At 39.2% G+C, this 57,630-nt stretch overlaps 2 protein-coding genes and 1 non-coding gene across 3 annotated transcripts; 1 reads left to right on the top strand and 2 right to left on the bottom strand.

The window, feature by feature from the left end:
* Window positions 1-621: 621 nt before the first annotated feature.
* derl1 (derlin 1) lies at window positions 622-21,715 on the bottom strand. The gene is made up of 8 exons (XM_003228134.4): window positions 21,421-21,715; window positions 12,989-13,100; window positions 11,047-11,111; window positions 10,124-10,150; window positions 8,292-8,387; window positions 7,882-7,934; window positions 6,559-6,669; window positions 622-4,799 (listed from the first exon to the last, which is right to left on the bottom strand). The coding sequence occupies exons 1-8, from the start codon at window positions 21,640-21,642 to the stop codon at window positions 4,664-4,666; spliced, it is 822 nt and encodes a 273-aa protein (XP_003228182.4). The 5' UTR covers window positions 21,643-21,715; the 3' UTR covers window positions 622-4,663.
* A 3,745-nt stretch (window positions 21,716-25,460) lies between these two features.
* On the top strand, window positions 25,461-53,255 carry tbc1d31 (TBC1 domain family member 31). Its single transcript, XM_008121678.3, has 22 exons — window positions 25,461-25,652; window positions 28,367-28,513; window positions 28,901-29,016; window positions 29,282-29,460; window positions 30,896-31,047; window positions 32,215-32,374; window positions 32,496-32,696; window positions 33,658-33,834; window positions 35,027-35,106; window positions 35,194-35,340; window positions 36,745-36,878; window positions 37,296-37,429; window positions 38,990-39,169; window positions 42,243-42,475; window positions 43,375-43,527; window positions 44,512-44,647; window positions 45,476-45,568; window positions 46,888-47,028; window positions 48,492-48,686; window positions 48,844-48,994; window positions 50,701-50,826; window positions 52,924-53,255. Exons 1-22 carry the CDS (start codon window positions 25,576-25,578, stop codon window positions 53,064-53,066), a joined length of 3,255 nt encoding a protein of 1,084 aa, XP_008119885.2. The 5' UTR covers window positions 25,461-25,575; the 3' UTR covers window positions 53,067-53,255.
* Window positions 53,256-57,067: 3,812 nt separating this feature from the next.
* Window positions 57,068-57,140, bottom strand: trnam-cau (transfer RNA methionine (anticodon CAU)). The gene has a single exon. It is a non-coding gene; the product is annotated as a tRNA-Met (tRNA).
* Between the last annotated feature and the right edge of the window lie 490 nt (window positions 57,141-57,630).

Genomic DNA, 57,630 nt, shown 5'->3' with positions numbered 1-57,630 from the left:
GAAGTTGGTGCTCATCTCCATTTCTAAGCCGAAGAGCCGGCATTGTCCATAGACACCTCCAAGGTCATGAGGCCAGTATGACTGCATGGTCTACTGTTACCATCCCACTGGAGTGGTACCTATTGATCTACTCACATTTGCATGTTTTCAAACTGCTAGATTGGCAGAAGCTGGGGCTAACAACTCCCCAGATTCTAAGATAATAAATTGATTCATCTTTGAAGTGCCACAGAAGATAGTTTTTGGTCACTCAGAAGTGCAGTGACTTTTATTCTAACTGTTCTTTTGATGCTAATGTCAGCCTTGCTTCTCATAGATGGCACATTCCCAATATAGCTTTTCCAGTTATGGCTACAGTTTTGAGCAGCCCTGGTGGATCAGGCCCAGGATTCATCTCAGCCAGGTTGGACAGCTTCAGTAGGTCCAAGGTCCTGTTTCACCACATGTTCCCCTTAACTCCCATAGCTGAAATTTAGGTGCATCTTACCAATACAAGCTAATCATTTAACCAGTTAGCAGGAGATACACATTTTATAGCTCAGAGACTTGGTCTGAAGTTCTTTGCACGTTGAAGCACATTGGAGCAAAGACTTTGCGACACCAAAACAAACCCAAGCCAACTTAGTTTTAACAACTTTAATTTAAAACTTCGCCGAGGACAACAAATAAAATTTGGTTACAAAAAAGAGAAGTTCTCTGTACAAAAGAAAGGAAGTACTCGATTCACAATGGAATCTGCCATTGTATGAACTTGAGAAAAAAACGGGTACTTCAGGTGAATCAATGAAAGCCATGGTGAGCAGTCAGAACCAAAGGGTGAGTTTTTAACCTCCAGGAAAGGCACATGGCAAAACTACCATCACCAGACCGATGCAAATCATTGATCTGAATGCACCGACTGCATATTATGGAGGAAGTAGACCAGTAGACTCCCCACAGATTTGTTTCATGTGCAAGAACCACATCCAGCTTTGAGACGCACACAAGACATGATATTCCTCCACAGAACTGAACTACTGCAAAAAAGAAAATCTCTAGTACTGGCTGCATCATGGCAATCTTATGAGGGTTACTATATGCCCTTCCACAGCATTTCAAGGCAATGTAATGTTACAGTTAAGATAAAACCAAGCAGCTTCTCATTTTTCCCCTTTTGGAAGCATTTTTACAAATGTACATATTATATTTTATATATCACCTTCCTGTAGAATGAAGAGGGTTGAAACAGCAATTCTTATTGCTAAAGAACCAAGTTATAGTTCATTACATTATTGAGATTGAGGACAAGCCACTCATGTTCCAAGACTTAGATTTGCTCAAACAACTCTTCAGATTCCTTAAATTAAGGCTAAACTCAATTATTCCAAAGTATTGCCATACTTTAAAAGAACCGCTGTTCTACGACAGAACAGGACATCACTTCTTTAGATTCTTCTCTCTGCCCTTTCATACACAAAAGTTAGCATGTTATAATGGAAGGAATTATTCTAATGTAGCTTTTTGTGGCTCTTTAGTTTTTTATAAAAGTCTCATGGAACATGTTCGCCCTTGCAATTCCTGCCAATATATTTTCAGAAGATAGTGGTATCTGCTTTTTCTGGATCTCCAAATCAGTTCTGACAGCTTTGTATAGAGCAGTGGCTCTCAACCTGTAGGTCCCCAGGTGTTTTGGCCTACAACTCCAAGCCAGCTGTTAGGATTTCTGGGAGCTGAAAGCCAAAACATCTGGGGACCCAAAGGTTGAGAACCACTGGTATAGAGCAACCAGAACCACATACATTACAGTGATTAATTTCTCCTAATGTTAACAAGGTGAATCCATATCCTAAAAACAATCCTTCACTTCTCAATGAGATCCTGTTTTAGAAAAGAAAATTGGCTTGAGTAGAGAAACACATGCTTGAGCTTGTATCTAGAAAAGGAATATCCACTTACGAAAAAGAATGCTGGATAAAGTCAAAGGTGTTATCAAAGGCTTTCATGGCCAGAATCACTGGGTTGCTGTGAGCTTTTCGGGCTGTATGGCCATGTTCCAATAGCATTCTCTCCTGATGTCTGAAGATGCCGGTCACAGATGCAGGCAAAACATCAGGAGAGAATGCTAACTGGAACATTGTCACACGGCTCCAAACACTCATGGCAACCCAACGTCAAAGGTTTTCGTACTAGCTTTGATAATACAACTCCTAGTACTAAAAGCAAAGTTGGAGTTCTGGTTTAAGAAATTGAGACTATGACAATGGAAGACAGCGGTAAAGAAGACAGCAACCAAAATTGGAAGAATAGCCAATCCTTCAACTTTTGGGGTTTTGACTTTTTGCAGCTATGATAACAGTGTTCTCTTTATGAATTTTAGGTTATTCAATGTGACTCTAAGGTTAACTTCTACTTGCAATAGATCGTAGAGTTGTGCTGGTGGACCTAGAGATTTCTAGGGAGATGTTCTCAGGTTTTTAAAAAGCAGTGTTTCCCACTTTTGCAGGGTTTCTGCATTTGAACTTCAATCTTTGTGGAAAGCTGACTGCATATGCACTGCCTTGCTCTCTGAATATATATCCTCTTTTGGATGCCAATCAGGTTAGCTGCTATTATATGTATGGAAGAATTTGAAAAAAATAAAATAGCTGTCTTTTTCCAATTGGTGCCTTCCAGGTGTGCTGGGTTTACAACATGATCATGCTATTTGGGGATGGTGGGAGCTTTTTTCTAACACATCTGGAGGGCATTAATAAGATGCAGGAAAACTTCAATTTCATTAAAATTAAAGAGAAAATTAATATTCTGGGCACCGGGAACTTTTATTAATTAATAACATAAATAAAAACTTTAAAAGCCATTGCAGGGTTTATTACGATGAGGATAATTGGAACAATTGCTTTATCTTTTTCTGTAAGATAGATTAATAATTAAGTTTCTGCTTTTGTCAAAGACCATCATTGCAGGTTTGTTCACACTTTCATAGCCAAAAAGAAACCAATAAGGACACCGTTCCTTACAAATTCAGAACTACAGTAGAGTCTCACTTATCCAACATAAACGGGCCGGCAGAATGTTGGATAAGCGAATATGTTGGATAATAAGGAGGGATTAAGGAAAAGCCTATTAAACATCAAATTAGGTTATGATTTTACAAATGAAGCACCAAAACATCATGTTAGATAACAAATTTGGCAAAAAAAGTAGTTCTATACGCAGTAATGCTATGTAGTAATTACTGTATTTATGAATTTAGCACCAAAATATCACGATATATTGAAAACATTGACTCCAAAAATGCGTTGGATAATCCAGAACGTTGGATAATCGAGTGTTGGATAAGTGAGACTCTACTGTACTAGCAACTATAGATTTCTAAGAGACTGCTTTTTTAAGGTCTATAACACAATTACTTCAACTGGGCTTCCCTTTCTTGAACAGTTATAAAACTATGCCTAGTAGCACAACTGGAAGAACAGCTATTTTTAATTCCATTTTGCAGACAAGAGTATTGAAATAAGATAAAATTAACTGACCTGATTCTGGAGAAAAGGTGAATGAAAGCAAGACTGCTGCAAGGTTTCTTGGCTCAACAGAGTAAGCAAAACTATTCAACGCAGCTCAAAGGAGACAAGAGATCAATGGCATTAACAGAACAAATCTTTTTCCACCATCTGAACTGACTGACCAAAGTCCACGAATAATTCCTCATATAACAGTCATCAGTAACTCCACACACGTAATGACATCACATTTATTTCTTACCATTAAATTAAGAAATCTTTCAACAATTCTTGGACATTCTTTAAGCAACTAATTTCTTCCAATACGAAATATGGCCAAGGAGTGAAGAACAAGGGTCAAAGCAAAGGGAGGTGTTGAAATGGCTTTATTAAGCTTAGCAGCACCTTTCTGGTTGCACTTTATTGTGAATCTATTTATTCAGATATAAGTACTATATCTATTTACTCAGATATAAGTACTCTCTGAGTTCAATAAGACTCCTTCCCAAAAAACTGTGACACTGATTGCATCAAGTTGTTATGCTGATACTGCAAATGCATTATAAGAAGAGGCATATTTTCCAAATGGAAATTAACAGTCATCCCTTTCATTTCTGTTTCAGCACTTCAAATTATTATCTCTCCTGATGGAAATAAATCTGAATTAGTCAAGCAGTACTTGTTGCTCCCCCTCTTTTCCCCAAAGTTTGTTACTGCTAAATAAAGTAGTTACATGTACCTGGAGTGCTTTCATTAACATTAGGTGAACTTAGCCTTTTATGAATTACATTGGGAAGGAGAATAGCAAGGCAGTGATCAAAACTGTGGGCTATATGCCTCCAACATTGAAAAGAGACGACTGGAGTAACATTAATTCACCTGAGGAGCTTGGTAAAAGAAAGTACACATGTTAGACAGTATTAAAAATGTGAGTTTTCTTTTTAATGGCAGCATTGAGTTGAGCAGTATTCAAGAGCCCGAAGGAAAATCTCTCTTGTGCCTTGGAGCTGTGTTGTCTTCCACCAGGGACAAACAAGGATTCTCAATGGGTTCGACCCAACAGTACTACAGCAAACATGGACCTTGAATACACTCCACAGTAGGAATCATTCCCATGTATGATTGAAGGTGTTCCTCTCTCGCACACACCAAAATGAAAAGAAAAGAAGCAGAAAGTTTTTTCATTAATCGCCCAGCCGAAAGCCCTGCCCCCAGTTGTGTCTTCCATCACCCTGCCGATTGTCTGCAGGTCTGCGCATGCTGGCAGGGGGAACGCCAAATCCCGACACTCCTCCTCTCCTGCTGGGTAGCCAATGGTACCTGGAGGTCAGAGAAATGCCAAAAGAAAGAAAAAAAATAAGATGTATACCTGTGCATCATCACCCTGGCTAAAGACTTCTATACCTACTGAATGGTAAGGTTAAACAGCAACCAACCAAGAGGTGAAGCTAATGATGTAACGATCTCAAACTTCACTGGATTTCCATGCATTCTAGTTTCAGACCTTCCAAAACAGCTAGCATTTTGAGTTTTAATAACTCAATTCCAATTTAGATTCCATCAAGGATTTAAGTAAATTGCATAAGTATTATACTTTCTCCTTTTAGTGAAAATCCACTCAATTTCAGTAAGTTAACTCATGTTAAGTCAGCAAGCTGCCCGTCAATGGCCAAGAATATTTGGGTAACTAGTGCAAAAAATGCACTGTATTTGACTAATTCTAAAGCAATTACAGATCTCGTGGGATGCTGGCAGCTCTCTGTAAATAGAAAACCACAATTTGTCCTTTGGCTTCAAAATATATTATTTGAGAGCAAGCACATGAACGTGTGCTACCCTGTTAATTGGTGACTTCATATGCATGTGTCTTCTTGCCCTCTCCCCATCTGTTCTCTCTCACTCTGACCAGATCATCATTTTCTTTTTTTCTCAGTGCATTTTGCTATTGCGCTTTCAGTGTCTTGGCCTATTCACTCCTATCTCTAAACTTCTGTGTACTGAGTCTTTTTCCTATTGAGAATTGAGCTTTGAGCTGTTACTTTTTTGGACTTTTAACTTCCAAGGTCTCTTAGCCAGGATGTCCACCAGTGTTACCTGCCCAGTTTTCCATGTTCGGACAGAACTTGCTGCTTTGACCAGAGGAAGAAACTCGACTCACATTACCTCTGTGCCAAATGCAATACTTTATATCATCTCACTTCGGCATTACATTCTGTTTCTCTGGACCCAAGTTCAGGATGCATTGTTTTGGGTAATGGCCATCTAGCTGGCACAGGCCCTCTACTTTTATAGTACTCAGCCCTCCATATTTCCAGGTTTGACTTTTATGGATTTGATTATTCATGGATTTAATGAAAACGTTTAGGAATCACTACTTCCTCCAGTGCAACTTAATAGTTAATCTCTACCAGAATCTGAACACAGAATCATTTGAGTACCTAAAGATTCCTAGAGCGAACATCATTCTAGGAATAGGTTCCTCAAAGTGACTCAAAGGTCAACTTCAAGTAGTTTTCATTTGAATTTTTCACTTTTGTGAGATTCCTCTGCCTATAATCCCAGTGAATGTGGAGAGCTGCTTGCAGTAGCTAAATTTTTAAGATTGGGCAGAGAACAACATTGACCGATGGACAATATGACAAGGAACACAAAGCTAGAGAAGAGGGATGTGGAGCAACTATCTGTATCATAGCAAAAGTGTTGTGTACGTCAGAAATGTAAAGAGGAAAATATTTAAATACTGTATTTACAAATAAGCATGATTAGGCTGGCACTTTACAACAAATAGTTCTGTCTTCAAATGGGTTCTTTGCAGTTTACCTGACAACTCTTATCATTTTTTTCCTTTCTTGCTTTGACTGACTTCAAAATATCTTCTTCTCTTTTGTTTCCAGTGTCAGAGACACATGTTTTACTCAAACAGAGCCATTTACTCATTCATGGTTTTGTCTAGCTGTGTCACCTAACATTTCTCACTATTGCTACTGCAAATTCTTTCCAATGACTACATGAAATGATTCATCAATGTTTCCAAAATACAAAGAGGTCTGATTTTTTTAAAGGCAAAAAGCCAACTTACAGGAACTGAGGCGTTGACAGGAAATTTCTTCCTCCCAAGTCCATTGGATATTTAAACATTAAGAAGAAGTACAGATGACCGACTAGGTTGCCAATTAGTTCATTGATGATACTGCGGAGACAAAACACAATGTTCTTACAGCACTATTACCAAGTAGAATGTCTGTGACTAAACTATAAGGATCCTAAATATGCACAGATGCTTATGCATTTCCAAAGGAGCAATTTACTAACAATTCTGTGTTGATTGAAAACTAGGCACTCATTTAAAAAGAAATATATCCTGAATCTTTGCAAAAATTGTGGGGAAAGGGATTTAACATAGAGCTAATAACTATATGCCTTAACATTACATTTGACAAATAAGAAGAGCCAAATGCCATGCTCTTGGGAAACAGATGCTTTGGGCTTATTTGTGTTTTGAGAGTCACATAGTACTCCTTTATATCTTTTGAATTCCAGATGTCAATAGTTACTCATTCCCACCACTTTACACCCAAGAGGTAGAGTGGCAAAGAAAAAATGTAGGAAAGGTTAAGAGACTATGCCAGAGATATTTTAATAGCTAACTCACAATTTCAGTACTTGATTCATAAGTTTTGAAAAAATTCAATTTTAAAAAACCTTCAGATACGGCAAAGCTCCAACATCTTTAGAAAACAGTACAAGAATTTTCTCATGGCTAGTATAAAACTGTTAAATAGGCAGTTTTATCATTTACTTTTAGGATTTGTTGAGCACATTATAGAAATAGCTGGACTTCAATCTCATTATCTGAGTTTTTCTGAAATCTGATACACAAAGCTGTATCATTTTAGCAATTCGAACTAGCACTGTATATAACCAATGATATAATGTAGAGACTAGAAGGAAAAAACAAGTGTCATTATTCTGGCCAAAAATGCATCCCCCAAGCAACACATGCAAAAATTATAGAGGAACAAGCTGGTATGCCAGTTTTAGATGGTTCCTTCATTCCTATGCCCACTTTTCACCTTGAAAGAGAAAGGGCACACATTTCTTTGTATTCCAGAACTATCACACACATATCATAGCTTGCAGCAACCTAAACAGCAGTGATCCTATACAGCAACATCATTAGTTCTCTGCGAAACTTTTTTTTCCATCTAGGTTACTCAGAGAAGAATCTACCAGGGACAATCTGAACGCTGAGGCAATGGATGAGCCGGACATAAGGAATAAATGCTGTTTCTGCTACCATAATTTCTCCCTTTACAACATATTGAATTCATTTGGATGTAATTCTGAATATGATTACATATATAGATACAGATATACCCTAACAGTATTCAGGAATACTTACGAGCCTCCAATGATGTAGTTGAATCCCAGAATAACCCAGGGTAAATAGCATGCCTAGGAAGGCAATAGTATACATGAGTTTTTTATAAACCAAAAATGATAAAAGGAAGTTCACAATCAAACCTTCACCCATTTCAGAATTCTCTAAACACAATTTCTTAAGCGATGAAACATTGTAAAACTTTAAAATAAGCAATAAGAAAATCCCATGACACAAAAGCTTGTAGAGCTGGATGACACTTACAAGGGCCATCCAGTCTAACACCCTGCCACGCAAGACATACAATCAAAGCACTCCTGACAGATGGCCATCCAGACTCCATTTCAAAGCCTCCAGAGAAAGGGCCTTCTGTAAAGGAATTCAGAAGAAGACATTTAAGAAGACTCTTCTTACTCAACCTTGGACCTTACCTTAAACCGTGTCCCAAACCAAAACGACACCATCATGTCTCTGTTCAGTTGGGCCCAAACATAAAGCACAGACATGATGAGGGGGATCATCAGCAACTGCAAGAGAATGAAGAAACAGAAGGGTGAACAATTGGTACAAAAAACCCACACAACCATAGAAAATCTGACAATAAAAATATACTTCTGTCTCCGAAAGGAAGCACTTCCCAAATAGGTGCCTTCCAGATGTGTTGGCGTCTATGGCCCATCTATCTCAATCAACATGGCCTATATTTTAACCAAATACTCTGGAAGGCCACCAAACCAGGGAAGATTGCTGTAAGACACTTGGGGCAGTCTGTCCTCATGTGCCAATATAAAGTCAAGGAAAAGGAATCCTATTATATATTTCTTACAATTTCTCGTCTTACATTTCTTAATGTTTGTCTTCTTATATTTGCTAAGCTAAAACAAGGTCACCAGCAACAGAATAAAGCTTGATAAATACTCTGGTCTCTCCCACTATGCAAGTTGGTGAACCCAATTGGTTGTAATTTAGGTGAACACCTCCTGGATAGCTTTCAATGTATACAAGATTGGACAGAATCCATTCACTCTACTAATTTTGTTTTGCTACAAAAACAAAGTTTTTATGAAACTGTCTTCTAGCTTTTTCAGTCTGGTTTTCAAGGTGAGCCCCATTGAGAGAATACCCTCTCCAGACTTCACTACCCCTGACTTAATACGTCAGACACTCATTTCCTAATTTCATTTATTCAAGAAAAGCTACTGATTTTCCAAAATGAACCTCTAGAAAGGTAATGTTTAGGATCACAGCTCTCAGAATTATAGAAGTCTACTGAACGTATGGTAAGAAAAACAGGGAGTTGATTTTGACAAATGCTGCTGTTGGATCCTGCACTGTTAGAAACTCAAATTCATCGTAGTTGGAATGGGCAGTGCCATTTTCAGCTTCCTTATCCAGAACTAACATTTTAGTGCTTGCATAAGCAGACTCTCAACAAAACAGAAGTGTTGATTTGCTTTCAACACAATATTTAAAAATAAGTAAATGCAACACATAGAAGCGATGCTGTGAAAGGAAAAGGCGTTTTTCCTCCACAGAAGTATCAACAGTAGGACTTTTAATTGAAAGACCAAGTTATACAACATATTTCGGGTTAGCTATGCCTTGAACCAGAGAGCTTCACTTTTAATGTTTTTGTTAAAAAGGAAACAGATCTCCTTTCTGTTCTTCTTTCTTCAGCTTATAGCAATCTTGTCATAGGATTTCCTAGTACTGATTTATCTAAGACTGAGAGAGTGTGACTTCAGAGTTGGGTGTATGTGTGTGTACTGCATTGTCTCTGCGCCCTGTTCTGTTACTGTGAAATAAATATTTAAGAAATGTGATTATGAGGAAAGATCTATAGGAAAAGTACATGGAGGTTTTTGATGAAAGACAGGCAGGCCTTACTAAGAGTGGACTGAGCACAGGCCAAGTGCTGATGGGGAATTCTGGGGATTCGAGATAAACCCATTCCCTGTGACCCAGTACTGAAAGAAACTCTCTTAGCACTACGGCAGAAAAAAAAGCTCATCTTCAAACTGTTACCAATTTATTTTGGAGGGGTTTTTTGGGGGGGGGGATTTCTTTCTCTCACTCTGGAAATTCAGAAAGGGGAAATGACCTGGAAGAGACTGCAGAGGATAAGAGATGGCCACTGAAGGATATGATATTATGTTGTCCAAAGACCAACTTTTCCCAAACCTGTTTGCAACAAAGTGAAATAGGAATGCAAACAATTGATCACACAAATGCATGATTGTTTTCAGAACAGAGATCCACTTACCTGCATATTCATTGCCAAGCCAGTAATCTTTCATTGTTTTAAGGAAAACCAACATTCAATAGTGCTGTGAAGCAGATGTAATATTTAAAACCTTTTGAGCAAGGCAAAATCAGAAATAACTTTGACATAATCTGTTGTGTTGAGTACTGTGTCACATTTCTTTTTAACTCAGATCAATACCAAAATCTATAGATGCTCAAGTCCCATTATATGCAATGGCATAGTACAATGGTGTCAATTTGCTTTATGGATTTTTTGAGTGGGAAGGAATATTTTCAAGCCACGGATAATTAAATCTACTGATATGGAGGGTCAGCTGTATTTGCCTGGTGTTTATAAACATTTTTCTCAATTCTAATGTTTACAGCTATTCCTACCCAACCTCACCAAGCGAAGGAGTCTGCTATTATTACATAAAGTGGGGGAAATGACAGAGGAAGCTGACAGTGGCTTCCTAAGGTGATTCAGTGGATTAGTGAGTGAACCAAAGTTTGAGAAGGACACTTTGTGTCTCCACGCAAGACTCACACCAACCCTGCAGCTGTTCTCCGTGTGTCCAAATACAGTAGAGTCTCACTTATCCAACATAAACGGGCCGGCAGAATGTTGGATAAGCGAATATGTTGGATAATAAGGTGAGGTTAAGGAGAAGCCTATTAAACATCAAATTAGGTTATGATTTTACAAATTAAACACCAAAAACATCATGTTATACAACAAATTTGGCAGAAAAAGTAGTTCAATATGCAGTAATGCTACGTAGTAATTACTGTATTTACGAATTTAGCACCAAAATATCACGATGTATTGAAAACATCGACTACAAAAATGCATTGGATAATCCAGAATGTTGGATAAGCGAGTGTTGGATAAGTGAGACTCTACTGTATATTCAAGATGTTGGTAGCAAATATAAAGGATACAACTATGCAGATCCAGTTGAAGAGAAGCATGAACACATAGTCAGCAGGCCTTCCATCAAAAGCACCTATGAACAGAGAAAAGGTTTTGCGTGAGATAAGCAGGTGTTTGCTTTCATTCCCCAAGAGGCACAATGTGGCTCTTCAGGGCTATGATTATATTACAGGACGTAACGGCAACTTTTGTTCCAAGGAAGAAAAAAGTGGCTGCTGTGATGCAGAAATCTGCAGGAAAATTCAGCAAGACTTTATTCAAAATCATACTGAAAAGTATTATTTTAATAGACTCCTCAATATGAGTCCTTTGATTCTGAAGGATTGTGTTGTCAAGTGCAGAATGAAAATGTTAAATTGCCTTCCTTTTAATAATGCACTAATTTATATTTTCATATTTCAGACAAAACTATGAGTTTTGCAAACAAAACGTTTATATTACTTTAAACTTATGATTGGTCATGCAGCAGACTGTTGAGATTCTTTAATCTGATGGAAACTATATATTGATTTTACTTAGTATCATACACTGCCTAAGTTACGTAATATTGAAATGAAGCTTTGCAGTGAGACATTTGCTAGCATGAGGTATGAGACTCAGGTATGAGACTCGTTAGGCCACTCTGTAGGTATGAATGTGCTAAGCTTGATAAGCTGTGTTTGGGAGTGCTTATTTACACATTTGTAACTAATCAGAATTAACAGTTAATACAGCAAGTTAACATTCTGCAAAGTCAAAGGCTGCACAGCACCAAACATACTTACTAGACCCTAGCCCTAAAAATATGGCCACAGAAGTCAGTTTAAGGTGAGAAGCTACCGAAGCTGAGTAGTTTGTGATTCAATCCTTTGCTGAAATGCAGCTGCAGATATGAATACAAAAGACTAGTGGCTAACTTCTATCACCTATGCAAGTCAAAAAGAAATTAAATATAAATCGTATGTTTCTTAATTACTTGCCAGTCAAGAGAACTCTTTCAGACACATCTCATGAATGTCCTTTGATATTCCAACCTGACTGACATGGAGCTCAACTAAAACATGTGGAAGCAAACTAACAGGGATAATACAAAGAAATGACACGAAAGAACAAATAGCTCTTTCTTCCTATTTTACAGAATTGATTTCAAGCTATTTTCACCCAGGCAGCAAAATGGTCAATTTGTTAGATAGTCCACATCTTCTAGAGTTTGAAACCTTAATCTGACAAGCCACTTGGCCATGTCCAAAATTCTGTTTAATTCAGTGTCTGTTGGTATTAAAAGATCAATAACTGATTTTCTTCCTTTCAAGTTGATAAGCTTTGTTATTCCTGAAATTGTTTTCATATTACCTTTTATATCTTGCTTTTTAAATGTTATGGCTAAAAAATCATAGAGTATACTATTATTTTAATTAAGCAAGTAACAAAAGTCCAAATTCCTGCCTTATCGTGGTTTTCTATGAATAAGCAGCCTGCTTGTGAATATAAAATATTGGTTACTGTATCAGAAATTAGTTTGAGAAAAGGTATCCTGTTTGCCAACAACCAAGAAAGCATAAACCAACAATAAATACAGATACAGTTTCTCTATACAGATGAGCATCCCTTACCCAGAAATCTAAAATCTGAAATTTTCCACATGGATGGCTATGTTGGTGACAACTTTGGTTTTGATGGTTCAATGTACACACATTTTGTTTCATGCATAAAATTATTAAAAATACTGCATATAAAATTGACTTATGCAAATACAGACAACAAAAAACAAGAAAATTCAAAATCTGAAACACTTCTGGTCCCAAGCATTTCTGATAAGGGATACTCAACCTGTACTCTTTTATAAAACTAGCCAAATTAGTGTCACAAGATATATTCAGGCACTTAGAAAAGCAAACAGATGGGAACTTGTATCCTTTAATGTTATTTAAACAGACTCCACAAACAGCGACATACTTAAAGACAAATTACCTGTTTCCAGCCGAGATGAATACTGATATAAAAAGTATAAATTCACCAAATAAAGAAACCCGGTTCCTGGGCCAACAGGGAAGTAGAACGTTGCAGTTATTGGCCTCCAGATCTAGTGAAAAAGAATGATGGGAGTTCAGATTAGTAATTCTTAAAGATTATACAGTCAAGTAGGACATCTAGTAGTCTGGAAAAGTATGCATTAGGCCAGTTCAGACATTATGATAAAAACATAGTTTATCATGATGAGAATGAGAGAGATGGGTTCTGATGTTCCTCAAACTTCTTCTGGTTTGGCTCTATGAGGATCCATGTATTAATTTGACCCAGTTATTTCTTCAATAAAACTATGATGGGTTTATGGGTAATTTGGGTAATGCAGGTAGTTTGCTTTAAACAAACCACAGACTAAACAAAAAATGAAGGAAAGTGGAGGGATCATAACATCCAGAGGAACTCCAAAGTATCTGGATATACACAAAATATTTAGGGAAAACTCAAGTAGTGCAATGAGTATGCTCATTACAGTACCCCTGAATTACTAGTTGGTATTTCAGGGGAGAAATGGAAAATTGGAGAGTGAAACTGAATGGAGTACCCTGGAAAAGAGCATGGTTGGCTACAGTATGAACAAGAGCACTCCATACTGTAACACTTTGCTAAAAGTCATATTGTTTTAGACTACTTGCACTTAATCTGTTTATTTGTTATAGGTACAGATTTACTTTTTCTTTAGGCTGAATCTGAATGGCTGATGCAGGAATTTCAATTTCATACGTCATCTTTAGAGGTCTTATGGTAAAACGCTATCTAAACATTAGAAATCAAGAGATTTGCCTGCAGTGCTGTTTCCCCACCTTGCCCATGTTGTTCCACAGAAGCAAATGTAAACAAAATACAATTGACAAATACCTTCAGAGTTATTTCGATTAGGATTAAATTCTTTCCAATCCATATCTTTAGATTCAATCTATACTCAGTCATCCTAACTAATTTTCCATTCGACTTATTAGCTATTTTTAGCCCAGCCTTGGTCAAAAGCGAACAGGCTACTTGCATAATTAACACACCCTGGAGGAAAGACAACCTCTCTTGAGGATTCAATTTGCCCATGCCATAGAAATTACAAGCAGCAACATATCACTCTGGGATTGCATGCCATCCACGTGCTGTTTTGCATAAGTTGCACCAACAGTCTGTCTCGCTCATTAACTTTAGTATATCTCCACCTGTTCCATGGAGGTCCCTGTCTATCATAAAAATAGCCCTACTAAGTGAGCAACCACCAGCAACCAGATAAATAGCAAGGACCTGACCATTTGCTACATTTTAGAAAATGGGCTATTATCTGCAACACTTGATGAATTCTTGCCTTCATGGATACTGTCTCCTTCCCTACATAACTCAGTTTAAAGACCTTCTGATCTGATTTGTGAGGCTCTTAGCAAAAACACATTATGAAGTTCCATCTTCATAAAAGCACAGAACATGGCCCAAGAAGCCAGAGCATTCCTGGCGGCACAATCTGTGAAGCCAGTTGTTCACCTGTAGGACACTATTTCTCTCCCTTCCTGAGACATGTCCTTCAGAGGACGGATGAGACAGCAACTTGCACATCAAAAGTCTTTCAGCTTCTTACCCAGAGCCTTGCAATCCCTTATGATATGCTGACAGTTATGTGAACCAAAAGGAAGGGGTAAAGGGGTCTGAATTAACTTCTCTGCTACATCATGTATTTTTGCCCTAGGGAGACAGCACATCTTTCAAAACTGCAGGGAAAAGCGGGTAATGAATTCATCATCATCATCATTATCATCATCCTGTCAGGTTCACAAACCACTGCCTCTGTTCCCTTCAGCAGAGGACCCCTACCACAACCACCAGACATCTCCTCTGGGGACTGGCATGGGCCATTCCATGTACTGAATCTTCCAAGGTCACCTGTGTTATGGAAATTCATCCAAAAATGGCAAAGGGGTTTAAAAAGCAAAGACACAGCAGTTTGGCTTACTTGCAGCAAAGTAGGAAGCTATTAGTGTAGCCAAAAAGGATTCTTGAGCTTAAAGAAACATTAAATGCACTTTGTCCAAGACAATCTCATCGTCCCTAATATGCTGAAGAGTAGATAACCAGGCCTCAGGGTTGCTGGATCTTCTTGTACAACAGAGCCACCAACTTGCAGTTACTGCAGGTATAGCAATCTGGACCCACTTTGACAAGAAGACAAACATACTACAAACATACCACACCTGTTGCAGGTGAGCTCCTTTACCACTCATATTCAGTAAACTTATGAAGGATCTACACTGGCAGTGTAGATTTAACCTTAAGGAGGGACTGAAACAGAATTCTAGATAGCCCCCTTCAAAGCTTCTCTGCTAAACGCCTTTATTATCCTATTCACTAAACTCCAGAGACTGGGGTTGCAGCTTTATAGAACTAATAGCAATGGCAGCTAGATCACCAACCTCAGTCTTCACTCAATTCCTCTCAACGCATTCCCCAGATCAAACACTAAGGCAGAGGACCTTGGCAATGGAAAACAGGACAGTAATGATAGAAAACTAGCAAAAGCTTGTCTGATACCTTACCAGTAGCAATGCTACCATCAACATAGTCTTTCATCTCACTGAAACATCCATCATCATAAAAAGCCAGTATCAAGGTGGAACTTATAAGGCTAAAGTATGAAGGAAATATTTGCCCCTCTAGCCCTCCAAACTTAAACAGAATATAAATGCTTCAAAACACACATTGTAGTCCAGATCTTGACCTCCAATCTTTACTTTTCACATTATCAACCTAACTGGAAATGGATGAAACCTGCACATTCAGGAAAGCAATGCACATTTATCACTGCTATCATTACTTTGCAGAAGGTCATGAAGTGTAATTGCCAAAGACCAATATTTCCACTTAATGGGGCTAAAGCATCCACAAGGGATCCAATGGATACAGGAGGCCTGCTATAGAACAGCTTAGCAAAGTCAGTGAATAATACCAACTATCAGCTGATAGACTAGAGATAAAATCATGGAATCATTGAGTTGAAAGAGAGAATAAAGGTCATTCAGTTCAACCCCCTGCCATGCAGGAAAACACAATCAAAGCACCCCCGAGAGATGGCCATTCAGCCTCTGCTTAAAAACCTCCAGAGAAGGAGATAGGTTTTAACACGATTCCACATGATTTCATTAATTTTTTTAAATCAAAATTCCGATATATTATGAAAGACATGACTCACTGGAAAGGATAATGCTTGGTATAGTGGAATATGCTTGGAAAAGAGAGGAACCACCTAACAGGTGGATTGATTAAATTTAGGAAACAGTGTTACTAAAAAAGGCAGGTGATGATTAGGTAACTTGCACATCTCCCTTTCATAGAACCACCAAAAATGAAATCAAATTGATAGAAAATAACTGCAACAAAATACTCTCAAATTTTACTTGTTTTGATAAACTGCGATATGATTCAATATTTCATATAAAATGTGCTGTATTGTTTCTCTAATGATTTTGTATTGCCTATCAACTTGTTTAACATAAATGCACTAATACTACACAACGTTACATATATGTTTCTGGTTTTTAGAAACAGATATTCCAGTATCTGGAGAATAAAGCCAGCTCTTCAAAGGAAGATTTAGCTAATTCTTGGTTTAGATAAGAAAGCAAGCCTCTTCATTAAGCTAGTGCTTGTCCAAAAATTGGCTTCTTCCTTGAAATGTAAAACCACAAAACACCATGCTAAAACCTATAACCTGGATAAATTAGGCAGACACAGATCTCTACCGATTCTAATGCTAATGTGTCTTAGACTTCAACTCCCAGAATTCCTAACAGCCTACTAGCTGTTAGGAATTGTGAGAGTTGAAGTCCAAAACACCTGGAGGGCTGAAGTTTGCCCGTGCCTATTTTAGAAGAATTTCAGCTGTTTTTTCTTAATAAAGTGTTTCCTTCTTTTACTTGATGTTCTATGTATGCTAGAAAAAAAGCCAAATATGCCAGTGATAAGACAAGCCATGTCCTAAGGGAACATGATGGTACATCATACCTTAGCTAAGCAGATCTGAATCTGGTCAGTTGCGTGGAAAGATACCATCTGAAAATACCACTGACAGAAAGGGATAATATAAACATGGTTTTTCTTTACTGGCATCAAGTCAACTTCAATTTATGGTGACCCTATAAATAAAGGACAGTCAGGTCACCCTCTTACCAGCATCCCTGCTCAGTTCTTGCAGACTCAAAGCTTCCTTGACAATCCAACTGGAATGTGATCTTCCCCTCTTCCTATTGCTGTTGACCTTACCAAGCATTATTGTAGTCATGTTTTATCGTGATATGTCCAAAGTATGATAGCCTCTGTTTAGTCATCTTTGCTTCTAGAGAGTTCAGGCTTGTTTTGCTGCAGGACCCATTGATGTTTGTCTTTTTAGCCACCCATAGTAGTTATAGAACCCAACTCCAAAGCCCCATTTCAAATGAATTTGAAATTTGCCCATGCGTATTTTAGAGACAAGGACGCAGAGCAATGGATTCAAATTGCAGAAAAATAAATTCCAGGTAAACATTAGGAAGAATTTAGGAACAGCTTAGCAGTGGAATGTGTTTATTTTATTTATTTACTTACTTACTGTATTTTTACCCCACTCTATCTCAACCCCAAAGGGGACTCAGAGTGGCTTCCAAATTGGCAATAATTCAATGCCACACTAACATAAGACAAACAAAATCTCTATATATAAAAGAGTGATGGCATCACGGCAATTCACAAAACAACAAAAGTACAGGCCCCCCAACCTCAAAATTTGACAACACAACCCATCATCCATGCCTCAAGGTTGATACAACAAAAAGAAAAGAAAAATAAAGTCCTAATTAGAGGGAGAGCAATAAAAATTTTTATCCAATTGCTGCCAGTTTAGAGGGCTAATCTCTGCCCACTTGGTTGCCTAGCAACCAAGGGACAGCCAGGTTTCAGTTAGGGGACAGGCAGATTTAGGCCTCACTTAGGCTTCTTCCACAGATTATCTAATTTGCACTGGATTATATAGCAGTGTAGACTCAAGGCCCTTCCACACAGCTATATAACCCATTTATAATATTATATTATCTGCTTTGCACTGGATTATCTTGACTCCACACTGCCATATAATCCACTTCAGTGTGCATTTTATACAGCTGTGAAGAAGGGGCCTCATATAATCCAGTTCTGTGCAGATAATATAAGATTAGAAATATACAGTAGAGTCTCACTTATCCAACGTAAACAGGCCGGCAGGATAAGTGAATATGTTGGATAATAAGAAGGGATTCAGGAAAAGCCAATTAAACATCAAATTAGGTAATCGTTATACAAATTAAGCACCAAAACATCATATTATACAACAAATTTGACAGAAAAAGTAGTTCCATGCGCAGTAATGCTATGTAGTATTTACAGTAGAGTCTCACTTATCCAACACTCGCTTATCCAACGTTCTGGATTATCCAACGCATTTTTGTAGTCAATGCTTTCAATATATCGTGATATTTTGGTGCTAAATTCATAAATACAGTAATTACTATATAGCATTACTGTGTATTGAACTACTTTTTCTGACAAATTTGTTGTCTAACATGATGTTTTGGTGCTTAATTTGTGAAATCATAACTTAATTTGATGTTTAATAGGCTTATCCTTAATTCCTCATTATCCAACATATTCGCTTATCCAACGTTCTGCCAGCCCGTTTATGTTGGATAAGTGAGACTCTACTGTACTGTATTTACAAATTTACCACTAAAATATCACAATGAATTTAAAACACTGACTACAAAAACATTGATTATGAAAAGGCAGACTGCGCTGGATAATCCAGAACATTGTATAAGCGAATGTTGGATAAGTGAGATTCTTCTTTAATATGAAATAATTACTGGGATAGAATAATGCAGAACAATATAATCTCTAAAACCAGGACAGTAAATAAACAGGGGAATTCCACACAGGAAACAATCGGGGCCAGCTAACACCTCCCAACAAAGTATTCCCATAATCAAAGTCTGGAAAATCCTCTGTTTTCTCAGGGCCACAGACAGTAGAAGCACATAAAATATCGCAAACAACACCACTCTGAAAACAAGGGAATTCCAGACAGGAAACAATCAGGGCCAGCTAACACCTCCCAACAAAAAATTCACTCAGGGAGGAAACAGCCAGGCTTTAAAGCTGCAAGGCCATTACATCCTAATCATTTTTCCTAATTGCAGCATTCATTTTTCCTAATTGCAGCCCCCAAAGGGACTCAGGACAGATTGCAACATACAATGGCAAACATTCAATGATTCCATAAAACAAACAAACTGACAAAAAAATTCCAGAAAACCCCCATATATGAAAACAGCATTAAAACCTAACATCAAATTAAACCTGACATCAATGAATTAAACCTAACAACAATAAACTGAACCAGCATAGTCAGACAAAAATTATATAATGACATAAAATCTGAACAAACATCCATAGTATACATAGACATATAGACTAAAAATCACAATCCAAAAGCCGTTACAATCACTTTGCCATTCACTTTGTAGCTGCATATATATCCCTGTACTACTCTCCAAATGCCTGACTCCATAGCCAGGTTTTAACTTGTTTTCTAAAGGATAGGAGGGAGGAGGCCGAACTAATTTCACTGAGAAGGGAGTTCCACAGCCAAGGGGCCACCACTGAGAAGGCCGTCCCTCGCCTCCATCAGTTACACCTGTGAAGAAGGTGGGATCAAGAGCAGGGCCCCCTCAGAAAATCTTAGCACCTGGGATAATTCACAGGGGGAGATGCATTTGGACAGGGAAGCTAGGCCAGAAGCGTTTAGGGCTTTATAGGCTAAAGCCAACATTGTGCTTGAATTGTGCTCGGTAGCAAATTGACAGCCAATGGAGCTAACGGAGCAGGGGGTCTGTATGTTACCTGTGCACTGCTCCGGTGAGCAGCCTGGAGGCTGCCTGTTGGACAGTCTTCAAAGGGAGATTAGATTAGCCCCCAGTCTGTCCACATTCTGCAAGGACTTGAAAACCTGGATGTTCCAGTGTGCCTTTGAATGATGGTTTTAGTCCCTAATCAGGTCTGCCCAGCCTAATTTATTGATTATTTTTCAGCAGTTTACCCCCAGTCCCGGTTGTATAATCGTGTTTTGCACAAGTCTTTGCCCTGCCCTCTCGAATCTGATCATGCTCACCATTGCTGGTCACTGGTTGCTGATGTTGGTTGATGTATTTTTTATGATGTTTTTACTCTTCTTGTTTTAATTGTTTTAGATTGTTTATGTGTTATTAAGTTTTTAATTGTGTTTTATCTTATAATCTTTGGTTATGCTGGGCTTAGTCCTCATGTCAGCCACCCCAAGTCCCTTTGGTGAGATGGTGGCAGGATATAAAAATAAAGTTATTATTGTTATTAACCCAACTAGAGTGCACTGCAGTAATCTAATTGAGCTGGAACAAGAGCATGGACAACTGTGGCCAAGTCTGGTTTCTCGAGATACAGGTGCAGCTGGCACACAAGTTTTAATGTGCAAAAGCTCCACTGGCCGCTGCCGAAACCTGGGGTTCCAGGCTCAGAGATGAATCCAGGAGAACTCCCAAGCTGTGAACCTGTGATTTCAAGGAAAGTGTAACGCCATCCAGCACAGGCTGTAACCCTATACCCTATCTGGCCTTTCGACTGACCAGGAGTACCTCTGTCTTGTCTGCACTCCATTTCAGTTTGTTCACCCTCATCCAGATCGTCACAGCTGTCAGGCACCGGTTGAAGACCTGAACAGCCTCCTTAGCAGTAGGTGGAAACGAGTGATAGAGTTTATTTATTTATTTATTTCAATTATTTATACCCCGCCCTTCTCACCCGAGGGGACTCAGGGAGGCTTACAAGTGGCAATTGATGCTGTTACACTGATATACAATGAACTAAAATGTTAAAACAGTTAAAACAGTCATAAAATACAATATACAAAGTTTAAAACAAGGCAAAGTGCTTATGCCATTCATCCACCAGACCTTTTACAAGAGTTGGACATTATCTGCGTACAGGTTGCTTTGTTGCCTTTGAATGTCTCCTTCTCTGGAGTTTTTAAATCAGAGACTGGATGGCCATCTGTTGGGGGGGATCTGATTGTGCCTTCCTGTATGGCAAAATGGGGTTGGACTGGATGGCCTTTGGTGTCTCCTCCAACTCTGTGATTCTGTGGCAAAATCGAATCATGTTCTTCCCTCTCCTGATACCATTCTGACATTCAGAAGAAAAAAAACACTCCTCCAACTACGATTCCCAACGTGCAGGTTTAAGACTACACTTCCCATGACGCAACGCGCCAAGCCTCCGTGCGTTTCTATGCTCCAAGGCGCGCAGTGCATGACGGGACCCGTAGTCCGGCGCACCCCTACCTGGAAGCGGTTGAGGAAAGCGTCGGGCCACAGGAAGAGATAGACGGGGCTGATGAGGCCCAGCTTGCCGACCAGGGGGACCGCGATGGAGCCAGCGAACCAGTAGCGGGTGATGAGCGGGATACTCCGGAACCACTCGCCAAGGTCCGACATCTCGCCGTCGCTGAGGCGAGGCCTTGCCTCCTGTCGGTAATGCCGGGGCTGTCTCTCTCTACAGCGCATGCGCGGCGAGTAGACAAGCAACGGGGCCCGCCCTCCTCCGAGGTGGCCGCACCGGATTCGGCCGAGAGAGGACCACTTCCGAGAGAGGACCCTACAATTGCTGGGCAACGCAAACAAAAGTGAGAGGAGGTGGAAGTGACGTTTCTCCGAGGGACAGTTCTTAAAGGGACCAAGTTACTTTTTTTTTTTTTTGCTGCCAACAAATAGTAAACAAATAATAATAACAAAAAACATTAAAATAAATAAAACATATCCAAATAAAGGTTGTTTCCCTACTTACACATTAAACCAGGGGTCCCCAAACTTTTTAAACAGGGAGCCAGTTCACGATCCTTTGGACCATTGGAGGGCCGGACTATAGTTGGCCACCAAGCAATAATAATAATATAATAATAATAATAAAACTTTATTTATTTCCCGCCACCATCTCCCCACGGGGACTCGGGGCGGCTTACATGGGGCAGTGGCCCAAACAACATAAGAACAAAATATAAGCAACACAATACAATCACAATATAAAAAGATAAAACAATAATACAATATATCAATATAAACAACAATACAAGATAAAAATTTCATTTAAAACACATAAATGGTAAGACCGTAATAAAAACAGGAGAAATTATTAAAAACCCACTGGGGCTGATTAATTAATGACTATCTCTGAAGGCCTGCCGAAACATCCAAGTCTTCAGTTATAATAATAAAAGTTATAATAATAAAAAAGAGGGTTGGAAGAGATCCTTTGGGCCATTGAGTCCAATCCTTTTCTGCCTTTGTGCACCGAAAGCACAAACAAAGCACCCCTGACAGATGTCCACCCAGCCCCAATGTTATTATTATTAATAATAATAATAATAATAATAATAATAATAATAATAATGAGGGTTGGAAGAGAGCCCTTGGGCCATTGAGTCCAATCCCCTTCTGCCTTTGTGCACTGAAAGCTCAAGCAAAGCACCCCTGACAGATGTCCACCCAGCCTCAATGCTAATAATAATAATAATAATAATAATAATAATAATAATGGCTGTAAGAGAAGAAGAGACCCCTTGGGTCATTTAGCCCAACCCCCTACTGCCCTTGTGCTGTGGGGGCCGGATAAATGGCTTCGATGGGCCGCATCCGGCCCCCGGGCCTTAGTTTGGGGACTCCTGCATTAAACGATTGCTTACGTTTTCACCCTTGGAAGGCAATAAATAAATTGTAGAAAGTATTTAGTCTTGCTTGTTGCAACTTTTATTATATGTTATTTTACTTTATATTCTGTATTCTATTTTATATACACAAAATAATATAAAGTACAATACAATATATATATATATATATATATATATAGTGTTGAATTTTATATTATTTTATTTTAGATTATATTTCATGTCAGATTTTTAAACATTTTCGATATTATATATTTTAGATTATATTGCATGTTATACTATTTTCTTTCTTTTAATTATATTTCATTTTAGATTAAATATTATATATTTTAGATTATAGTGTATAAATTATATTCTTTTCTTTTACATTATTTACATGTTAGATTATTTTATATTATTTTGGATATATATTTTTTTATTTTAGACTATATTCCACCGGAACGGAAATCATCTATCGGAGAGATGGCAAGCTATTTACCTTCAGCAGACTGAAAGCCAAATCCAAGGTCACAACATCTGTTATAGAACTCCAATATGCTGATGATAACGTAGTCTGTGCGCATTCAGAAGAAGATCTACAAGCCACTCTAAATACTTTGCAGAAGCATACCAGAAGCTCGGCATCTCATTGAACATCGAAAAAAACAAAGTGCTCTTCCAGCAGGCACCAGCCAATCCCTCTGCAATGCCAGGAATACAGCTTTATGGTGTAACGTTAGAAAATGTAGACCATTTCCGCTACCTTGGCAGCCACCTCTCCACAAAAGTCAACATTGAGACTGAAATACAACACCGCCTGAGCTCTGCGAGTGCAGCATTTTTTCCAAATGAAGCAGAGAGTGTTTGAGGACTGGGACACTCATAGGGATACTAAGGTGCTTGGTTATAAAGCTATTGTCTTCCCAACCCTGTTATACGCCTGCAAAACGTGGACAGTCTACAGACGTCACATTCAACTCCTGGAAGGATTCCATCAGCATCGCCTCCGGAAAATCCTGCAAATCTCTTGGGAAGACAGGTGGACAAATGTCAGCATTTAACCACCAGCATTAAAGCAATGCTTCTATGCCATCAACTCTGCTGGACTGGCCACGTTGTCCAAATGCGCAAAGATCACCATCTCCCAAAACAGTAACTATACTCCCAAATCAAGAACAGAAAACGGAATGTTGGTGGACAGCAAAAGAGATTTAAAGATGGGCTAGAGCTAACCTTAAAAACTGTGGCACAGACACCAAGAACTGGGAAGCCCTGGCTTTTGAGCACTCTAGCTGGAGGTCAGCTGTGCCCAGCAGTGCTGTGGAATTTGAAGAGACACAAATGGAGGGCTTAAGGGAGAAACGTGCCAAGAGGAAGGCGCATCAAGCCCACCCTTACCGGGACCACCTTCCATCTGGAATCCGATGTCCTCACTGTGGAAGAACATGCAGATCAAGAATAGGGCTCTAGTCACCTAAATACCCATTGCCAGGACACTACACTTGGGAGGCCATCATACTCGGACAACAAGGGATCGCCTAAGTGAGTAAGTACGTAATATTGTATATGTTATATTAGATTACTTTATTTTTAGATTATATTTTATGTTAGATTTTAGATTATATTGTGTTGTATTTTTTTCTTTTAATTATATATATATTATATATTATATATGTTTATTTCATATTATAGTCTGTTATATTATCTTCTTTTTTAGATTATATTGCCTATGTTATATTTAGATTGTTTTAGATATTATATTTTTTCATATTTGTATGTTATATTATTTTCTTTTTTCCTTTAGATTATATTTCCTATGTTATATTTAGACTATTTTACATGTTATATAGAGTCTCACTTATCCAACATAAACGGGCCGGCAGAATGTTGGATAAGCAAATATGTTGGATAATAAGGAGAAATTAAGGAAAAGCCTATTAAACATCAAATTACATTATGATTTTTCAAATAAAGCACCAAAACATCATGTTTTACAACAAATTTGACAGAAAAAGCAGTTCAGTACACAGCAATGTTATCTAGTAATTACTGTATTTATGAATTTAGCACTAAAACATCACAATGTATTGAAAAGATTGACTACAAAAACATTTACTAAAAGGACGATTGCGTTGGATAATCCAGAATGTTGGATAAGCTTATGTTGGATAAGTGAGACTCTACTGTATACTTATGTCATTTTTGTATGCTATATTATTTTAGATTATATTTCCAATGTCATATTTAGACTATTTTAGATATTATATATTTTAGATCATATTGTATGTTATATTATTTTCTTTATTCTTTTAGATTATATTTTATTTCATAGATTAGATGATTTCATGTTATATTTTGTATTATTTTATTTTATAACATTTTATGTTATTTTATTTTTCGCCCCCTAGAAGTCAACGAACTACAGAAGGGACTGCAGAAAGCATTTAGTCTTCCTTGTTGTTGTTTATGAACCAAATAACCCAAAATTTTGCTTTTCCATCCAGAATAATTGAATGCAAACCAATCCCTGTTTTTTGCTTGTGCGTCAGACCTGCGCGCGCATCCAACTCGAAGCCTTGCCAAACCTGGTTGAACTTGCCCACAAGGTTTTGTCCCAAAGCATAGCTAGAGCGACGGGCTGGAACGTTCCAAATTGACGTCATAAACACGTGCATAAAGGGGAAAGTTTGTTTCACTCCACCCCTCCGTTCGCGGTTTGGTATCTCCCAAAGGAGGTGCATTGAGCAGCGGCGGTTAGTTGCTTGGGGCATTTCGGCTGCCTCTCTTTTGAATCAAGATGCAAACTTTGGACCTGGGCAACCGGGAGGAGGGCAAAATCTGGCATCGCAAGCCCTCCCCGTCCACACAGCAGGGGTAAACCGGTTTTATAAATGTAAAGTTCGCCCCAAAAGGGATACACCCATAATATCTTATAATTCTACAATTTGTTTGCAACGTTAACAGCTTAAAATAATGCATTTTTCCTTAAAATGTATGCAAACATAAAACAATATATAATTTTGGACTATTTTTGGCAATTTGTCCTTTCTCCCATATTTATTTATCTATCTGGGGGAGGAGAAAAAAGTCAAAGAAATACAGTACTCGCTTATCCAAGCTAAACGGGCCAGTTTGGATAATCGAATATCTTGGATAATAAGGAGATATTAAGGAAAAGTCTATTAGACATCAAATTAGGTTATGATTTTACAAATTAAGCACCAGAACATCATGTTATACAACAAATTTGACAGAAAAAGTAGTTCAATAAAAATAATGCTATGTAGTAATTACTGTATTTGCGAATTTGGCACCAAAATATCACGATGTTTTGAAAAGATTGACTACAAAAATGCGTTGGATAATCCAGAACGTTGAATAAGCAACTGTTGGATAGTTGAGACTCTATATCTAAGTCACTAAGGTTTGGCATGTAATTTTATTTAATCTCCTGTATATACTCTACATGATGCAGTGGTGTTGTAAATTTTAAAACAAAATAAAGGCATTATTAAATGAAAACTTTGTGACTTTTGGCCCATCATATGCTGCTATGCAACCCTAACAGGTTTAAAGATTCAAATAATTAGAAAAGTGTTGAGAAATGAGAAGAGAAACTTAAAACTTTGGCTTCTACAAAATGTAAAAAAACCCAACTACAGTAGAGTCTCACTTATCCAACATAAACGGGCCGGCAGAACGTTGGATAAGCGAATATGTTGGATAATAAGGAGGGATTACACATCAAATTAGGTTATAATTTTACAAATTAAGCACCAAAACATCATGTTATACAACAACTTTGACAGAAAAAGTAGTTCAATACACAGTAATGTTATGTTGTACTTACTGTATTTACGAATTTAGCACCAAAATATCATGGTGTATTGAAAACATTGACTGCAAAAATGTGTTGGATAATCCAGAACATTGGATAAGCGAGTACTGGATAAGTGAGACTCTACTGTATTTGAACAGATGGTGTAACATTGTAACGTAAGGTGGAATGTGTAACTAGGTGCATCAACACTATAGAATTAACTCATTTTGACACCACGTTTGTTGTCATGGATAAGTGCTACGGAATCCTAGGAGTTGTAGTTCGGTAAGGCACCAATATTTTGTCAGATAAGATTAAAAGACCTTGTAGAACCGTGGTTCTCAATCTGTGGGCCACTGCCCACTCATAGGCTGTGAGACCTAAAATAAGGTCCAGGAAACGTGGGGAAAATCAGCTCTACATTATTAAATACGGTTTTCTGCGGCTAAGCAGATGGCGACTGCCTGTTGGCATATGTTTTGTATCAGAAACTAGACCTGATGTGGTCTAGCCAATGCAATTTTCTGAACCAACACCCCAAATAACCAAACTGAATCTAAAGTTGACCAAAAACTGATTCGTATCGTAACCCTTTTGGTACTAATGTTGGAAGTGGTCCCTGGTCAAAAAAAGGTTGGAAACCACTTTGTAAAACTACAACTCCAATGATTCCATAGCATTGAGCCATATTGGAAAGCTATGTGGCATAGAGATGCCTACTTTTTAGGAATTGGGCAGTTCTGCTGAGCTTAGGTCTTTCAACTACACAGTCGTTCATGGTAGCTGAATGAATATGACTCTTCTTGTGTACCTTCAGTTAGTTTCTATGGTGACCCTAAGGCAGGCAGGAAGGGAGAAAGGAAGGAAGGAAGGAAGGAAGGAAGGAAGGAAGGAAGGAAGGAAGGGGAAAGAGATTTTGGGAAAAAAAGGGGGGGAAGCAGGGAGGGAGAAAGGGAAGAAAGGGAGAGAGGAAACAAGAAAAGGAAGAGGGAGAAAGAAAGGGAGGTAGGCAAAAGAGAGGAAAGGAAGTCAGAATTCAGAAAGCATGCTGTATTGGTTTGAATCTTGGACTATGGCTCTGAACCCACTGGGTGACTTTATATAAGTCACACTCTCTCAACCACATAGGAAGACAAAGGCAAATATTTTCCTTTTGAATAAATATTGACCAAAAAAAATCTGTTATAGGGTCACCCTAAGCCTGAAACGACTTGAAGGTCTATAAATAACAATAACCACCCTAATTAATAATTAGTTATATGTACCTTACTTGGAAAGTGAGATGTTAAAACCTATTTGTGGCTGCAAGAAGCTTAGCCTATCCAATTTTGGCCCCTTACTGTTGATTGAATTGGATTATATGAATCTACACTGTCATATAATTCAGTGCAGTTTTTCTACATTCTGAAACTGGATTATATGGCAGTGCAGATGGAGCCTTCGTCTTAAGGTGACTATGAGTGAGAGACCTTCATGTCACCCTGTTATTGACCATGTCACCCTGTTATCGACCCTATTATCGACAGGCTCAGGACCTAATATTCTTCAGTGGGGACACGTTTCCCCATGATAATAACTCTTCCAGGAGTGAATTTTCCTTCCAAGGGATAGATTTCTCTCACTTCCTGTTGTCTCACCCCTCTTCATTTATAACTCGACTACCTGTAGTCTTACTCTGTAAAAACTTAGGACCAGCTGTATATGGCATACGGTGCACATAACTCTTCATAATATTAATTTGTGAACTTCTCATTGTTTTTTCCCTCAGAGTCATCATCAATATTATCCACAGTACCACTGGATACCATTCCAAGACCATACGTTTTTTGAATGTGGCTTTCGACACCTCTGGAGACTCCCTCCTCGCTGGAGACCATCAAGGAAATGTTTATGCTTTCGAATTGGCGGCCAACAAGTAGGATTGTTGTTTCATTCACCTTTTCTAGCTCTTGCTTAGAAAATATTATCTGTATGGTTGGAGGGATGCACATATTAGCATAGTTTTTAATGTGATATGAAAGAGTAATTTCTTTCACTGGTCCTGATACGTTCTTGTTCCAGTATTTTCATATGCACAAAACTGTCTAGAGATTTATAACCTGAATATTTTAAGAAATCCTCTGGCTTATGAGATGAATGAGACTATCTGATATTTTGTAGGATCAATCTTTGTGAAAGCATTCTAAAAAGTTCATATTGGTCATACCTATAGTGTATATCTTATTGAGAATTGCCTTCTTTGGTTTTTCACTGCTGTGGCTTTATTATGCTCTGCAGAAATAATTCTGATTTGTACAAATAGGTTCAACCTGGTTCAACGAACAGCACAAGCTTGTACTGCTTTGGCATTCAATCTCCGCAGGAAGACAGAATTCCTGGTAGCGTTGGCTGATTATTCCATCAAATGCTTTGATACAGGTAATGAAATATGTATATATTTTAAATTCCTGTATCTCATTTTGATGTAAAACAAAAATGAGGAAATGTTTGTCTCTAGCATTGGACTACAATTCCTGTATTCATCTACCATTGGTTTTGCAGTCTTGGGCTTTTGGGAGTTGGAAGTCTGAAACATCAAAGGGCAAAAAGTTTCACCCTCCTGGTTTAAAACATCCCACATTCATTCTGGTGATAAAAAGTTTTGATCTTCCCACCTTCTTATGGATCTATCTTATTGCTGTAGATACTAAAGAACTTGTTAGTTGGATGCGAGGGCATGAGTCTTCGGTGTCTTCAATCTCCGTTCATGGTTCTGGGAGATATGCCATCACGTCATCTGCAGATACGGCCCAACTCTGGGATCTCGACACATTTCAGCGGAAAAGAAAGCTGAATATCCGCCAGTCTGTGGCTATCCAGAAGGTGAGCTCTAAGGATGGCTGGTTTAATATCTTTGTTGAACTTTCTGGGAACGGCTGAGGGAGCTGGATATGTTTAACTTGGAAAAAAGGAGGCTGAGAGAGGACATGATAGCCATGTTTAGATATTTGAAAAGATGTCACCGAGGATTGGCAAGCTTGTTTTCTGCTGCTCTAGAGACTAGGACATGGAGCAATGGATTCAAATTGCAGGGAAAGAGATTCCAGCTGAACATTAGGAAGAACTTCAGCTGTGGCGCAGGCTGGAGAGCAAGCCAGCTGCAACTAGCTGCAATGAATCACTCTGACCAGGAGGTCATGAGTTCGAGGCCCGCTCGGAGCCTATGTTTGTCTTGTCTTTGTTCTATGTTAAAAGGCATTGAATGTTTGCCTATATGTGTAATGTGATCCGCCCTGAGTCCCCTTTGGGGTGAGAAGGGCAGAATATAAATGCTGTAAATAAATAAATAAACTTCCTGACTGTAAGAGCTGCTTGGTGGTGGAATATGCTGCCTGGGAGTCTAGTGGAATCGCCTTCTCTTGCGGTTTTTAACCTGAGACCGGATGTCCATCTGTTGGGGATGCTTTGATTGCTTTTTCCTTCATGACAAGAGGTTGGACTGGATGGCCCTTAGGGTCTCTTCCAACTCCATGATTCCATGATTCTTTGGAAATCCATAGCAATTAAAACTGAGCTAGCTGCCTCAATACAAGCTTCTCATTGGGCAGGTTCTGAGCATCATGGATCCAATTTTCCACCCCAAGGAGCCATCAGGCTCAGAAATGTGGAACAATAAAAGAAATGTAATGAATATTGTTTGCTGTCAACTTCTGATGGTGAAGTAGGATGGGTGAAAACATAACACATAAGAAGAAAAAACGGATATTATTTCCCCAGTACTTTTTTCATTAAGAGGATGTCAGGAGAGGTCCAAAGGCCAAAAAAAAGTTATGGGGGGAAACACTTTTCCCATGGCTAATTACAACTATGAAAAATGTGCTGTTGGACTACAACTCCCATCACCTGTAGCTTTGGGTTGTGTTGACTAAAGATGACAGGAGGCATAATCCGAGAACTTCTGAAGGAATTACCTTCATGCAATGTGTACAAGGTGCATATGAAATATAAATAATTTTTTATGTTTAGACTTGGGTCCCATCTGCAAGATATGTCATTATGCACATACAATATATATACATACAAATATTCCAAAATATGGGGAAAAAAATAAAAATACTTACAGTCCCACAGGTTACTGAGTCTGTATCTGCATTATTTACAATTCATCTGAGCTTATCAGATTGTTGAAATCTAAGAGACTACACTTAGTAAAATTTTAACCTTGACCTTTTAGAAGGCCAAATATAATCTTGGCTATGGTGTCGAAATCTGCTAGCATTAAAAATAGCTTCTTTTTTCTTCTTCCCTGTGCTTTCAGGTTTTCTTTCTCCCGTTAAGTAATACTATTATAAGCTGCTTTAAAGATAACACGGTCTTTGCCTGGGAGTTTGACACTCTTTCCTGCAAGTACCAGCTGCCATCTCCCATAGAAGGTTCTGCCTTGCGCTATAAGGTTTTTGCTGTTACACGGTAAGTTATGGTATTCAAGGGTACAGTTGTTGCGTTACTTTGTCTTAATCTAGGCTGTAAGCCATTTTGGGCGTAATACTGGGATAAGGTGTAAGGTATAATAAAAAATACGGTTTTTAATAAAAAAAAATTACTACTACAGTTGGCTCTCTTCATTTGCAGGATTGACTCTTGCAATTCCCCAGGTAGCATAGGCATTACAGTCTCCATAAAGTAACATTTCCAACTTCTGGCCTTCTATTAGCCCTTTCACAAGAAAAGGAGTACTGTGGATGCATCTATGTTGTAGAATCCTTGCAGTTTGGCACCACGTTTCCTGCCATCACTCAATACTAAGGAATATTGGGATTTGTGGTTTTACAACGTCTTTAGCTTTTCAGCCAAATAGTGCTGGTGCATCACCAAACTACAAATTTCGTGGAATAGAGAACCATGGCAGCTAAAATGGTGCTAAACTGCATTAATTTTGCAGTTTCTTTGTACTGTGTCCCTGCCCAGTCAAGACAAGGTGTTGCAGTCTCTTGAAGCAAAAGATGTGGAGAATCTTCACAGCTGAGACATATCTTGAAACTATAAAACAAGACACTACCTGTGTTTGCAGCTTGGTCATGAGACTTCAGAAAAGACACACACAAGATTGTACTAATTATGACTTTTATTGTCACTTGTTGTATGACACTATGTAACACGATTTTTGTTCCTGGGTTATAAATGTCATTTCCTAATTGGTTCCATCATAAAAGCATGGAAAAGGTTTATTAAACTGGAAAAACTCTGTTTTGTGGGACACCCTGCAGCACATTTTGCTATAGTTTTTCAATGAATATCTCGTAGAGTCTCAACCAATTCAATTCAGTTTCTGGAGTACAGCAACTACTTTCAAAGTCCCACACAGTTAAATGGGAAATAACACTTTAAAACCAGGAACATGAAATTTTGTCAAAATTTTTTAAACAGTGTTATAGTTTGGGTGGGAAGAGCTTTTTGTACTACGCATTGTTTTGAGTGCCCAATCAAATAATTAAATGACTCCCATTTCCTGATTTAGCAAATACTATAACATGTTTGAAAACTGTCAACATGGTAGATCAGTGAAGAAATTGAGCTTCAAATAATGCTCAGAAGCTGGTTTAATGTCAGATTTGTGTGTCTATTTTTGTGGTCCAGAGATGGCCGTGTCCTTGCAGCCGGTGGAAAATCCAACCACCTGCATTTATGGTGTTTGGACTCGAAGCAGCTCCTAAGAATAATCCAGATGCCAACCAAAGTGCGATCTGTTCGCCACCTGGAATTCCTCCCTGATAGCTTTGATGGTGGATCAAATCAGGTTGGTGGCACCAGATGAAGAAAGGAAGAGAAGTGTGTTCACTTACCTGGTGGCATGCATCCTATTTTATGTAGCAGTCTATGTATGGACACAATAATGTGTTATTGCCTTTGTTCTCTAGGTTCTTGGGGTGCTGAGCCAGGATAATATCCTGAGATTTATTAATATCCAGACATGCAAGCTTCTCTTTGAAGTTGGCACTCATGAAGAAGGGATCAGCATGGCTACCCTGAGCCCCAACGGGAGATATATCGCCGCAGTCATGGAGAACGGCAGTCTTAGTATATACAGCATCCAGGCTCTGACTCAAGAAATAAATAAGGTAAATGTTTTTAATGTAATGGATCCAAGAATTTGTATAGATGGTGAGGCAAAAGGATGGTCCTCCAGTTGCTTTTGGACTTCAGCTCCTGTCATCATTGTCTGTGCTGGATAGGGCTGATGGGCATTGTAGTTCAGCAGTGTCTAGAAGGCCACAGATTCCATGTAGGCTGTTCAAAACTCATAAGACATATTACAGCTATATTTTCATGCTGTCTACATTTGCAAGGGAGAAAGTCGACTCTGAAATTAGCTTTTAGTTCAGTGCTTCCCAACCTTTGGGCCTCCAGGTGTTTTTGACTTCAATTCCCAGAAATCCCAGCCAGCTTACCAGCTGTTAGGAACTGTGAGAGCTGAAGTTCAAAACACCTGGAGGCCCAAAGGTTGGGAACCACTGCTTTAGTTGGTTTGTGTTCTATAACATTGTATTCCAGGTTTCTAATAAATGCACTTTTGTTCTTTTTTTTTTTAAAGATCTTAGATAAGGTCTAAGACAGTGTCCAATAATATGCCTTAAATAGTCCGTCATATATCCCAGTTGACTGGTTTTGTTCTAAAAATAGCAGAGGAAGAAGTGTTAAGTTCTGAAAAATGGGTTGAGTTGCACAGGTCCAGAAGAGGACTCACTGAAGTTGCTCACCTCTGATTTAGTCCTTCTCTACCACAATGTCTTTTAAATGTGTTGGACTGTAATGCCCATCATCCCCAACCAGCATGATGACTGAGTCTATAGAGCAATATATCAGGTTGTCCATATGACACATTCAAAGCTAAGAAATCTTGGGGTTGTTGTTTGCATCCGTATTTTATGTCATTGACTGTTTGTTGGTTGTTGAGTGTGAAACTACCATCTGTAGTGCTTAAGGCAGTGGTGAAAACTTTCAAGGTATTTCCTGATGTTTTACTCTTTAATTCTTAATTGAAGAGGTATTAATGAATCCCCTGAATCTGTGCTTTTTCAGCCACCTCCACCTCTGTTCAAAGTCATTGAAGAGTCCTCCCGATCCAGGTTTGACACAGATAAGCTAACAGTCAGAGTGGCCCCTGGGATCTCGGCGAAGCCATGGAAATCAAAGGCAAGCAAACTCCAGACAAAGGTCTTAAGGCCACAGAGAGATGTATCACATGAGGATAAAGAGGTAAGAGTTTGCAGCAGTTCTTTGGAGCTAAAAGGATCCCAAGGGATATCTAATTATGTCCATATTGGAGCAAGATTAAAACAAATACAGGTTGAGTGTTTCTTACTGGGAATTCTAAAATCCAGAATACTCCAGAATCCACAGGGTTGCTTGAGATAGTAACATCTTTTGCTTTCTGATGATTCAGTGCACATAAACTTGATTTCTTGTAGCAAATTATTAAAAATGTTGTATGAAATGACCTTCAGGCTAAGTATGTAACCATAAGCAATCTTCATGTTTAAACCTGGATCCCGTCTTCAAGATATCTCATTATGTATGTTATACGCAAATACAGCTATTTCAAAATCCACAGTCCAAAACTTTTTGGGTCCCAAGCATTCCATATACTCAGCCTGTAGCACACAAGCAATTAACAGCATGCTACAATATCTTCACCATGAATGGGGTCCTCTTAGTATTTATTCTAGATAGTTCATTTTTGTAGGCTTAGCCTGGTTTATTGCTTCCTGTTGATCCTGACTGATGGATTAGAGATGGAAAAACTTCTTTAATTGCTGCTTAAACGGGTTTTCTCAATTGCCCTAGTGTTGGTTGCGGTCCCCACTGGATGCGGGAAGGGGATATTACATTTAAGCTATTTATGTTGGTCATATAAAAAATAGTGGAGAAGCATTAATTCACTGGATAATGAAAGGAAAATGTGAATTGAAATCATTTCCTTCACTCAAGAACTGACACTGACACGATTGAGACGCTGCTATAATTGTTGTTATTGTTGTTGTGAGCCTTAAAGTCATTTGCAACTTACAGTGGCCCTATTACTGGGGTGTTTTGCAAGACTGTGATGGGTTGCCTTTGTCTTTCTCTGAGGCTTCCTGCCCTCAAGCTTCCAATACAGAAAGTGTGACAAATTTTGAGTGTATCTACACTATAGAATTAATGCAGTTGGGGCACCACTGTAACTGCCATGACTCAGTGTTGTGGCATCCTGGGAGTTGTAGTTTGCCAAAACTCTTTGGCAGAGAAGGTTAAAGACCTTGTAAAACTACAGTTGTCGTGATTCCATAGGATTGAACTACGGCAATTAAAGTGTGGTCAAACTGCACCCAAGGAAAAAAGTTAAGGCAGAACAAAAAATAACTTTAGAGTCTACACAACATGAGAATTAACCTTGTTGGTCTTGTTCTAGAATGAGCTGCCAGATGGACTGAACAAAAAGCGCCTCCAAGCTTTGCTGAAAGGATTTGGAGAATATCCAACAAAATACCGGTGCGTAGACGCATGTGTCTGAATGAATGTCTTGCACATTTTCCTGTTAAGTCACATTGTCCCTGTGAATCTGGGTTGTTGTTACAGGATGTTTGTGTGGCGCTCCTTGCTCCATCTTCCGGAAAACCACTTGGCCTTCAGCAGCCTGTTGGATAAAGGGACCCACTCAGCATTTGTGCACCTTCAGAATGAATATCCTATTAAAAGCAGGAAACTCTTGCGTGTCTTACAGAGGTAAATAAGGATACCACAAGCTGCTATGGAAGTTAATAGAGTGGGGAAATTACCATACCAGCAACTAAGAGAGAACTTCAGAGGGGTTCTGGGATGATAATAGTAGTAAATAGTAAATGATATTAGTAGTAAATGATAATAGTAGTAAAAACTACTATTCCAAACTCTGGTTGAAGTTAACTTTATGCTCTTTGACTATCCTGAACAACTTGTTGTATATAGAGTTTATGTCAAGTATGAACTGCTCTACTCAGTACTGTGTTTACACCGATTTGCCAGCAACCAGGATTCAGGCAGGATACTTTCCTCATCCTGCTTGGAGGTTAAATTTAGCATTCGCTGGATCTAGCTGTTAGCTGCCTTTATATAAGGTGGTAGCTTTTTCCAGGCTAACTGCTGGATTCAGCTGAAGTTCACTTTTTGTTGGCGGTTCCAATTTTTTGACCAGGAACCACTTTGACCAGGGACCACTCTCCAACATTCATATCAAAAATACAAATCAGTTTTTGGTCAACTTTAGATTCAGTTTGGTTATCTGGAATGCTGATTCAGAAAATTACATTGGATTGACCACATCAGCTCTAGTTTCTGATACAGAACATATGTCACCCAGTAGTCACCATCTGCTTGCCCACAGAAAATCATATTTACTAATCTAGAGCTGATGAGGTCTATCCAATGCAATTTTCTGAATCAGCACCCTAAATAACCCCAACAACAGGTCTCAAAACAAAGACACCAAGACACCCCCACTTCCAGAGACCACATAGAACAGCTCCACTTGGGGAGGGAGGAGGAGGAGAAGCAGCAGTCAGGAGGCTTGTTGTCGCACCTGGCTTTTGTGGGAAGTCAGCCTCTCCCCTCCCAACATCTCGATTGTTTTGACACTATAAGAGAGTTTTGCGAGACCAGTCGCTCACGTTGCAATGGTGTAGTAACGGTGAGGCCACAGACCATATTGGAACCACTGCTGTAAATACTAGATTTATAGTAATAAATTTTATTTGTTGCCTGTCTCTCCTTGCAGCTTGAGGCAGGGCACAACCAGTTAAAACATATCACTATAAGATACATATATAAAAAATAATTTCTATAAAATACACATATTTTGACTATTGGGTTCTTTTTTCTCTTTATTTTTCAATATTTTAACTTTATTTAAAAGTTTTTAAAGTTACATAAAAAGTAAAAAAGTGAATCAAGATTCACTTTTACATATTTCTTGACTTTGGATTATTTGTTACCAGATACAACTTGCCTCCAGGGTTACATTTTGAAAACATGTTCTTTGGTACCATTTTCTTAAATACTTCCTGGACTTCAGAACATAATTTGCAGGTTATCTCTTTGTTGTGTGCGGTTCTTCTCTCCCTTGTCTAAGCAGTGGTTTTTCTCTGTGTACAGGACTTTGTCTGCTCTGGCTCACTGGTCCACCATCTTTGGTGAGCTGCCTTATGTCCCTTTGTTGGCCTTCCCTTTCGTCAAACTCTTCCAGAACAACCAGCTCATCTGCTTTGAAGTGGTTGCTACTGTAATAGGTATGGAAGGATTTTTCAGGGAATACTGTGTTTCTCTTTAGAGAAACTTTGGTGGAGTTTTGGCACCACAACTGAGAAACCGTCATCCCTTTGTCCTCTTGGCCATTCAAACCTTCATTAGTGGGAGGAGAACTGAAAGAGCTTGTCAGAAGGATGTTGGAATTACAGTTGGCCCTCCACTTTCATGAGAACCCCAGCAAAACTGAGCAAACCACCAATTTTAAAAATGCCAGGTTTGGTTTTTTTACTTAAGAGAACACCTCTATAGGAATCTCTAGGTCCTCCAGGATGACTCTGTGCTTGACTTCCTTAATTTAAAAGTTAAACCTGCCAGCATATTTATCTCTGGTGTATCCATCACTTTCTCTTAAGTAGTGAATTTGGTGTTTTTGTTTTCTGTTTTCCATCTTTTTCCAGTTAATTGGTGCCAGCACTGGTTCGAGTTCTTCCCAAATCCGCCCATCAATGTCCTCAGTATGGTGGAAAACATATTGGCACAACACGACAAAGAGCTGCTCCAGCATTTGATGAATTACAATATAACATCACAGGTAGAAAACCATGTAGTCTGGCCTTGAGCACAAGAGAAATATAACTCTGTAGACACATAACAGGATTCAGTAGGCAAATTGTGCAGAGGAATTGGAGTAGAACCATCTGGTCACTTGATTTTCAGTCATCATTGAGGGACTTCCATGATATTCCTGACATAATATTTTTCTTGTTCCAGTCCAGAAAATGTTGTTATCTATAGGTCAGAAGTTAGTCTATAACAGGGAATATGTATTCATGCCTGCTGTTTTGGGTCTAATTTTCTCAGAAAAACTATGTCATATTTCCGAAGCCGTAAGGAGCCTCCAGTGGCCTAGGGGATAAAAGCCTCGTGACTTGAAGGTTGGGTTGCTGACCTGAAAGCTGCCAGGTTCGAATCCCACCCGGTGAGAGTGTGAATGAGCTCCCTCTATCAGCTCCAGCTCCATGTGGGGACATGAGAGAAGCCTCCCACAAGGATGGTAAAACATCAAAACATCCTGGCGTCCCCTGGGCAACGTCCTTGCAGACGGCTAATTCTCTCACTCCAGAAGCAACTCTGGTTGCTCCTGACACGAGAAAAAAAAAAAAAAAAACAGAAGCCATAAGGCATTCTGACACTCCCAGTAACCATCTATCCCATAGTGAGTAAATGTTAAATTCTGGCTAATTGACGGCTTAAACTTTTATCTGGATATTCTCTGATCACATTTACCTCCTGAGTGGTTGAATATCACTCTGCAATACTAGGTGGTAATCCTCGAATACCATTTCTAATTGACACCTAATGCATACTTGTTTGGGAGTAATTGAATCTAGTGACGTAGCAATGTCTAAATCTGAATTTACAGTATTCTTTGGTAAGATTACACTGGGGAATAGCCCATTGTTTCCTCAAAATAAATTACTGTTGTATACTACTATTGCAGATTAATTTAGCCCAGTTGCTCAAAATGCATTGTGGAACAAATTGTTCATTTAATATACTCTTGGCCCTCGGGCAATTAGGTGTGCAGGATCCCTACAAAAGTAGAAACACTGGGACCATATGCCTGTTATTTTTTATAACCTGAGTAAACACTTTTCTGCATTTCTTAAGTGCTCCAGAATTATTCTTTGGTCAACTTTCACCTTCCTCTAGCAGGATAATGACCACAGAATCACACTGGAGGACCTAGAGATATCCAGCGAGAACATATATTTGGTTGCAATGGGCAGTAACAAAAGTGGCAGCTAATATAGTACCTGGGAGGAATCAAATCTGCAAATTCTTAACCCACAAATGTGGAGAGATCATTATTTCTTGCTCTTCACCCAAAAATCAACCCTATCACTTGAAAACAAAACAGTCCTTGCTTTGCAGGCTTACAAACTAAAATGATTGTTGTTTTTAACTGAAATATAACACAAAAGGGGACTAAGAAAAGTTTGAAGTAGGCAGTACTGAGAATCACAAGGAGGCCATGATTTCTGCAAGACAAACTAAGCACATTTTGAAAACATCCGTGTTGCTCCAGCTTGTCAAGTGTTTTATGGTCTGGTTGCAACAAGTACTAATGGGTTTGTGCTTGCTACTTTAGGTCTATGCCTGGCCTCTCCTGGAAACAATGTTCTCTGAGGTTCTGACAAGGGAGGAATGGCTGAAAATGTTTGATAATATCTTCTCCAACCACCCTTCCTACTTTCTGATGGTGGTTGCTGCTTACATTATCTGTTCCAGGGCTCCATTGCTGCACTGTAATCAGAAAGAAGACTTTGAGGTACTTCAATGGCTTCATGTTCTTGTGGTCCTCTCAATTCTCTCTTTTAGGAGACAGAGTTTCACTTTGTAATTCACTCCTACTCCCATCCTGAGAAGAAAACTTCAGTTGGGTATTTTTGTGTCTATTAGAACCAATGTATTAGAACCAGCCTGAACTAGACATGCACCTCGTCAATATTGTTTTGGTTTAAAAATTGATTAGCTGTTTTGGAAGGCCTTGAAGATTGTATAAAATTACCTGAAATAGCAATGTTCCAATAGAACAAGGTTATTGGGCTTTCATTTTCGCCTCCCAATTGGGAGTAAACACAGGCTGCAGTTTTTGAGGGGTTGTGGCCCATGGCAAGTCCTGGGAGAGTATAAATCAGGCATCACAGCCTAATTTTAATGCCTATAGGGTTTCATGGTCATGGAGCATGAATGCTTCTGTGGAATTAGGTTTACAGACAAAAAATAGACAGATCTGTAACCTCAAATGTGTTCATTTCTCTATCAGTCCCGTCTTACAGTCATAGCTTCTGAGTAAAGCATTGAGAACATGATTTTTGTCGTCACAGAACACTTGACAAGGCTTTTGGGTGCGGGATAAAATTGGCCTACCTTTTTTTAGTTAGATCTGTCCATTACGTTTCCAGCTTAATCTTGATTTGAATGAAAGCTTTACTGTGTGCATAATGGAACACTTATGAGGAACAGGAAATACAGCTTGCAAGTACAGTACAGGCTTCTAGTATCTGAGTTCTCTAGAAATGAATGGCAGGTATTACTTTTCTGACATGTTTTGATTTAAGTAAATAGGTAACTAGAACAGCCTCACAGTATTTAGCTATATGGTGCTGATTTCTATCAGAGCTTGGAAATATTTGCTTTTTCAGAGTTGTTGTTCTTATGTACCTTCAAGCGGTTTCCAGTTTATAGTGACCCTAAAGTGAACCTATCACCTTAGGGTCTCAATCAGAGATAAAAACAGCATTAAAATGTTGTTGTTAGTACACAGCAAACAAGATCACTATGCTGGCTGTTGTATTGGATCACATGTCAGACACTTCCCAAGTGTCTAGGACTATGTGATGTATCAGTGAATAATGTGTGCAGATCTGAGTAGGGTGGCCTTTTGCAGCTGACAGATGGTAATTTTGTCAGCACCAATTGTTTTAAAGTGCTGGCAAAGGTCTTTACACACTGCACCCAGTGTGCCAATCACCACTGGGAATACATTTACTGGCTTGTGCCAGAGTCATTGCAGTCCGATCTTTAAATCCTTGCATTGTGTTAGCTTTTCTGGTTGCCTTCTCCTGAGACTGAGAAGGTATGACTTGCTCACATTCAGTGGCCTCCCATTGTGAAGCAGGGGTCTAAACTGTGGTGTCCTAAAATTCTGGTCCAACACTTAACCACTACAGAGCTCTCATAATCTATATGGCGAGGGAATTTTTGGATTTGTAGTCTATAATAACATTTCCAGTCAACTTAAACCAATTTAGACCCCTGTGGCGCAGTGTGTTAAAGCACTGAGCTGCTGAACTTGCGGACCGAAAGGTCACAGGTTCGAATCCGGGGAGCAAAGTGAGCATCTTCTGTTTGCCCGAGCTTCTGCCAACCTAGCAGTTCAAAGACATGCAAATGTGAGTAGATCAATAGGTACCACTCCAGCAGGAAGGTAATGGCACTCCATGCAGTCAGGTGTTCGGCTTAGAAATGGAGATGAACATCAACCCCCGGAGTTGGACACAACTGGACTTAATGTCAGGGGAAAACCTTTACCTTTACCTAGACCAGTGATGACCAACCTATGACACGCGTGTCAGCACTGACACGCCTAGCCATTTTTGCTGACATGCTGCTGCATGCAGATGGATTGGATGACTTATGTCTTTTGTGGCCAAATTTAGTGTGATTTGGTCCAGTGGTTTTGTTGTTTACTCCATGGGAATTATGCACATTACACACACACACACACACACACACACATATTATATATATATATATAATATATACAGCTTAGAATAATAGAATAGTAGAGTTGGAAGAGACCTCATGGGCCATCCAGTCCAACCCCCTGCCAAGAAACAGGAAATCGCATTCAAAGCTTAATTTATAATAATATATAATAATATAATATATTGTATATACATGTAATATTGATAATATTATAATGTATTACGATATAATACTGATAATAAGACAATTTAATAATATTAATTATATATTATATATTAAATGTAATATTACTAATAATATTACTATGTAATGATATAGTACAATATAGTAATTTAATGCTAGTATTGTACTATGCCAATAATATAATGTACTGTATGTGTATGTAATTTGTAAGCTGCTCTGAGTCCCCTTTGGAGTGAGAAGGGCGGCATATAAATGTAGTAAACAAATAAATAAATATAATTCTATTATTATTACATTATTATTGTAGTATATTATATTATTATTATTCTATTGTTGTTCTATTATTATTGCAGTATATTATTATATTATTACTATTCTGTTATTATTATATTATTCATTATTCATGACTACACTGAAACTAGAATAGAGAGAAATCAGCGTGGAAACTGCAAGAGGTACCATAGATAGCTGTACATGGAAATAATGGTAGTAAATAGTTTCTGATTTATTAAATATAGTTATATATTTTTTGTTATTTAAACTATATATATTGTGAAATTATGCTTTTTTTTTTCTCGAAGTGACACGCCACCCAAGTCATGCTGAGTTTTTTGGTGAATTTTGACACACCAAGTGCAAAAGGTTGCCCATCATTGACCTAGACCAACTAATCCCGGGAATAATGAAGTACTCTTAAGTGTGCTTGGACTACAAATCCAAAGTATAACATGCAATTCATGAATTCCATTTTGCCCACTCCTGCTTTTTGGGGTTGAAATCTTTTGGAACAGCTTGCTGCATTCCTACAGTAGTATCCTCGGCTAATTTCCGGCTGGGTTAATTGACAACGTAAAACCTAGAATACTTTAGCAATTCAGAGGCCCTTTCTGCTTGCTGTTTCGCCCTTTCCCTTTGCATTTTTTGATCAAAACCTGTCTTCATTGCAGTACTTCTTCCATCATCGGAATAACCTGGACATCAGTGTTGTGATCAAAGAGGCCTACCACCTCATGGATTGCACCCCAGCAGACATCCATCCCCGGCGGATGCTGGATGACTTTGTGCCGCTGACCAAGGGACAGTACCCCATATTCAATAAATACCCCAAGTTCATTGTGGATTACCAGTCTCAGGAGCGGGAGCGAATCCGACAGGATGAAATTGAATACCTGAGAGAGAGGTATTGAAGACAACAGGGATCGGGGAGGGACCGTAGTCTGTGTTCCTGGATTTTCTCAAAAGACCCTCACATTAGATGCTTGGATAGGGGTTAAAAATAAGGATTCTGTGGGGGATTGGGTCTGATGTCAAACCATTTTGAAAGGCATGCTCTTGGATGCGTGAAAACACACACATAGACCACACTATGTAATTATATCAAGTACTTTACTTTTAAAATCGTTTTCAAACAATGTTTGTGCAAGACGTATGTTGCATTGCTTGACATTGTAATGTTAGATGTGTAATTTAAAGTAAGCACCTTTGAAGTTTCAGTGTACCGAACATTAGGTAAATCCTATAAAGATGTAAAATGTCTGATTAGACTAGAGAGAGAGAAAAAAGCACTACTCACTTTGTGGCTGGTTTATGCTGAACGTTCTTCATAGATTGTAGGGAAATCAGGACAGAGAGTTAAGGAAAACCCTTCGAAGGGAATTGAATAGTTAGTGCAAGGAATGATTGAAAACTGCTACTGTGATCCATTTCCTGTTCGGCTTCTATTTCTTTACTATCAATGTTTTTGTAGTATGCTAAATCACACTTAATACTCTTTTTTTTTTTTTTACTTTTTATGCCATTTAAACTCACCTTAAGAATATCCAGAATATTGTCAGGAAGTTACCCCCCAAACAAAAAATCAAGTGCCCTCCAGATCTGCAAGTTACAAGAAATGGAGTCAAAACATATTTATAAACATATTTATTGCTTTGAACAATTAGATTTCTTTATTGTCCAGATTCCTCTTGGGAGCCTAGGTCTAATATATGCCGAAATCAAGCTTAAATCCCCATTCTTGCTTTGAGCCACAAACACAGTTTGTCTTCTTCAAACAATGAGCTTCATAATTGTTCTTTGCAGACAATTGGTTCATGAGGTAGAAGCGAAAGCCATTGAGCGCAGAGTGGAAGATGAGACTTGGTATCGGAAGCAGGAGCTACTTCGTAAGGCAGAAGAACAAAGAAGGAAGATCCTGATTCAGGAGGAAGAGAAGCTAGCAGAACAAAGGCGGAGGTATTTTCCTTCTAGCATCTTTGGCCTGGATTGTGGCCATATTTGGAAGCTAAGCCCTATGTGGAGTGGCTTAGGGAAGTGAGTGCATTTAGGCTGGAGAAAAGTAGGCTGAGAGCTGATACAATAGCCATATTTAAATATTTGAAACAATGTCACTTAGGAGAGGCAAACTTGTTTTCTGCTGCCCTGGAGACTGGGACACAGAGCAGTGGATTCAAACTACAGGAAAAAAGATTCCACCTAAACATTAGGAAGAGCTTCCTGGTGGTAAAAGCAATATGCTGCCTTGGAATATGTTGGAGTCTCTTTCTCGGAGGTTTTCAAACAATAGCTGGATGGCCATCTGTCAGGATATGTCTATTCTCAACTGTGAGTTTTCTGGGCTGTATCATCATGTTCCAGAAGTATTATCTCCTGACAGTTTTCCCACAGTTTGCAGGCATCTTCAGAGGTTGTGAGGTTTTTTGGAAACTAGGCAAGTGTGGTTTATATATCTGTGGAATGTTCCAGGGTGGGAGAAAGAAAAATCACAGCAACCCAGTGATTCCAGCCATGAATGCCTTTGACAACACCTCTATTCTCAGAGTTTTCTAGATCCTCCGTGATTGGTTCTATGGTATCCTTCTGCCAGAGGATCACTATTTTCTTAATATTATTTTGCATGTTCATGATAAGTTCACTGGCAGATTGCTTTTATTTACCTAACTTTTATGCCACAGTATTGATTAACTTGTATAAATCAAGCAGTAATTCAGCCAATCAAATCCATTTCAAGTCCAGCTTGCAATGCAACAAAAGTGAAAGGCGGCAGGGATATATCTGCAAGGCAATGGTTAAAGAATTATTGCTTACTGAGAGAACAGTCATAGTAGTTAATGAATGCACACTGCCAAAAACATCCCACTGTTCCTTGTCACTTTTGCCTCTTGAATGGTTCGTTTCTTCTTGCTCTCCTTAATTTGTTTCATTTTGGGGGCTTTGAAGGCTAGCTGCTGTAAAGAGAGAGTTGAAGGTGAAGGAGCTTCAGTTACTGGAAGCCGCAAGAAGGCGTTTCCTGAAATACCAGCAGGATCAACGGGAAATGGAGCTCAAGCGGCTTGATGATGAAATTACAAGGAAGGTAATCCGTTAATGTTTGAATAACAAGTCCAATGTGACTAGGAGAGTTGGGGTTTCTATCATGTTGACATGACCTAGTGTTGTGCTTTGCTGCATTTTCTAAAACAAGCAAAAGGCACAAGTCTTTTCCAATGGAGTAGTGTTGCCACTGGTGTGGCAGCTGCGCTGCCGTGGCTTGCAGAATGAATGAACATTAGTGCTGTTTATTGTACCTGGATGATGTTGAAGATGATGACAGGTTTAATAACAAAATATGTGTAATAATAATAGACTTGTTTAACAATCATGTCATGCATTATACAGTTTAAAACTCATTTATTCATGCCTCTAGTCCAAAGTTGTTACTGTGATTTGCCTTCAAGTTGTTTCCAGCTTATGGCAACCCTAAAGCAAACCTGTAGCGGGTATTCTCGCCAAAGTTTGTTCAGATGGGGCTTGACTTTGCCTTCCTCTGAGGTTGAGAGAGGATGGCTTAGCCCAAGGCCAACAATAAGTTTTCATTTCTGAGCATGGATTCGAACCTTCATCTCCAGAGTCATAGTCTCTCAAGTATGACACCACATTTGGGAGTCTTGTAGGCCAAACCAATTTTGTAGCTTTCCAAACTGCGAAAATAGCTCAGGGGCTGCATTTTGGCCACTCCTGGGCCAGTTCCAATCAGCAAGCCCAGTAGAAGTTATATCAGTAGCAGTCCCATCATCCTAAAAGAGGTCAGACTGATCACATCTCCAGCATTTTCCTCTGCCCAATATTGGATGCAAATAAAAATGTTGAAAGCAAATAAAGAACACGGTTGCTCTTTTGCCCTGACAGTATATATCTATTCTAGGCATCAATGAGAGATCAAGAAACAGCTGCTACTATTCGAGATGTAGAAGTGCAGCAGATGGAGCTTCAATCGCAGAGGCGGCTTTTTGAACAGGTAACGCACTCAACACAGTATGATAATGTGTTGAATATACTAAAAATATTCATTCTCTCCATTATCAAAGAAGTTAGGTACAAATGGAGTGCGGAGTGTATTGAAAAGTGGATGTCGAGGTCAGGTTTGCCTCAATCAGCAAAGTGCCCATGAGCTGGTAGTTCAGTTATTATCTGTACAATACTATCCACTTACTGATTCAGTAAAGGAAGCTTATGTTTGGCTGTCAGCGCTCCAGCTTTCAAGATTCCTAGAGATATGATCTCTCAGGTTGTTTAAAAAGTGTTTTTTTATTCACAGTCTTTCCACTTTCACAGGGGCTTTGCATCCCAACAAATGTGAAAGGCTGACTATATTCTCCACTGTATTTTATTATATGACTTTGTTAGTGTCACTGGTAAGAACAAGATGCCAGCAGAGCTGGAACTGATCTTTACTACTAATCACAAGGTGAGATTTGTTCTAAAGTAAGATTGGCTCTAAGAACAAATTTCCAGAGCTGTAACTGTTTCGGTCTGTTGCAGTAAAAAAACAAACAAAACATAGATTATTGAGGCACCTTATAGATCTCAGCAAAGCCACACCTTGACCCTAGAAAGTATTTTAAAATATTTTAAAGCCATGGACTCAGAAATTAGGAATATGGAGGGCCAACTGTACTTCCTTGCCAAGGCTGTTGGATTTCCTCCAAAGAGGAAGTAACAATTGGTGTTTTTGGATTTTATGAGTGAGCCAATGAAGAAAATGCATAATCCCCCTCAAACTCCACCAGTAGTTAGTTTGTCATGTTGGGTATGTGTGCCAAGTGTGGTCCAGATCTGTCAACGGTGGGCTTCAGAGTGCTCTCTAGATGCAGGGTGATCTACGACTTACATTATGTTGGGTCAGTTACAGTATTTTCTGTTGGTCATGGATGTCTGTGTGTGCCAAGTTTGGTCCAAATCCATCGTCAGTTGGGTGCACAGTGCTCTGTGGATGAACTGTAACTCCGAACCTCTAAACTCAATCCCTTCCAAACTTCACTGGTATTCAAAGTTAGGCATGTCAGGTAGGCGTGCCAAGTTTGGTCGAGATCCATTGTTGGTTGGGTCCAAAATGCTCTTTGCATGTGGGTGAACTATGAGTCCCAAATTCTAGGGTGAATTTCTGTTGTTGATGAGAGGCCTGTGTGCCAAGATTAGTCTAGATCCAGTGCTCTCTGGAAGTTGGAGCTGTCTTATACTTTTATTAGATACATAGGCAGATAGGATATAGATTGGAAACCTAGAAGTATGTCATACCTATTTCTCACCATAGTTACCTTTGTTTTGTCTTAACAGAAACTAATCAAAGAGCAGGAAGCCGTGACACAGGAAGTAAAGGGGGAATTGGACACCAGCCGAAGGAAAGCTGATCTTGAGGAACACTTGCTTCAGAGGTTGATCGAAACTGACCAGGGCAGGGAACACACAGCACAACGCGTAAGGACCTAGGCAAAAGTCTAACATCAGTCTTCTGAACAGCTTTTTTTTTTTTTTATCTTGGAACAAAGTGATTTGAATTCCTTCTGTAGCTTGTTATTTTGGAAAAGAAAGTTCAAGTCTGTTAAGATGAAATTTGGTGGGGCGTCAGCTTGGGTCGTGTTTTACAACAAATTGACAGAAAAAGCAGTTCAGTACACAGTAACGTTATGTAATACAGTGTTCCCTCACTTATCACGGGGATTACGTTCCAGGACCACCCACAATAAGTAGAAATCTGCGAAGTAGGGATGTTATTTTAATTTTAATATTTGTACATTATTTTATTTGCCTCATTGCTGCTGCTTCTCCTCCTTAGGGCTGCCCCCTTGCTTCGTCCCTGCCATGTGGCTCTGGCTGCCTCTGCTAGGGAAGAAGAAACGCTGCTCTGTGAGTGAGCAAGGGAGGGCGAGCGGCAGAAGAGCCTGGAAGAAGCAGCCAGACTCCTCTTCTGCCGTCGCTCCAGACGGCCATGCCAGGAAACATGGAGGACTTGGAAGAGGGGGCGGAGTCCTCCACGAGTCCCGTCCCCCCTTCCGAGTCCTCCACATTTCCTGGCATAGCAAGTCCACGATAAACGAATCACGAACGAACACTGTAATTACTGTATTTATGAATTTAGCACCAAAACATTGCAATATATTGAAAACATTGACTTAAAAATGGTTAATAACAAATTGACTTCAAATAAAAATAGAATTGCATAAAATGAACGTACAGTAGCAACATTGTCGGAAATTAAATCCAAAAAAAGTTCAATCTATGCTGCTGAGAGAAACTGCTGTGGATCACGGCGGGAGGCAAACTGCTTTGGATAATCCAGAACATTGGATAAGTGAGTGTTGGATAAGTGAGACTCTACTGTACCTGGGATCTCCTCTGGAGCTTGTAAATTACTTTGGAGCATAATTCCTAGGAATACACTGGTAGCCATGGATGCTGGAGGGTTCTGGGAATTGTAGTAATGGACTTCTTGGTGACATACCTCAGTGATAAATTCCCTTACATCAGTTGTTGTATTCTTTAGAGAGCTTTGCTCAACAATCATATTCTGGTTACGGCTATACAAGCTGCTTTTATGCTGGCATAACCACTGTGTGAATTGTTGCTCTTTAAGGCATTGCATGTTTGCACCCTCAAAGGTAAGTCTGTTGACTGGTGCAACCAAGTGTATATAGGCATAGTGCAAGTTAAACAATAAGATATGCAACAATGTGTTTTTGGTATAGGGATGCTTTAGCTAAATTGGTATAAATTTGCACTATACAACTACTCTCTTGGATGTTTGCCCCAAAATGTAACATTTACCAAACACAGTTTTCCCCATCAAAAGCAACTGACTGTTCACAAGACTGAGGCACCAGGTGAACATGCATCAAGTTCTCGAAATAATTGTTTCTCTGATGTGATTGGTGTTGTTTTAGCTTGTGGAGGAATGTTTGGCCAAAGCTGACCAAGAGCACCTGGACACAGGCTGGCGGGCTCAGGTGCTGCGCATGCAAAGGTGCGATGACATGGATCGCGAGGGGCGTTATCAGGAGATAGCAGCACTCCTTCGTGACAACAGAGCAACAGAGGCGGAGTTGCGGGATGCAATGAAGGCGGAGGAAGCCCAAAAAGTGAGTGCTCAAAACGCCACCTAAAATAAGGCAGCACCCTGCTGAGTGGTTGCATTACTTTTAAATGGCTTTACCAATGGGGTCTATCTCCTTCTTCTCTTCTTTTTCCTTCCTCTTTTTAATGGAGGTGTCCTGCTCCGTGTTTGTCTTGTTTTAGTGGGAAGATGTTCTGGAGGAAAGAGAGCATTTGGCAGCAGAACAGGCAGTCACTGCAGCATTGGATGCCAACAGAAAGCAGTTTCTAGAACGTGAGATGAAAGATGCGGTAGAACTGGCTGGGAAACTCCAGGATGAAGATGGCTATTTTGGTAAGCCCTTATAGGCTTTCTATGGATAGTCATCTCTTTTTATTTATTTACTAGCTTGGGTCCCCGGCGTTGCCCGGGTTATTTGAAAAAGTCAAGCTTTTAATTGTACAAAATGCATAAGGTTGTAGATTAACTACAACTGACATCATGCCAGGTTAACCTCGAGAAACTCCATCAGTACTTAAAGTATGTTGTGTTGGGCAAGTTTGCTCTAGATGCGTCATCGGTGGGGTTGAGTGTCTTCTCTAGCTGTAGGATAAACTACAACTCTCACTATGGTGAGTTAGTCCCCTCAAACCTCTTCAGTAGGTTGAGTTAGTCATGACCTTGTTAGAAGTCACAACCTTTTAAAAAGATGATTCCATAACCTTTTGGGAAAATGGCATTCCTGAAAGGCAATTGAGTTTCTCAGCTGTTAAACTGATGAGCCTAGGTATTTCTTTGAACTGTTAGCAACAAAGATATGCCAAAGCACAAACACACACACACACACACACATATATAGCAGAGTTTCAGAAGTGTTCTTTTAGTTGCCCAAAAACATCTGCACTCCCTTAAAACATCTTGGTTTAAATCATGCTCTTAAGATACAAAATAAGCAGACTTCTTTAAAAGTAACATAGTTGGGTTGTTGTATATTGGTTTCTCACAAACTTCATGTATTCAGCATACATCTACAGTAGAGTCTCACTTATCCAACATAAACAGGCCAGTAGAACGTTGGATAAACGAATATGTTGGATAATAAGGAGGGATTAAGGAAAAGCCTATTACACATCAAATTAGGTTATGATTTTACAAATTAAGCAACAAAATATCACATTTAACAACAAATTTGACATAAAAAGTAGTTCAATACCCAGTAATGCTATGTAGTAATTACTGTATTTACAAATTTAGCACCAAAATATCATGATGTATTGAAAACATTGACTACAAAAATGTGTTGGATAATCCAGAACGTTGGATAAGCGAGTGTTGGATAAGTGAGACTCTACTGTATTTGCTTATCAGTCCAGTTACAGATGGAATTTGAAGTAGTTTCTCTGTGTAGGTAACACAGGGCGTCTTTCTTAGAGTCAACAGTCCATACTCTAAAGCATATCTGTTCTGAGAATCTAATTGATTCTCTGTAGTTTGGGTGGCTGTGAGTCTTTTGGGTTGTATGGCCATGTTCCAGAAGCTTTCTCTCCTGACATTTCGCCCACATCTGTGGCAGGCATCCTCAGAGGTTGTAAGGTTGTGGGCGAAATGTCAGGAGAGAAAGCTTCTGGAACATGGCCATACAGCCTGAAAGACTCACAGCAACCCAGTGATTCCGGCCATGAAAGCCTTCGGCAATCTCTGTAGTCTGTTTCTTCTAACTTCTAGAAGCATACAGTTTCTATTGGCGTCACTAAGCATACTGTTCCTACAGTCTGAGAGCAAATTGTTTCTAAAATAGAGTCTGAGTCCTGAATAGTCCCAGATCTGATCACATGGTCTGCAGCCCCTCCCAAAACAAAGAGTTAAGGAAAACTGCATACCGATACACACATATACAATATAATAAACAATCTGAATTATATACATAACAAATAACTAGTGGAGGCTTGAAGAAGGTGGCTATTTCCAACAGTATACACTTTAAAAGGTATCAAATATCTTCTTGCATGAAGCATGCCTAGTATCTGTAAACAAGCAAGGACCCTGTTTGCCTTCTACAGAGAGGCTGCGGGACTTGAGAGCTTCTCGGCAAGGCTTAGAAACCCATCAGGCATCCAGCAAGACTCAATCACAGCCTGGCAACACCTGCTTGAACGATTCATCAGGAGCAGATTCTTCAGCACAGTGTAAGTTGTGATATAAAGACTCAGAGAGCCAGGATTTCTATTTGTCACACAGCTGCTCACCTTATTTTATTTAACAATAGCTCCCCTGTAACTTTAAAACTCATATCCTTATCTGGGAGAAATGATTTCTCTGAAAACATGTTCAGTCCTCGAAGTGATTCTGTAATATACTTTAAATCTTGAAGGAAAGGTAGTGTATAGTAAATAAAGATGATAGTGATGATGATGATGAATTAAAACCCAATAGCCAGACTTGAATGGGCTAAGACAGTGGTTCCCAGCCTTTGGGCCTCCAGGTGTTTTGGACTTTCAACTCCCAAAAATCCCAGCCAGCTTACCAGCTGCTAGGAACTATGGGAGCTGAAGTTCAAAACATCTGGAGGCCCAAAGGTTGGGAACTACTGGACTAAGGGGTGAGTGAGTGAGGGGTAGGAAGCATTTGACAAAGATAAGAGAAGCCCCAGCAACTTCCAGAAGCTCCAAATGATTGAGGGAAGCAGTGGTGCCCCTCTATTCAGCTTTGGTCAGACCTCCCCTGGGCTTGTTTGCTGCATCTCCGAATGCTAAAACATGGAGCAGTGGATTCAAACTGCAAGAAAAGAGATTTTACCTAAACATTATGGAGAATTTCCTGATGGTAAAAGCTGTCAAACAGTGAAATATGCTACCTTTGTGTCTTTTTTTCTGGAGGCTTTTTAACAGTTTGGATGGCCATCTGTTATTTTCTCAAGGAGAAAAAGCAGGCTACATTAAAATGTGGCTACATTAAAAATCACACAGTTTGCAGATTAAAACCAAAAGCATATAAACACTAAAATAGAATGAAATATAGGACTATTAAAATACATAAAACCATTGAAAATGTGTTAGACTACATAAAACACAGCAGCTGTTAAGAGTGCTTTGGTTGCACCCAGTCTCTGGGCAGATATCCCTTTGGAAGTAAATGGCAATCATAACCTTACTGAAAAGGAAAAATGATGTCATATCTGAGGGTTGTTGTATGTTTTCTGGGCTCTATGGCCATGTTCTAGAAGTATTCTCTCCTGACGTTTCACCCACATCTATGGCAGGCATCCTCAGAGGTTGTGAGGTATGGCGAAACTAAGCCTATGTGAATCTCCATGAACACGTGGAGACCACCTTTTCAAAACTACTAGTCAAGAAAAGCATGATCTTGTTAGAAGTCAGCCCTTTGAACAAGTGATAAGCATTCATGCAGTGGCACACAGGCAACTCAGCTGTTAAACTGAAGAATCATGTCTGAACTGCCAAGGACAATATATTTGGTTAGCAGAGGTTGGTTGTTTCTTTGAAGTTGAAATTGCAGTTTGCCCAAAAGATATATACTCCCTTGAAACCTTTTAGTTTATAATATGCACTCAGAGAGAAAAACACTGTCTTCTTTGAAAAATAGTATCTTGTTTACTCACAAGCACCTTGTATTCACCATACAGGTGCATTTCTTATTTAAAGTTCAGTTATAGCTAGAATGTAGTTCTCTCTGTGTGTTGAGTACATAGGGTATCATTCTTAATCAATAGTCCATAGTCTTTAGGTATAGTTGTACTCACTGAAGCCCATAAATCATACATCTCTATTGAAGTCCTAACAGCAACATGCATCCACCTCCACTGAGGTCTGATGCAAACAGGCATCCACCTCCACTGAGGGGATAGCAGATACACATCCACCTCCACTGAGGTGTAAAACAGACAGTGAATACAAAATGGAGCACTGAGTCACATGTCTATAACCTCTCCCACACCAAAGAGGTACAGTCAAGCTGGCATATTAACATACATATAGAATATAGGTCAGCAAATATATAAATTAACAAATAGTAAAAGGCTTGGGAGGTTGTTATTTCCAACAGTGTGTTCCTGAGTTGGACTGGCTGGCCCTTGTGGTCTCTTCCAGCTCTGATTCTCTTTGCATTTGCAAGTTGTATTTCCCAAGGAGACATTAGGATCCCAACACGTTTCTTACATTTTGGGATCCAAACAGCAGCCTTGGGGAATACAACTTGCAAATGCAAGGAGAATCGTATCTTCACTTCCAAGTGCATGTGTTACAATTGCCATCTGTTTTTTCAAGTCTCTTTAGACCGAGGACGGCAAGAGCTGGAGACTCGGGAGCGGGAGCTAATGGCAGAAGTCCGGCAGTTAAGGCAGAGGCTGATGTCCCAGGCTCAGGCGAGGCAAGCGCCATCACCGGTGGATGCACAGGGGAGCAGCTGAAGACCAGGACCGGCTACAGATGGACATTTTTTACTGAGATTCTAAGTCGCTGCACAAAAAGGATCAAAGGGACAGATTTTGCACCATTTATTTGTATCTTTAGAGATATGTTTTGTATTTAAAGCCATTATATATGTTGAAATTTACTTTTTAAGAAATACATTAAGTAAATATACATTTTTAAGTAAACACTAGTGTCGATTCTATTGATGTATATATGCAGGCTCTGTCTAACTGGAAACCAAAATGGCTAAATCCAATTGTTAGCCTCAACTGGAAGAAGCTCATGGAATCAATGGAATGGGGCAGGAGAGAAACATCCTTAGTCTTGTGCAAATGATATATAAAGTAGGCATGGGCCAACTTTGGCCCTCCAGGTGTTTTGGACGTCAACTCCCACAATTCCTAACAGCCTACCGGCTGTTAGGAATTGTGGGAGTTGACGTCCAAAACACCTGGAGGGTCAAAGTTGGCTCATGCCTGCTATATATAGCTTCTGCTCAAGAGGCTTTGGGGAAATTGAGCATCTTCTTTACACGTACATCGTATCAGATGTGGAAATCATGCAGCCCATTGAAGGTTGTAGGACTGTAGCTCCCAGCATTCCTCACAACTTCCTGTGCTGAATTGAATTGCAACCCAATGACTTCTGGAGAAATAGTAGTAGTAGTATTAATATTAGTAGTAGTAATAGTATTTCATCCCGCCTTTCTCCCCATAGGGACTCAAGGTGGCTAACAAATATCCAAATGATTCCTGTCCCTGACTTTTGTTAATGTTAATTGCCATCAAATAGGAGCCCCCGGTGGCACAATGGGTTAAACCCTTGTGCCGGCAGGACTGCTGACCAGAAGGTCGGAGGTTCGAATCTGGGGAGCAGGATGAGCTCCCATCTATCAGCTCTAGCTTCTCATGCGGAGATATGAGAGAAGCCTCCCACAGCATGGCAAAACATCAAACACATGGCAAAACATCAAACATATGGGCAACATCCTTGCAGACGGCTAATTCTCTCACGCCAGAAGCAACTTGCAGTTTCTCAAGTCGCTCCTGGCACGAAAAAAAGTTGCCAGCAAATGATCTTTGACTTATGGCAACCCATTAATACAAGGCATCTCGCCATTGTCCTGCTCAGGTCTTGCAAATCCTTCCATGTTTGAGTCTGTCCTCCTTTAAGGAGGTCTTCATTTTTCACTATTGCCTCTACTTTACTGAAAATTGTTGTCTTTTCTAATGAGTTCTTACATCTATCCAAAGTTTCAACAACCTCAATTTGATGTATTGTCGAAGGCTTTCATGGTCGGACTCACTGGGTTGCAGTGAGTTTTTTGGGCTGTGTGGCCATGCTCCAGAAGCATTCTCTCCTGACATTTCACCCACATCTATGCCAGGCATCCTCAGAGATTGTGAGACTGCAAGGGACCTTTCATATATCTGTGGAAGGTCCATGGTGGCAGAAAGAATTCTTGTCTGTTTGAGGCAAGTGTGAATGTTGCAATTAATCACCTTGATTAGCATTTAATGGCCCTGTGGCTTCTTCCTGCCTGGGATAAATCTTTTGTTGGGAGGTGTTAGCTGTCCCTGATTGTTTCATGTCTGGAATTCCTGTTTTCGGAATATTGATCTTTATTTACTGTTCTGATTTTGGAATAGTAAATAAAGAACAACCTCAATTTGGCTTTTAGGGACAGTTCAGGCTTTGATTTCCTCTACGACTCATTCATTTGTCTTTTTTTAATTAATATCTGCAGAACTCTATGGATTGATTTTCATCCTATCAGCTTTTCTTCATTGGCCAGTGGAAGGCAGAAATGCACCTGCTTTACTTAGTGTGCTACAATCACACATTTAGTATCAACAGAAGACATTTAGTGTCCTTTCCAAAAGATGCCATATTTTGCCAACTAGATCAACAGCCCTGCAGTCAGTTTGCACCTTTGCAATAATAATAATAATAATAATAATAATAATAATAATAATAATAATAATAATAATAATAATAATAAATACACTTTATTTATGTTCTGCCCTTCTCCCTTAGGGGACTCAGAACGGATTACAACATTTTACACAGGCAAAAATTCAATGTCTTTACAGTCAGATACAATGAGACATACAAACAAAGACAAGGCTTCTCCTTTCATTTCTGGCTTTCTGGAGACGGTGCTTATTTCTGCCTCCGGGGAGGTGCCTTTTCTCCATTTTCAAGCCGAGATGTGGCCGGCAGGATTGCTTGGAAGGTCTCTTTGCCTTTTCCCACAGAAGCAGTACCTATTTATCTACTCACGGCATGGTTTCAAACTGCTAGATTGACAGGAGCTAGGCCTTTTTCATGATGTCTAAAGTGCCCTTTATCTATAATAGTGATATACACATTTTATTTAAAAGACCGTACAGCAAGGTTGCAGGAACTTTTGTCCTCCCAAATATTACGGATTTCAATTTCTGTATAGCATACCATTGACCATAGTAGCCGGAGCATTGTGGAATTTAATAATGATAATAATAATACACTTAATTTATATTCTGCTCTATCTCCCCGAGGGGACTCGGAGCGGGTTACAATATACACAGATAGGCAAACATTCAGTGCCTTTAATACAATGATATTAACAATGACATACATATACACAGAACAAAGGTAAAGGCTTCCCCTTTCATCCCCGGCTTTCTGGGGCAGGCATGGGCGAACAAGATGTTAGGAATTGTGGGAGTTGAAGTCCAAAATACCTGGAGGGCTGAAGTTTGCCCATGCCTGAATTAAAGTCTAGAATATCTAAAGAGTCCAACAACTATGCTGTTTCTTCCTGCATTGGATGTGATATATATTACTTTGTATTTCTTATCAACCCCTTTGCATTTTACACCAAATCACCTTAATAATGCAAATCCAAACCATGCTTACTGAGATATAAATTCCTATAAGATAATGTATAGTAGAGTCTCACTTATCCAAGCTAAACGGGCCAGCAGAAGCTTGGATAAGCGAATATCTTGGATAATAAAGAGGGATTAAGGAAAAGCCTCTTAAACATCAAATTAGGTTATGATTTTACAAATTAAGCACCAAAACATCATGTTATACAATAAATTAGACAGAAAAAGTAGTTCAATATGCAGTAATGTTATGTTGTAATTACTGTTTTTACGAATTTAGCACCAAAATATCACGATATATTGAAATAATTGACTACAAAAATGGCTTAGATAATCCAGAAGCTTGGATAAGCGAAGCTTGGATAAGTGAGACACTACTGTAATTTTAGGAACGCAGAGTCCCAGGTACATCTGGATTTTTTAAAAAAATTAGGCCTGGTGGCTTAGTGGATTAAACAGCCAAACTGTTGAACTTGCTGACCGAAAGCTTGCTGGTTCAAACCCGGGGAGTGGGGTGAGCTTCCATTGTTAGCCCCAGCTTCTGCCAGCCTAGCAGTTTGAAAACATGCAAGTGTGAGTAGATCAATAGGTACTGCTCCGGTGGGAAAGTAACAGTCATGAAGTCATGCTGGCTACATGACCTTGGAGGTGTCTGCGGACAACACTGGCTCTTCATCTTAGAAATGGAGATGAGCACCAACCCCCAGAGTCGGACACAATTAGACTTAACGTCAGTTACTACTAGGGTGCGTATAGCAAGCCTAAGGACACTTAAGGGTGCATCTACATTGCAGAATGAATGCAGTTTCACCCCAATTTTAACTGCTATGTCTAAATTGCTATGGAACCCTGGGAGCTGTAGTTTGGTAGCCTTCTTTGGCTCAAAGCAGTGCCAAACTGCAGTGCAGTAAACCCTTACCAATAGTTCCAATGAGATTGCAATCATCACGTTATATGCATTCTTTAATGGAAACGTGTTTTATTTCACTCCTCATCCGCCTGCATTTTCAACTTTCCATTTCACGGCGTTCTCTAAAAACAGGAGCAGCGATGTCCCTAAATTTTACAAAGATATGCGCACAACTTGATTGTTTTTAAAACAGGGAGGGCGAAAAAAGTCCTGTTGCCCCGTGTGAGGCTCGAACTCACGACCTTCAGATTATGAGACTGACGCGCTGCCTACTGCGCTAACGAGGCTCCTGGTGGAAGCGTTTCAAAAAGCCTCCCTACGAATCGGAAAAATTTGGAAGGTGGGAGTTGTTTTGTATAGAGTTGTTTTATTTGTGTGTAATGTTTGCATGCTTTAAACTTCGCAGAGAAAAGAAAACGAGGCTGCAGATTGTTCCCTCCTCCTTGCAGAAGAAATTATTCATAATGTTGCTAATAGTGAGAAACTGTTAAGAGATAACTAACTCACCTGATGGGAATCAATTGAGAGTTCCCTTGAACTCTCAATTGGAACTAAGAATACAGCAAAAGTTTCAGGAGTAATGAACTGTGTTATGTCACTACTCTAGATACAATAATTACTTTCTGATTAAGGTAGAGGAAAGTTGTGTTGCAAAAGCAATGTTGCAGGTGAGCACAAAGTTACTTTGCTGTTGTTACTTTATTTCTAGTTACTTTTTCAAATTATTTAATAGTGGCATTTAGACATGAAGTCTTCAAGTTTTAGTTTAGTTCTAAG

This window comes from Anolis carolinensis, chromosome 4 (assembly GCF_035594765.1).
Source record: "Anolis carolinensis isolate JA03-04 chromosome 4, rAnoCar3.1.pri, whole genome shotgun sequence".
NCBI lineage: Eukaryota > Metazoa > Chordata > Lepidosauria > Squamata > Dactyloidae > Anolis > Anolis carolinensis.
Note: the sequence above shows the minus strand (reverse complement) of the source record. Positions and strands in the feature narration are given on the sequence as shown.

Coding starts and splice junctions, on each gene's coding strand:
- tbc1d31 (XM_008121678.3), top strand. CDS start 25,576: ATGCAAACTTTGGACCTGGGCAACCGGGAGGAGGGCAAAATCTGGCAT. Junction 42,476..43,374: donor ATTGAATACCTGAGAGAGAG/GTATTGAAGACA, acceptor TGTTCTTTGCAG/ACAATTGGTTCATGAGGTAG. Junction 47,029..48,491: donor GGGAACACACAGCACAACGC/GTAAGGACCTAG, acceptor GTGTTGTTTTAG/CTTGTGGAGGAATGTTTGGC.
- derl1 (XM_003228134.4), bottom strand. CDS start 21,642: ATGCGCTGTAGAGAGAGACAGCCCCGGCATTACCGACAGGAGGCAAGG. Junction 11,112..12,988: donor TTCATCTCGGCTGGAAACAG/GTAATTTGTCTT, acceptor CTCTGTTCATAG/GTGCTTTTGATGGAAGGCCT. Junction 6,670..7,881: donor AACTACATCATTGGAGGCTC/GTAAGTATTCCT, acceptor TTGTCTCCGCAG/TATCATCAATGAACTAATTG.